Source organism: Anastrepha obliqua, chromosome 1 (genome assembly GCF_027943255.1).
Source record: "Anastrepha obliqua isolate idAnaObli1 chromosome 1, idAnaObli1_1.0, whole genome shotgun sequence".
NCBI classification, from domain to species: domain Eukaryota; kingdom Metazoa; phylum Arthropoda; class Insecta; order Diptera; family Tephritidae; genus Anastrepha; species Anastrepha obliqua.
The window spans coordinates 73,413,424-73,474,371 of NC_072892.1; the positions used below are offsets into that span (position 1 = coordinate 73,413,424).

Here is a 60,948-nt window from a genome sequence, read left to right on the forward strand (position 1 = left end):
AATAAAAATAAAGAAAAAACATAGACATTTAGCTGATTTTTTCATGTAAAGGCCAAAAATGGTGATATTATGAAATGATTGTATGGGGAACCCCCCCGAGGAGTTCCAGGGGGTGTGCCACTGGCATGGGTGGATCGGCCGTCCAAAGTTAGTGGGGGTCGGGCATACATTTGGACTCGATTGGAGCACTCTAAATGGGTCAAAAAATCATGGAATTCGTGAGGCTATCGAGGGCATAGGGCAGCTACTCTGGAATTGGGTTATTGAAAATTTCATGAAAAGGATATTGTTCTGTAAGCGTGGTCGTGGTGGTCATTTGCCTGATATTATTTTCCACTATTTACGGCATACCTACCTCTTCATCATGAAATAAACATCTGATCATGTACATATATTTAAAAAAAACATTTTTCTTTGAAAATCAAAATAACACCTCTGTTTGGTAAACCCTATAATGGCCTAATGGCTTCAAAATGAAGCCAGAATGGTTTTGATATCTCACACAGTTGTCCTTGTATTTAAGTTTCTTTTCCGATAGTTCGTATATGATCACCCTATACAAGGGAGTATCACCCTTTGAATTATATTCACGATTCCATCATGAAAGAAACTTAGAAATCATGTTCCAACGTGTAACTTTTCCGGTCACCAATGTCGATGTATGACTCGATTATGCCCCCGACTTATAAACCTCACTAAATTACGTAATTTTTTGGCTTTTGTGGATGATCTGTGGATTAAATGTTAAATTTATTAATTGGCTTGAACTATGTCAAATAGTTATCTCAGTTGTGAGATTATTTTAGCCGTAATTTGCTGTTTTGACACTAACAACTAATTCTCACTCGAAATCTTACTTTAAGTTGAAACGATACCTCCTGAAACTAAATTTATTTATCTACGTTCAAACCACTTAGGAGCTATTGCGAAGTTATATATTTCCAGCACGAGTGTTACGTTACTCACAGTATATTTTAATAAGCAATTTTTACCGAAGTTAAGCACCCACCGCCTTGTAAAAAGTTCCCTGAATTAGATTGGTTAGCGACACTCGGGAAGAAACTATTCAAAAACCGCAAAATAACTTTCTTACCGCAGATGGTAACTGGCGATTAACAAAGGATCACTTACGAGAACAACAGCTGAAACCTACACAATCACTAAGAACGAAGTAATAGCCAAAAGGGTTTTGTGGGTTGTGATGAAACTGGAAGAGAATCATCCATAATGAACTGCTGCCACCAGCTCGGACCTCCACTCTCAAGAACTGACTAAAGTTAAGCAGGCGATCGGCCAAAAGCCGCTAGAACGGGGTAATAGAAAGGATGGCATGTTCCATCGAAAAATGATAGAAAACGTTTTTTCTAATACCAGTTGCTCCACGGCAGGCAATGGAAATCCTACGAGTGTATTTCTGCCATGAAAAAGCTCTTCATAAAAAATCTGCCGTTTGGAATCGGCTTATAGGCTTAGTGACTGTAAAAGACTGACCTCAAGAGAAGCCTTCAAACGGACAAAAACTATCGAACAAATCCGCGCATATTGAATCCAAATTGGCTAATTCTGTTTATGTAAATTTCATCGTCGAAATGAAGCGAGGAAACGGTAGGAGCATTTTATTAGGCCTACCTGTGGTTTGTGGAGGCTATTTCTATGAAACACCTTCACTTTGTCACGATGTTTTATACGCCTCAAGCTCGACCGTAAATAAAACTAACTGAGCGATTATCCTTCCTATAATATACAAATTGTACCAGTTTTATTTATTTGTATGCATGTATGTATAAAAAATCAAGGTCGTCAAAATTAAAACTAATGCTTAGAAAACAACAACACACACGCTTTCGAAACTAATTCTATTGTTATGCTTACATTGTAATCTTATTCGCTTGTAATTGAAAATACGTAAGAGAGCAAAAAGGAGAGAGAGAATAAGGGGGAGAGTATATATGTATGTACTATCCTCGTATATATATATGTACTACGTCCTTTCATCGATACTCAGTATAAAAATTATTTATTTTTATATGTATAGGTATAAGTAGTATACTGAATGAACCGTTACTTGCGATTATGATTATGGTTATGATATAATATATATGTTTGTTGTGTGCCAGAGTAATAATTAAATATCATAACATCATAAAAAGCAATCAAAAGCAATAAAACGGATGCGCAAAAATACAAATATTTATATGTTCATATATGTAAGTATGTGTGTGGGTACGTATAAATATGTACATAAGTATATTAAAAAAGATAAGAGGTAGCTGATAGACACAAGCTGGAAAATAATATGTATAACGAATAATGAGTACGAGTATTTGCATAAAATAAATCCAAGTAGTCGCCTTCAACAATTTTTCAATGATTTCGTGTCCTCCGCCATACTTTTAGTGCGGATAGTAGGATCCGTGATGCGGATCAGTGGCGAGCGGATAACTGGCATAAGCACTGCTGTGTGCCAAAGCTGGATAGGCTGCTTGGAAATGTGTGCCAGCTGGTACAGCAGGCAGTGGAGCGGGAGCGGGCACAGGTGCTGGAATGAGAGCCGGTGCGGGTACCGGTGCAATAGGATATGCAACGGCTGGTGCCTTCACAGACACTGCAGGGCCAATCAGTGCGGGTGCTATGGGTGCGGTCTTGTAAGCAATGGGTTCCTTACGAACCACGGCATTGAAGCCATTATGTGGATCAGCGGTGTAGTCAACAGTACGTTTAGTGCCATCCGGATCAACAAGTGAATAGCTGCCCTTCACCACATCACCATGACGGGTCTCGTGTTGGCTCTTCGAATCGCCGGTATAGCCATCTTGAATATCATAACCGAAGGAGTATTTCGGTGCAGGATCATAAGGCTCCGGTGCTGCCGGTTTGAGTGCTGGAGGAAAATTTATAAAAGAAGATATTTGATACTTGAGTGTATTTTCTTGGCGTGAGTAAAAGAAGAACTAAAATAAAATGTTCGGAATAGCTTACCAGCTGCTACATATGGCACTGGAAGTGGTCCATTTGGTGCTGCATAGGCAGCATAGCTTAGCGGCCCGGGGCCATCATGTCCATGTGGTCCATAATGTGCAGCATAAGGGCCAATAACACCGCACTGATACAGTGCAAATGTTGTTGTTATAAAGAGTATCTGTAAATAAGACATTACCACATGGAATATACTACTTGCTTGAATGAGTTGGGGCTCAATTTTCTTCCCAACCATAAGTATGGAGTAAATTGAGCTTTTGGTTATCATTTCGTTTGCCTTATGAAAAACCCTTTATGGCATACCCCAGCCATTCATCGAATCAACCAGTTCTTCCCATAAGAGCAACACTTTCCAGACTCAGGCTTTCAAATAGTCATTAGCTGCACCTCAAAGTGCGCGCTAAGAATCTTTACGAACTGTCAAGCTTAAATAAATAAAGTCGTAAATGAGCTATGATATCTACATGGAAGTTTCTACTAAAGGGTTTTATGGAGCATTTGGCTAAACTTGCTGTTGTGCTAAAATATGCCACGCATGCATAAACTCATGAAACTTTAGAGCAGTGCATTCAAATGAGAATACCATACAGGATTTAATTAAAAGGGCCATTTTTTTCAAATTTCAATACCAATGATTATGTTTTTCAAATTAAAAAAAATCCTCAACGTGAAAAATTAGTTTTGAACATGAGAAACCTTAACATCTATAATTTTTTCAAATATTTGCGATAATTGGAGAACGCAGTTGGATTTTGCTTATGCCTTAAAGGTTTCTCAAATGGTGGGCATTGGTTTTAGTGTTTGTTGGCTTACAATTGGACTCAATAAAGTTTCAGGTCAAAGTGCATTTCGTATTGCCCTGCACTTGTGCCACTATTACCGCGACTTTGTTTTGTGTAACTCTATATTCTAAATCAATTTTTTTGTTTTTGCTTATAATCAGTCAGCCAGTATTTAGAATATTCTGTAGCAATCGGTAACAACTTCAATTTTAAACAGAAACCTAACCTTTAATGTCTCACAACCCACAAGTGTCTTCCGGACACAATTTAAATAGTGTAATTGATTTAGACTTAAACGTAATGCAACAAACTTAAGAGCAACCTGCAAGAACGAGCTTTAATAACTTAAAGAGCTTTTGCTTTTGGATTTTTATATTGTGTAAACTGATAGCGGTAAGAGAATTATGCTATCAATATACCATTAAAAATTTTATGAGACATGATTTTTGCATGAGTTTTTTTGTTGTAACGTCTGTTGTTTATTTAGGTTGTTTATCAAGGTTGTTTATTTATTATATTGTATTAAACTGAAAAAAATCAACTAAAATATAAAAAAATAAAACATTTGATTAAACGAATTTATTTTGCATCGGAAACACTGCGCAACAAATTATAAAAGGCGATTTCAAATCAACAAAAATGGGTTTTTGCATATGATATATAAGAAGTGTCATCTAGGGTTAAAATCATTGTTTAACTAATGGGGAGCAGGTGATTAGGTTTAGAGTTAAAATCGAATTACAGGGGGTAGGGATTACTTTTTGTTGGGAGTATTGGCCGAGCTCAATTGAACTGAGAAGAAAAACATATGAAAAATTGCGTGCTTTTATTTATTTGATAATTTTATTTATTTTGATATAGTAAGCTGATTTGACAGCTTGAGTAAATATCTTTAAGTTCTAACGTAACTTAAGTAAGTTTACGTTTAGAAAAATTACACTATAAGTTTATTTGTATACACTACTGTGGGCAAAAAGTAAGGTTGAAAGGTTAATTTATTTGTCAAACTTCGCGGGATTAAAATTTCGCTCTAGTTATTTTTTTCATGAGTTGGCAGCACTGTTAATAACATCTGGGCTAACTTTCATGTGAATGTCATTATCAGTAATATATTTACGCTTGTGTTTACCAAACGACCAAGAGTGCATTTTTCGATTTTTACAATGTCTGATTTGATTGAGCAGAGAAGTGCCATCAAATTTTGTTTGCGGAATGAAATTGCGGCTGCGGAAACGTTTAGCATGTTGCAGAAGGCGTTTGGTGATTCGACCAAGTCGCAGAAAAATGTTTATAGTGGTACAGAGACTTCAAAGAGGGTCGAGAACGTGTTGATGACTCGGAGCGCTCCGGACGACCATCGACGTCAACAGATGACCAACACGTCAATAAAGTGAAGGAGTTAGTGCTCAAAAATCGTCGGTTGACTGTTAAAGACCTCACTGATATGATCGGAATATCAGAGGGATCTGTGAAAACCATTTTAAAAGACCATTTGGGTCTACGAAAAGTCGAATCTCGTTTGGTACCGAAAACTCTCAATTTCTTGGAAAAAAGTCGTCGCGTTGATGTGTGTGAAACAATGCTTTCAGACTATCAGGACAAGCTCAAATGCATCATTACGTAGATGAGACTTGGATTTATGCTTACGACCCTGAAACAACCGACCTATCAAGCGAATATCGTGCCAACGTCGAGGCTAGACCGAAAAGAGCACGTCAAAGTCGTTCAAAAATAAAGGTCATGATGACAGTTTTTTTCGATTTTCGTGGTGTGGTGCACTATGAATTCCTTCCACCTGGCCAAACTGTTAATAAGGAATATTATTTGAGCGTTATGCGTCGTTTACGTGAAGCAATTCGTCTAAAAAGACCAGAATTATGGGCCAACAATTCTTGATTTTTGCATCACGACAATGTACCGTCTCACACTGCACTCGTTCTTCGTGACCATTTCGGCAAAAATTCCACGCATATCGTTCCGCAACCACAGTACTCGCCTGATTTGGCTCCGTGTGACATCTGGCTATTCCCAAAACTCAAGAGACCACTCCGCGGAACGCGTTTCGAGTCGATTGAGGAGATAAAAGCTGAAACGAAGAAGATGCTGATGGCTATACCGGAAATGGACTATTTGGCATGTTTCGGGGATTGGAAAAATCGTTGGCATAAGTGTATTTCATCGAGAGGGGATTATTTTGAAGGGGATGAAAATGATTTACAAGAATAAATAAAGATTTTTCATTTTACAACCAAATTCACCTTACTTTTTGCGCACAGTAGTAAAGCTGAAAACTAGAAATTAAAATATTTTGAACAGGGCTAGTTTAATATCTATAACATATGAAGAAGTATATTAACTCACTAACCCATAAATAAGTAACACAAAGATTAAAATATTGAAGTACCTAATTCATAAATATATATTTTTTTGATCCGAAATTTTTAGTTCTCGCAATACCTGTAAATTTAGTCATATGTACGCAAAGATGAATACATTGAAAATGTCTTTATTTTCTTTCAAAAATACTTTAGATTTATTGAGTGTGAGATACCATATGAAACATGCTGGGTAGTTAAGGGTTAATTGACTTCAGTAGTGCACTAGCGCACTAAGGAAAAATGTTCTCACATAACAGTTTATCGAGATTGATATATTCATATACGTACTTATATACTAAGGATGTCCATATTAGCGGTTAGGGCAGACCCTGAAATTTCAGGATAATTTGAATGAAATATTGGGATCCCGGAATTCCCCCCGGAAACATAATTTTCTTGAATTGTGTAAATAAAATTATTTTTAAACCAAATACACTTATAACTAACATGTTAAGATGTTCAACACATTTTTTTGAAAATAGTTCCAAGCAAGACTCAGAATTAATTCTTAAAGTGACAACTAATTCATAAGGAATTTACAAATCGTATTTACGCAAGTTGCAGTTTCTAATATAGGCCATGTGAAGATATAGCGCGAAGGTACTTTTGAAAATAATTATTTAATTGGTCTCACAAGGCAGCATATTAGTTGCAATCCTGTACCTCATTTTTGCACACGATCTGCTAATCACAAATGGTGTTCTAACCAGTACTTTTGCTGATGACACTGCTACTATGACGACAGCAGCAGATTCCCCAAGAGCCTCTTCTAAGCTCCAAATCGACATAAATAAAATCTCCAAATGACTCCGGTGCTGGTGCTTGAAAGTGAAAGAAAATAAGTCTTCACATGTTTGCCACGAGGAGAACCACCTGCACCCAAATAACTTAAATATTAGCTCAATCCCGAAATGTGCTACTGCCAAATACTTAGACCTCCATTTGGATAACGGCTTACATGCAAAACGCATATCTTTACCAAAAGGAAAGCCCTAAGATTATTATTTTGAAATATTTATTGGAATCCAGCACCAAATTCAAATTTAGAAATTCTGCAACGTTTCCAGTCCAAGACACTACGCACCCTGGTGAACGCCCGGTGGTATGTGACGAATGTCGAAATTCATCTAGACTTAAAAATCCCTTTAATAATAGAGTAAATAAAAAATTTAACTAGCAAATAAAGAGATAGTACTCAGTCACAAAATGCACTACCCTCTACTCTCAGGTCCGCATTGCGTGTCTTTCTAAAGTCGAAAAGCAAAACACCGATCCAGCTCATCTAAGAACTACATACGCAAATATAAAATGGATATTTCACAGGAAATATACCTTTACTACTCGGCCGCCGTAGCCGAATGCGTTGGTGCGTGACTACCATTCGGAATTCACAGAGGGAACGTAGGTTCGAATCTCGGTGAAACACAAAAATTAAGAAAAACATTTTTCTAATAGCGGTCGCCCCTCGGCAGGCAATAGCAAACCTCCGAGTGTATTTCTGCCATGAAAAAGCTCCTCATAAAAATATCTGCCGTTCGGAGTCGGCTTGAAACTGTAGGTCTCTCCATTTGTGGAACAACATCAAGACGCACACCACAAATAGGAGGAGGAGCTCGGCCAAACACCCAAAAAGGGTGTACGCGCCAATTATATACTACTGTGGGCAAAAAGTAAGGTGAATTTGGTTGTAAAATGAAAAATCTGTATTTATTCTTGCAAATCAATTTCATACCCTTCAAAATAATCCCCTCTCGATAAAATACACTTATGCCAACGATTTTTCCAATCCCCGAAACATGCCAAATAGTCCATTTCCGGTATAGCCATCAGCACCTTCTTTGATTCAGCTTTTATCTCATCAATCGACTCGAAACGCGTTCCCCGGAGTGGTCTCTTGAGTTTTGGGAATAGCCAGAAGTCACACGGAGCCAAATCAGGCGAATACAGTGGTTGCGGAACGATATGTGTGGAATTTTTGCCGAAATGGTCACGAAGAACGAGTGCAATGTGAGACGGTGCATTATCGTGATGCAAAAACCAAGAGTTGTTGGCCCATAATTCTGGTCTTTTTAGACTAATTGCTTCACGTAAACGACGCATAACGCTCAAATAATATTCATTATTAACAGTTTGGCCAGGTGGAAGGAATTCATAGTGCACCACATTATGAAAATCGAAAAAAACTGTCATCATGACCTTTATTTTAGAACGACTTTGACGTGCTCTTTTCGATCTGGCCTCGCCTTTAGCACGATATTCGCTTGATTGGTCGGTTGTTTCAGGGTCGTAAGCATAAATCCAAGTCTCATCTCCCGTAATGATGCATTTGAGCTTGTCCTGATAGTCTGAAAGCATTGTTTCACACACATCAACGCGACGACTTTTTTCCAAGAAATTGAGAGTTTTCGGTACCAAACGAGATTTGACTTTTCGTGGGCCCGAATGGTCTTTCAAAATGGTTTTCACAGATCCTTCTGATATTCCGATCATATCAGTAAGGTCTTTAACAGTCAACCGACGATTTTTGAGCACTAACTCCTTCACTTTATTGACGTGTTGGTCATCTGTTGACGTCGATGGTCGTCCGGAGCGCTCCAAGTCATCAACACGTTCTCGGCTCTCTTTGAAGTCTTTATACCACTTATAAACATTTTTCTGTGACATGGTCGGATCACCAAATGCCTTCTGCAACATGCTAAACGTTTCCGCAGCCGAAATTTCATTCCGCAAACAAAATTTGAGGGCACTTCTCTGCTCAATCAAATCAGACATTGTAAAAATCGAAAAATGCACTCTTGGTCGTTTGGTAAATACAAGCGTAAATATATTACTGATAATGACATTCACATGAAAGTTGGCCCAGATGCTATTAACAGTGCTGCCAACTCATGAAAAAAGTAACTAGAGCGAAATTTTAATCCCGCGAAGTTTGACAAATAAATTCCCCTTACTTTTTGCCCACAGAGTATATACTTAAATCTATGTCACTTTTTAAATGAATTCAAATATTTGTAAAAGGCATTCCATGAATTAAGTATCAACAGAATACAAAATAAAGTTGAAATAAAACAAAATGAACTGAAAAGTCTAATAATACTAAAGCATGTCTACGAGATCAAAAACTACACCTATTGCACATAAAATCTACCTACGAAAAAGCCACTTTACAATTAAAAATTGCATATGTTCTCGAATTGGTGATGAAGAAGACTTTTACTGATTCTTTAAATGACACAAAGATAAAATTCCATTATTTCAATAAGATTTTATTTCAAACCTTTCATACTCTCTTACTTAAAAAGATTCATAAATTATTCCTAGATTCATATCCTCTAGTCCCGGAATTATGATATGGGCGTAATCATCGATGTTGCATCCCTCTCACAAGTAGTACTATGCCAAAACCCATCAAAAATGCGCACTGTTTGATCCATAATCAATAAAGTAGAAAAGCTCTTTTCTTAAGAGTAAGTCCAATACTTACTCTTGAAAATTAAAAAAAAAAATGGATTAAAGAAATGGCGGATACTAAAGCTTACTCCTAAATTTTAAAGGAAGCCCCCAAAATTTATTGCTTAAAAATTTCAAAAAAAACCAAAACTCTACGATTAGCGGTATAAACTTCATTCAAATCCACGGACTAGTCCTTAAATTTCAGTGACCACCAGTTCCGAAAACATGGCCAACGAGGTTACAAGAGCCTTTTACAAATTTTTGTCAATTCTGATTGAAATGCGTCACTTTTTGGAAGTTTCTCAGAAAGTGTGGGGCTATGATTCCATGTCAAAATATGAGGTATGCTTTTATGATGTGTCAGCAATAAGATATGTATGATATTTCAAAAATATTCAGATAATAGATATACGATTTTAAGTGGGATTGTGGGATACGCACTTTAAATTGATACATAATTTGCTTTCACCATACTCACGCACGAATACATGTTTGAATAAATCATTTGTAACTTCAATTCACTTGCTTGGATAATAAAATCTAGTCTATGTAATTTGAGGGCACCTTTAACATCAACATCCTGCCACAGCTTGTCGATAGCCTTCGATCACGCACAAGTCCTGTCCAATTCCGTCGATAAAACGCGCTCAATACGCGTTCAATTCGCAAAGGCCTTTTTCGTCCAGGACGTGGAAGCACTAAAATGCAAAACTGAGCACAAATCGAAATGATCGAATAAACAAAACAAGGCAACGAAATTTTGTGGAAAACGTTAACAAACCGAAGTGGCAACGGATGCGGCGGTCGATATTGAAAGACTGTGAAGCGAGGCAAATGGTTCTTGACTTTTATATGCAAGTACCGCATCTAATGTTAACATTCCAACAAGGCGGGAGTAGTGAAGCAGCGGCAGCTGAAAGATATCAATGCGCACGGCAAAAACATTAATAAAAAACACGAGTGTTTGCAACAAACACATGGCAATGCGCAAAAAGTGGTTATAACAACAATAGCAATGACAATGACAGTAATAACAAAAACAAAAAAAAAAACAACAGCAATAAACGTATTCTGTTATGTAGCATCCAACATCTTTGACTTGCAACGGTTCAAGTGGCTCGCCACGATCACTGCTGGCAACTAAGCCGCCAACCGGCGCAGTGGCTAAAATTAAATAATACATAAAATGTATATGCAAGTACAGATGTATTTTACATACATACATATATTGAACAACAATAAAGTTGGGTTAGCCAGCAGCTAAGTTAAATTGTCCAATACTAACAATGCGCTAATTTAATGCGGCAGCTTTCGAATAAGTGGAAAATAATTGGAAGAGCGCCTCAGCCAAAGCCAAAGCAAGCTGTATTCTTTTACCATTTTTATTTTTTCATTTGTGTATTTTTTGTTTTGAGGAGCGGCTAAGGGTCCAGCAGAAAAACACACTGAAATGGAAAATGAAAAACAAACGGCACTTGAGAAGCTGGAAAATCACACAATCGATTTAGGCAAATTGTGTGCATGCATGATGCCACACCGTCAACAAAAGACCAACTGCCAACAGTTTACAAGACGAACAGCAACAACAATAGCGATGTAAATGAAATCAAGTAAAGCCATGTAAGCCCCACACCACGACTTGCTCTGGGGCGCGATGTCAGTTGGTTAGTGTTAGTGCTGGCTCTCCGCACTGTAAAAACGGTCGAATGCAGCACAGCAAATCGAATTGTCAGACACGCCGAATTTCCTTGCGCCTGTGCACCCACCCTCACCCTAGCACTTAAGGCATCAGCGCGCAAGTATTTCGGCTATTTGACTATCACGCTGGCGTCTCATAAGCGTTGTGTTTGGGTGTTTGTTACTGTTTTGTTTTCTTATTTTCTCTTTTTTGGAAGAGGTGATTTTTCCGTGAACCTACTTAAAGGGTTCCCAGCTGTTGGCGCGTTGTCTAATTTTGGTGTGTCATACCGCACCGCCAACGCTTGCCTAGCCCTCTTGAGTTTTTTTTTGCAAATATTTCTCATGAGTTGCTTTTTATTGGTAGGACAGATTTGATTTTGCACCAATGGCTTATTTTCGCAAATTTTCACATTTAATTGAGATATGGGTTTGTGCATTTCGAACCATTTTCATTGGATTGATTGTACCAGACAGGTATTGTCTTCCCAAAGAACAAATATTCCAATCTAACTTATTTGAGTGATTGCATGTCAAGTGCCAAGTATTGACATTGTCGTCAATACTTCCAAAAGGAGGTTTACTTCTGACTTGAGTATAATCTTCTATACTATAAAGGTGAATGTCTGTACGTTGTCCGCGCATCACTACGAAACGACAACACCAAATGACGTAAAAGTTTTTATACATTCATATTATCACCCAATGAAAGTTATAGGCATGTTTTTATGATGGAACTCCCTTCCCACAGGCCCCAGGCCGCGCCATCACTCTCATTTGTCACTAATAATCGAATATTTGCTTAAATTAAATCTAAAATATCTTAGTTTTTCCTATTTCCCACTATTTATAGCGCACTCTAGACTTCATAATCCGCATAAGCTGTTCAACTATGACCCAAATGCAAAGTTCAAAAACGGTTTCAGATAGAAAATTAATAAAAATGATTTTGCCTAATATTTTTCTGATTGGTTGTTTTGATTTTATTCAACGAGGCATAGCAACGGATGCCGTGTATTGTAATATTATGGTTATTAATAAAAAATTATTTTCTATGAAATTATTGTTTGTAATTATTTTATATATATATAATATATATATATATAATTGGCGCGTACACCCTTTTTGGGTGTTTGGCCGCGCTCCTCCTCCTATTTGTGATGTGCGTCTCGATGTTGTTCCACAAATGGACCTACAGTTTCAAGCCGACTCCGAACGGCAGATATTTTTATGAGGAGCTTTTTCATGGCAGAAGCACACTCGGAGGTTTGCCATTGCCTGCCGAGGGGCGACCGCTATTAGAAAAATTTTTTTTTATTAATTTTGGTTTCACCGAGATTCGAACCAACGTTCATCTGTGAATTCCGAATGGTAATCACGCACCAACCCATTCGGCTACGGCGGCCGCCTTTTATATACATATCCTAAATCCCTCAAAACTACTCCAACGCGAGCGGGGCCGCGGGTTAAAGCTAGTAAGAAATAAGTTGAAAAATCTTTTATTCAATGCTGAGAATTTTTGTATGGTTTTTAAAGTGAAATATTTTCGATTATTTTTAACATTTATATAATTTTTTTTTTTTTATTTCTTTGGGGTTTGTGAAAATATTTCTGAGCATTTTTGGAATTTGTTTTTTAATTTTTAAGTTGCTATAGATGAATATATTTATAAAAGTTATTGTTTTTTGGTTCTTTTTTTATTGAAAGGTTATAAATACTTAAACACATTTCATTCTATTACACCTAGTTTACACTATCAACTAATATTTTTCTATTAAATGCGAAAGTACATGGAATACATAAATAACTTTAAGACAGCTGACAGAAGTTTACATTTATTTGCCAGCCCTGAGAATTTCTGGAACAAGACCATTAGGTTTTTTCAATTAAGTCTCCGGCATTGCTCATCTGGATTGGCAAGTTGCCGCGCCTCCGGGTTGGTATTTTTTTCGAGCCTTTCGGCATGAATTTCAATTCTGCTAGTTTTATTTTAAACTGCTCTTTCCAACAGAGTTTGGCATCCAACGTCAGCGTAAAAGCTATGGGAATCCCATTATAATAGCGGGAGACTTTAACTCAAAAGCAACCGAATGGGGCTCGGCGACAACGAACTCAAGAGGTAGACGAGTGCTGGACATGGCAGCCAGACTAGGTTTAGTGGTACTCAACACAGGAACGACTACGTACCGAAAGCCAGGTTGTGAAGGCACAACACCCGACATAACCCTAGCATCGGAAAGCATAGTCACCTTTACTAAAGACTGGAGAGTCCTGGAAGATTACAATGGGAGTGACCATCAATACATCACGTTTTGCATTGAAATGGAAAACCAAAGAGTACGTGAAAATCGAAATAAAAGTACACGCAAATGGAACATTAACAAACTAAACCCAGCGACGCTCCTTGCAACTATTGACGAAAATAAAACGACGATCAGTACGAATATTACAGCAAAACACTAGTCAAGACAACAATGCAATGCATTAAGATAGGTTGCAACGCATCTATGCCTAAAATAGATAAGAACAAAAAAAAGAAATGCTGTATACTGGTGGACACATGAGATCGCAGAACTTAGAAATATGTGCATCCATAAGCGTAGAAAGTATACTAGAGCCAGAAGATTGGGCCCGGCGATAACAGAATCCGAAGAATATAAAAAGAGCAGAAAAGAATTGAGGAAAGCTATAAACCAAAGCAAAAAAGACAAATGGGAAGAGCTACGAAACGATCTTAGCAATAACCCATGGGGGTTGGGCTACAAAATCGTTATGAAAAAGCTAGGGGCCAAATCCCCTGCTGCTGATATGGAAACCGAAACGGTAAGCAAAATAGTCGACACACTCTTCCCAACACACTGTGCCGAGAGGGAGGAACTCGAGTACGAAACAACGGAACCTGTCCCATGCACAGAAGAAGAACTTATGGATGCTGCAAAAGCAATGAAATGCAATAAAGCGGCAGGACCTGATGGCATAGTTGCAGAAATAATGAAACTATTGGCAATTGAATGCACTTTTTTGCTGCTAAACATGCACAACGCATGCCTAAAAGAAGGATTTTTTCTAGAAATATGGAAAAAACAAAAACTAGTACTAATCAGTAAGGGAAAGGGAGACCCAACATTAGCGTCTGCTTATAGACCGTTATATATGCTGGATAGCGCAGGAAAACTCTTTGAGAAACTGATAAAGCATAGGCTTAGCGAAGCCGTAGAGAACAGCGGCGGCCTCTCCGACAGGCAGCATGGTTTTAGAAGTGGCAGATCTACCTTAGGAGCCATCCAAGATGTAATAACTAGCGTAGAACATGCCCAGGCAGGTAACCGATACTCCAAACGTTTAGTAAATTTAACCGTTCCAGACTTATTTTCATGTCAACAAGCCTCACACTCTTGAAGCCTTCAAACAAAATATCCGTCAAGAATACCAGAACTTGCCGCCAGAAATTCATAAATTCTAACGCCGACCCCTTGACCAAAATGATATTCTCGTCTTAATGACACAAACATCAGATAAAGACAAAAGCCTAACCAAGCTGTTTCATTAAAAACAAATAACAGCCAAAGAACATCAGGTAACCACTTTTGCACCACCTTCTGTATGAGGAAACAAAATAACATTTCGCATACTTATAACTCATTTCTCATTCATAACGCATTCCTAAAGTGGCAGTATTGCGCCTTAAAATATGCAACATCAGCATTTCGACTCGAATAAGCTGATAATATAGGGTGGGCCATGTAAACTTTGCTTTTTGAATCGGCTATAAAAAAAAACTAATCAATATTTTTTCAAACTTTTTTTTTTATTTTGAAGATTGAACATTGTCATTTATGAATGAAAAATAATATCGTTCAAATGACTGCCACGACTGGCTTTACAGTAGGCCATTCGATCAACCCAATTTTTAAGCACATTTTCGATTGTTTGGGCTCCAATTTCATGAATGGCAACTTCGATTTTGTGTTTTAAAGTATCAATCGTCTCTGGATGGTTCGCATAGCATTTGACCTTAACTGCTCCTCACAAAAAATAGTCCAACGGGCTTAAATCACAGCTCCGCGGTGGCCAATTGATATCGGAATTTCGGCTCAATATTCGGTTTTCAAAAACGGTAGCCAAAAGTTCGAATGTAACTTTGGCAGTGTGACAAGTTGCACCGTCCTGTTGAAATCAAATGTCGTCCATGTCATCCTCTTAAATTTTTGAAAACAACTCGTTGAGCATGTCACGGTAACGCTCGCCATTTACTGTAACCGCGGCTCCTCGCTCATTTTCGAAAAAAAATGGCCCGATGATGCCGCCAGACCAAAAACCGCACCAAATAGTGACTCGTTGTGGATGCAGTTTGTCCTCTACAGTAACGTGTGGATTTTCTGAGCCCCAAATCCGACAATTTTGCTTATTGACGTAGCCACCGATGTGAAAATCAGAAAAGAAGAAGAAAACTCACCACTTTGGAAATAAGTTTTGAATATTTCCCAATTTTGTTCAAGCGTATAGCGTCCTATTTCGTAAATGTCAAACCTTTAAGTAAATTATGAACACATTTGACATGTCATTTGTGTTACCATTCTCCAAAAAATGGGTGGTTCAAAAAGCAAACGCTATATGGCCCACCCTGTACATAAAGAAACATTTCCACTACGCACCGTTGTGATAACAATTTTAGGTAATGAACAAAAACATAATATATAATTTACCAATTACAAAGTTGTTGGTAATGTGCAGCGTCATTTTGCATGCAAAAATGATTCAACTTTGGAAATAATAAATAAAAAGTGCAGTACTAAAATGGTAATATTTTTAGTTTACAGTCACCAGGGAGTGCTATGTCCATTTATTCTTAGGTACGAGTTGTTATGCAACCGTTAAAATCATTCATAAATTTTAAACTTCAAATCAAACGCTCGTTCCCTGTGTTCTACACTTCTGCTCACGTGTGCACGTCCCTGCAGGAAAAATTGAAGCTAGTGAAAAAATTCTGATTAAAATCAGTTTAGTTTGTTAATTATAAGTAATTTTGCTCAGAGTGTTGTAGATTTAGAAATAAAAAGTGAGGGCATTATTCATAAAAATTAAACAGAGAAAATTTGCTTTGCCGTAAAATTGAACCTTGACTCAAATTTGCACCTTCCATAATTTGTCTCAATCTCAAAAAAACTCAACGATTCATTTGCTTGGCGCCGTTTTGAAAATGAAATGAAACACATGCTGTCATCACATAAAAACTGTCAAAGTTAAGACACACAAATTACATATATTAAGAAGAAATGAAAAATCAGTTTCTTTTTATTTTTCAAAGAAGTTTTAATTTTTTAGGATTTTTACAGTTAAGGTTCACATTATAACAATTTTATCTATTTTTTGAGCTTAACTCCCAATCCGTAATTAAAAAGTGAGTTTACCCATACAAAATTTCTCTCCTGAAATCCGAGATTATAAAATAATCTGTGTTTTCTGTGTTATCGATAATTATTAATACGAATGTAAGGAAAAACGTCAAAGCAAAAACTAAATTTAATGGGCATCGGCAAAGAAAACAGGTTTGTAAACATAATTCTTATAAAACTTTTGTTAGATATTATTAATTATCCTTTCATATTAAAGAAAAAAACGTGTGTCCATGGACGCTTTGACCTGTCAGTGCTTATTGAAATGTAATATCGAATTGACCATGCTCATTGTTGCCATAATTTTTTGCAACCTCAGCAAACGAAGTTTATGGAATTCCTCCAACTGTCAATTACTAGCGGAATGTGCTATTAAAGTAACTATTGCTTTATACAGAAATTGTGCTATTAAAGTAACTAACCTCTTCTTTATATCGTTAATAATAATTAAACCAACCAAAAATACTAAAATATTCCACCAAACTAATTTTTATGAAGAAAAACAATATTGGCAGGTGATTGTAAATTTTGCAGCTAATCTGCCATCTGTGAACGGGTAGATTAATTTTTGTGAATTTATTGCTAATCACTGCATAGGTATGTGAAAGTACTTTAGGGAGGTTGAACAATCAGATTTAATCTATTTTGAAATCAATAATTTTTTTGATTTGGTTTTGAAAGAGGGACAAATTTCACTTTTGTTCGAAATTTGAATATTTGAAGGAAATGAAAGTGTATGAAACAATATGTACGTAAATTTTTTCAAATTCATTTTACAAATATTTAATATTTATATTTAAACTTGTTATTCCATTTTATGAAAAAACGTCACCTATAATTTAATAATTAAAGGTTGTATAAAGTTTGACAACTGATTCGGATGCTACTTTATCCATTGATGCAATTTGGAAGTAAGGGAAAAAGGCGCAAAAATGGTGGTAAAAATTGAAAAAAGTCGATGTAAAGCATAAAATAGTTTTAAGTTATTTTATGGGCACCTATTTTAACCATTTCTGCAACTTAAGGTATATTTCACAAAAGCTTTGACAACCTACACCTTAAAAACTATAAGTTTCCCACAAAATGATATATGTCCTATTCTCAGAAGACCTATTTTAATCCATGTAAAAGTTTTGGATATTGACTGACATTGGATTTGAATTTATCTAGTTTCATAATTCGTGCCTTAAGATGGAACCTTCTTTTCCTAGGTGAAACACACGACAATCAGTATATGATCTAAATCAAAATTCGTTTAAATAAAACTACACACTTTAATTAAAAAACAATGTATTATAATTGCGTAATAGCGTCAAGCAAAGGATATGCTGTCTCGGGCTGACTCTACCAACGCGATATTTCGATAGGCATCGGAAGAGCATCACTAGACAACTTCGCCATCTTCCGATTTGGCCCGATCTGGAAATCCGTTGCCGAAAAGTGATACACGCCTGGTTAACGAACTTAATGGCCCTCTTTTGCCCACGTTTTGCGGCACAACAAAAACAATATTTCCTGATAACTTTTTTAGCAAACGTTTTCATTTATATGATTTCGAGTACTTTCTCTTTACAATTTGCTGTTAAATAAAATCCAAATGGCAAAGTGTTTTTATGAGGCGCTTTTTCTCGGCGGGAACACTCTCGGAGGCTTGGCATTGCTTGCGGAGGAGCAATCGCTATTAGGAAAAACTTTTCGTGTGCATTCGGCTACGGCAGCCTTTCAATTGGGCGGGACTGGTTCAAAAACCAAACATTTTATGTGTAGAAAAAATTTGAATTTAGAGAATGGGAAAATTATGAACAATCTTCAAAATTTAGGTGAACATCTATTAGCGAAAAGCCAAATTTTCAGATTAAATCAAAATAAAAAAGGTATTTAAGTGTAGAATTCATTTCGTATTAATCCTTCGAACAATGGACTTAAATCCCAGCAGATACGTAAAACATGTTTACTAAATAAATAAATGTAAATTGTTGCTAAAATGCTTTTTTAAGTTTTTATTGGATCTTATTGCTGCAATAGAATTTCTATGTTAAGGTAATGTAAACAAGCCTTCGAAAAACTAGCTTTGACTTAATAAGACTGCCGTGAGTACTAAACACACATTGCTTCAGCCGCAATGGAGGGAACTTTGTACCAAACGAAAACCAAGGGTAAGAAAAAGGTAAATATTTGTGATTTTTCTTTTGATTCAATGAGTTTTATGAGCTGAATCGAGTCATCCATTTGACATCAATTCAAGTTGAATCACGCAGAAAATTACTTTTAAAATAGTGAGAATAAACACATGGAAATCAAAAAACCGCTTCTCAGCAGTGATGCGTTTTCTTATTTAATTCAAAATATCAGTATTGCAAAACGATATACAGGGTGGAAAGTATTCTACATAATGCGTGAACGATTGGTATGAGGTAAATGAGGAACATTAGCATGTTCTACTCTAATGGTTTTTGTGGAAGTGGCACCAATATTTTTTTCATTTCCTACAATAATATATATACGACTGATGTTAAACTATTAAAAATTTAATTCAAAGTGTTTGAGTAATTTAAGCAGTTGCTTATAAGGAAAAGGTAAGGGAAATTTAATCCAAAGGGTTTCTCCTGTCATATCCTCGAACCAATACGATACTTCCTAGAATATTTTGAGTGAATTTAAGCAGTTGCTTATAAGGAAAAGGTAAGGAGAATGCGATCTGCTCATGACTCTAACTCCGCGTAAAGCACTAATCGATTTTTTCCTTACGGGGCTAGCTTACACATAAGTGCCGCCACGGTAATTCGTCGTGTTGTATGTGCCAAATAAATTTTTAACAAAATTTATTGCGTTTTATAGCCAACAAAGTGATTTCACAATGATGAGATGCCAGGCTGTAGCGGGCAAGCGATAGCATTTAAGTCAAAGAATAATTGAATGTTGCATCGAAAGAAAGAAATAAAGGGAATCGAAAATGTAAAACATAAGAAGCGGCAATAACAACAATAATAGCAAGAGCAAATGAATGTTGTCGCCAACTATTTATAACAATCAAAGAGGATGCATATGTGCATTGCTGAGGTAAATATAAAAATAATAAGATAAAGTAAGCAGCAACAAAGATATACCTAGATGCTTACATATGTAGCTGCTTAACATGCAAATAAATTGACTCTAATACAAGATGGCAATAATAAAAAATTAAATAAAACAAAATACCACATTTAGCAAATAAACAGTTATTTTCGACAAAAAAAATACCGTGAAGCCACTAAAAGTACTGTTAATCCAGAAAAATCACAAAAATTAACCCTTTGCGTAACTCTGTACAATATTTCGTAAAAAACATATTTATACTTTTTTTTGGGAAAAGAAGTTATGCGTTTTTAACCAAACCAAAAATCTGTAAGAAAAATTAATCTTCGCAAACTCCAATTGAATAATTTTCATTTTCTCTGAAGTGCAAAATTTATTTTAATAAATTTTTACAGGAAACCCCGAATACAGTTTCAAGCAATTTTATTAAATTAATATGCATCATTCAGAGAGGGGATACACAAATATAGGTATGCGTCACATATTTTTTAAATGAAGAAATGACCCTGACCAGTTAATACATAATAACTTGCAGATAGAAGAAGATATATTATCTGAGCAAACTTTTGGATTGACCCCAAAACCGGACATTGAATGGAAGTGAATGAAATCTAATGCAACTTACTTTCACTTTACAACCAATACAAACTTATTGGCTGTCCAAAATAAAGTATCGCAAAACGGAGTGTCTGTTCGTGACAGCAAAACAGGTTATACGATATTTAAGAACTCAGGATAACCCAAGTCTAATATTTATTCACAACTGTTTCCTAAATTATCACAAAAATGTAAACTAATATCCCTATTATACATATTTTTTATATGTATACTCAACAAACTTTCACAAAATTTTCCTAAAATTAACTGAAAATATTAGACCGCCATTTGATGGGGTCTCTTAAATTTTTCCAAGGCTTTTGACAAGGTTGGTCACAAAATACATATATGTAATATATATATGTATATATATATATATATATAATTGGCGCGTACACCCTTTTTGGGTGTTTGGCCGAGCTCCCCTCCTATTTGTGGTGTGCGTCTTGTTGTTGTTCCACAAATGGAGGGACCTACAGTTTCAAGCCGACTCCGAATGGCAGATATTTTTTTTTATGAGGAGCTTTTTCATGGCAGGAATGCACTCGGAGGTTTGCGATTGCCTGCCGAGGGGCGACCGCTATTAGAAAAATATTTTTCTTAATTTGGTATTTCACCGAGATTCGAATCTACGTTCTCTCTGTGAATTTCGAATGTTAGTCTCGCACCAACCCATTGGGCTAGGGCGAATTAAATTTATTATTCAAATTTATTGGAAAAATTAATCAAAAATTGAACTGACCGAATGAATTGATACTCGTAGCCGCGGCGGCCAGAATTCATATAAAAAAAATGACATAAAATTTTCTACCAGATTATAATAAAAAAATGCACTCGAACCATATTTCTGTTTCGTATTATCAAGTTTTTCAATACTTTGCTAACTCTTGGTTTTTTTTGTTTCAAACTGTTCCCCAAACTTTACAACTAATAACTTGAATTAAAAATAAATAATAAATTAAAGAACGAGTTATTTTTTTTTCTTCCACCTATGTGTGTATATGGAAAATGAAAACAAAGGGTTAATGCAATATTTTTTGTTATGGTTATTGCTGTTGATTGTTGTTGTCCTGTTGTACCACTAAAATCCATCTCGAAGGCGCTACAAGTAACGGCAAGATACGAATAGCTGCGGATATGAAGAAGGTATAAATGCTCATTTAGGTTTATACACACACATTTACACATGTAGAATAGATAAGTATGTACATGTATATGTACATATAATTATGGTACATAGATACGTTCCTATATTTTACAACAATTGCCACAATAATCAATGCAATGAGCTTCATTTATTTAAAAGCAATTGGCCAAAATGGCAGCACAGTGCAAAAAGGTCAAAATGAATTTGAAATCAGAATTTGCGATACGACCGGTTGAAAAGCTAAGCCAAGTACCAGTGAACCAGGTAAACTGAGCTATGTTGCATTCAGCCGATCTATGTTGCAGCATTGGAGCAAGTGTAGCTGTAGTTTAGAGCAGTACTTGCACCTTCTTAAGCTCCATTGCGGATCAGTAACACTCCTCAAAACTTGACAGGCGCAAGTGCCGGGTTGAGAAGAAGCCAAACGAAGACGGAGGAAAAGCAAAAACATGAACTCAAAACAAATATAATCAAAAATGAAAACAACCAACAAAACAGAAACCTGTTGCAGCCGGCACTGGCATTGTCGGGTACCAACGCTGAGTTTGCAAACAATTATTGCCTCTTCTTAGCCAGCAGTGGGAGCTTCTTTTAAGGCCAACATTGGTTGGCTGACTGCGTTTAGTTACACATTTACAGCGTATCACTTACCATATACCAGCATTCGCACATTCATACTTTCGTGTACCTATGTACATATTTATATACAAATATGTAAGTACACACAGCTCAAGCCTGCACGTCCATACACGTGAGTTTTGATCGGCAGTCAGTTTTCGGCCCATTAGTGCCTTCATTTGCTGTGAGTGAATTACTTAATGTCTCATATATGCGCTTTGTATGAATTTTCCATGCAAATTTTCGTTGATTCTTATTTGTGTTTCTTTTGTCTTTAGGTTTTTTTGTTTGCATTGCTTCACTGTATGCAACCTTAATTTATTAGCAGTGATTTCTTTGGGAAAATTACAGGGTCCGGCACTCGAAGTGTAACCAACTTCAGATCGCTCGCGCAGCTGATGCACGGGCAGCATCGCGATACGTCATAGAGGTGGTCATCAAAAGACTCCAACGTCACGGGAAATGGTTCAAAAACTGAAGAAGCGACTTGAGCGAAAGAACTGAATGTATCTGACCGTAGCATACGCCGCATACTGAAAAATGATCTCAAAGTCAAGCCTTACAATATCCAAAAGGCGCATGATTTCACACAACAGCAACAACAAGTCAGACTTGAGAGAACGAAGGAGTTACTTCGCTTGGTCGAAAGCGGTGAATATCCGAGCATTGTGTTTTCTGACGAGAAAATTTTTCAAACTAAGAATAGCTAAAAAACAACGTGCCGAATATCATAACGTTCACACAGCCTCAATCAAATTCACCAGACGCGAATCCGATGGATTATTCTCCTTGGGCCATTTTGGAGAGCAAGGTCCGAACTAAAAGATTCACCTCAGTCCTCGAGTGGGCCAAAATGCCTGAAAGTCACATTTGGGAAGCTTGCGATTCGTTTCTGGATCGTCTTAAGGCCATAGTCAAGGCAAAAGGTGGTCATATTGAGCAAAAGTAAATTGATTCTTAATTTTGTATTATTTTCAGACATTTTTTACTTTGAATTGAATAAAAGTAATTTCCCAAACTATAATTTATGGCCTTTTTAATTGGTTACACTTCGAGTGCCGGACCCTATATAGAAATATTTTCGAAGATGTACCCATGCAGGGTTGCTATTACTAATACGAACTTAGCTTAGCTTAGTAAAATATTCATTAAATTGTAAATTGGCTTTATATGCGAAGGTGGCTCAATGAGTTACTGATTACACGTGTGACAGCCAATGTTACACACGAAAATCGATATACATGCGAAACTAAGCAACCTATGTTTTTCTGAAGCATATATAATATAATGATTTTTTCGCGTAAGGAAGCATCTATTCACAAAAATAATTATTTCCTTTTCATTGTACTCTTACCGTTTCCATTACTTTGTGTCACTTAATTTACAGCCTATGAAAAATATGATATTTCGAGTCTCTCAAAGTTGGTACCTTTTCATCGATGAATACTTCATTCAATCCGAATCTCTTACCGCTGAGACATTTTTTCATAATTGTTAACAGGAGCTAGTCGCAGGAAGCTAAATCTGGAGAAATGGCTGCAATAATTCATATAAATCAATAACTTTGCTTCCTGCATCAGCTGGATCTTTTTGAGGTGCAGGCAAAAATCTTTCCTGAAAATCATCTACGTGGGATGCAGTAGGCGGACAGAGTACAGCTTGTTAAGATTATCCCTAAAACGACAAAAATGGATCCTCGATCATTTTCTACAGCGGCGATGGCTTCTTCAGTAATATAAAGCAATTGAAGTTCAATTATAAAACTTATTTTGAACAAGCCTATCAGGTAGACAATTAAACGAAGAACTCGGTTAGTTTGGAGCAGAGAATATGAATTTTGGAAATAAATTTCGGAAATTTGGAAGTTTTCCCGAGGGATCATTGTAAAGGCTAATTCCGTAAATATCTACTGAACTTTTTTTTCAGTATATCCAAGTTGCACTACACATTATCGGTTTTGACTTATTTCTGTCTTTTAAGTTGCACTTTGAATTTTGGTGCATTTAGAGACTTATATGTAGTAGAATTTTACTCCGCTATATCCCTCGGTTTTTGCCCGCATCAGAGGCAAGAAGAGCGTTACAATGTTCCACAAACATTTCTTTCGTTGTTTTCTACATAAACTGCTGAACTGCTGCATATATCCAGAATATAATGATCCTATTGCTTTATTGACTTACGTAGCCATATTTGAAAGTATTTTTATAGAAATTGCTGGAAGGGGAAACTATGCAATCTTTCCTCTGTCGCTATCCGACAGTTGAGGAATTCAGATTTCAAAATATTAGGACTCCTTAGAAACCTTAAGGAGACAGGAGTAAGTAATTGCAAACTGCCTGCTGCATCACAAATGGTCACGAGAAGCTACCACCCAATTTAAGGCAACACAAATATCAATAAAATGTTTTTATTTGAACTGACATTCATATTGAAATTTCAAACATCTAAAAACTCACCCAGCAGTTTCTAAGAATTTTGGTTGTCTGAAAATTCAGAAAAGTAGGATTTTTTTGAAAGGCAACTCTATGATAAAATGTAGTTTTCGCGAACAACCAGAAGTTGCAGGTCGTAACCGAAGACGTTGCTGCAAGCTATGTATGTAAGTATATTGAAAACTTCAGGCTTTCATGGCTAACCCAGTCAATGAATGGCCAACACGGCGACAAATATAGACGAATGGATTATGTATATTCGCATATGCATGTGGCATGCAACAGAATCATGTGGTGAACATACATATGTGTATGTTGCAATATTGAGTAAAAAACCAACATATGTAAACACATATGTGAATATATTCATATATACATATATACATACTATGCAAAAAAAGGAACAAATGCCATTTAAAATATTTCAGATGTTAAAAATAAATTCCAAGGGCCCTGACAGCTGGGTGTAGCTGGTAAAAGTGTGAGAAGTTTTCTGAGCACGTTCATATGTGTTTATGTGATTTACGTAGCTATGTAATAAAAAAACATTTAAATATCTTCGAATTAAGTTCTTATAATCTCGTTAGAGGCTTGGGCTATAAAAGTTGGTCATGGAGAATAATAAAATATTTCAGCATGACTGACAGATTTACACTTAGAACTCCATATTATGCGTACACATTTCAAAACGTTTCCTTAAGCTAATGTAATATAAATGTAAGCGAAGTCTATGTAGGCTTTTTATGGAAAAAACAAAAACATGAATGGTTCAAATGTGACTCCAAATAATTAATTCGATGAGGTTAAAGTTGCATAGAAATTAAGATAAAAATCAAGCAAATAAGTAAATTTATTTTTCCTGTGAATAAGTTTGGACTAATCAAGGAATATTTATTGCCTTAAGCTAATGCTGCATATACCATAAATTATCAGTAAAAACCCACACAAATTCCTGCTGTGTGTAAACAGAAAGTTGCTTTTTGCACAAGGTTACCCTCTGTTATGTGCATTCTATTAGGTTGAGGAATAGGTTCGTAGCTTAGGCAGCAAAACTTTTATTTAAGCAAACAACAATAGTTATATCAATAAGTTAATCAATTATATGTATATTCTCCGTTGCTGTTCACAATCTCTTCCCACCCCTCGACCAATTTGTTGATGCCGTTCCGCCAAAAAATGCCTGGTTTCGTGTCAAAGACCTTGTTGAGCCAGTTTTTGGGGCATCTTTGTTATAGAAGGTGACACCCTTTATATGGTTTGATAGCGAGCGCCATCCGCCGTATTATCCAGACCTTGTACCGTGACGATTCGGTACAAAAAGCACTGTTTATGACTGCGTGTTGCTCGATGACGGGCGAGATGCTGAGAAGCAATTTGAATGCGACTTTTTTTGTTTTCTTCATTGAGCTCGTGAGGCACTCAGGCTCCCAATTTTTCGATAAATCTCTTTGAATGAAGGTCATTGAGAATCGCTTTATAATCCCAGTTAATTTTTTCCGCCGATTCCCAACTGGTTTGGCTACCGTTCTCTTTCAAAAGTGATTTGAGACCTTCTTCATCAAATTCAGAAGGCCTTCCGCTACAGGACGTGTCATCGATGTCAAAGTCGCCATTTTTGAACTTTGCACACCATTTCCGTGCTGTAGACTTGCCTATGACAGCTTCTCCATACACGTCGCAAATTTCCAGGCTGCTTCGGCTTTTGAAAGCGCAGAAAAGCTGTTCAAACAAAATAATATCAAAATCGGATGGGTTAGTGCAAGGATAAGAGCTAGCACATCTCTGAAGCGGTACAAATATTACAGCAAAAGCACTAGTCAAGACAACAATGCAATGCATTAAGATAGGTTGCAACGCATCTATACCTAAAATAGATAAGAACAAAAAAAGAAACGCTGTATACTGGTGGACACATGAGATCGCAGAACTTAGAGATATATCCATCCATAAACCTAGAAAGTATACTAGAGCCAGAAGATTGGGCCCGGTGATAACGGAATCCTAAGAATACAAAAAGAGCAGAAAAAATTGAGGAAAGCTATAAGCCAAAGTAAAAAAGACAAATGGGAAGAGCTACGAAACGATCTAAACAATAACCCATGGGAGTTGGACTACAAAATCGTTATGAAAAAGGCAGGAGCCAAATCCCCTGCTGCTGTTATGGAAACCGAAGTGGTAAGCAAAATAGTCTACACACTCTTCCCAACACACTGTGCTGAGAGGGAAGAACTCGAGTATGAAACAATGGAATCTGTCCCATTCACAGAAGAAGAACTTATGGATGCTGCAAAAGCAATGAAATGCAATAAAGCGCGAAATATTGAAATTGAATGCACTTTTTTGCTGCTAAACATGCACAACGCATGCCTAAAAGAAGGATTTTTTCAAGAAATATGGAAAAAACAAAAACTAGTACTAATCAGTAAGGGAAAGGGAGACCCAACATTAGCGTCAGCTTATAGACCGTTATCTATTAAAGATTATTCGTAGCTATCTTAGCAATCGTGTGCTCTTAAACGAAACGCGAGAAGGGTGTAAGACTAAACAAATAACAGCAGGTGCGGCCCAAAGATCAATACTCGGACCTGAACTTTGGAATATAAGCTACGATGAAATTCTTCGAATAGAGATGCCTGAGGATGTGCATTTAGTGGGATACGCAGATGACATTGCAGCTGTAATAATCGCCCGAAACATTGACGAAGCCAAAAGGAAGTTAAATCAGGTGATGATCCGAGTTCAGACATGGATTAAAGCTGACCACAGAGAAAACAGAGCTTCTAACGAACAGACGTATCCCATTAGAAGTAGACATACAAGTACTCGATGCCACTTTATCGACAAAAAGAGTGGTCAAGTACTTAGGAGTGCAATTAGACACAAGGCTAACTTACTGGGCGCACATAAACCATGCTGCCACAAGAGCAGCCAAAGTAAGCGGCATGTTAAGTAATCTCATGGCAAACCTTGGAGGTCCAACGCAGAACAAACGAAAACTTTTAATGGACACGACGAACTCGATTCTCTTATACGGATGCGAAATATGGGCAGATTCGCTAAGGGTGCAATGCCGACGGAAAACTCTGCAATCTGTGCATCGCACCTGCGCTATCAGAGTGGCTTCGTCATACAGAACAGTATCTGAAGCAGCGGTGTTAGTTATCAGCGGAACAATCCCTATAGATATTCTAGCACAAGAGCGTAAACGGAGATGGGAGGCAAAAAACACAGGAATCCCAGTACCAAGCTTCTCCGATATTAGAGTTCAAATGCTCACACTTTGGCAGGCAAGATGGAACTCTGAACGGTGTGGTAGATGGATAGCGAGACTAATACCCGAAACGGTGGGTAAAAACCGAAAAAGTGGGTAGAAAGAAAGCACGGTGAGGTTAACTATTACCTCACATAGTTTTTGTCCGGACATGGGTCCTTTCGCAAGTATTTGTGGCGAATGGGAAAAGTGAGCCAACCATACTGCATATATGGAGATACTGAGTATGATGATGCGGAGCACACCTTCTTTAAATCGGAGAGGTGGAACGTAGAGAAAACAGGTCTGCAACAAGCTATTGGTGTATTTACACCTGAAGAAGGATCGAGAAAATGTTGATAGACGAAGAAAAATGGAATGCAGTACCAAATTTTGTGGAGAATATTATTCGAAAAAAGAAGCGTGAAATAGAAAGTTATGCTGAAGAGCATTGAGCATAGGTTTCTCAAAACAGGCGACCCTGACCGCAGGGTGAGTAAGTGAATGTGCCCTTCTTAGGACGCCGTCTTGGCTCTCTACCTCAAAGCAATGCGGAAGTAGTCACGGGGTGGAGGGAAAAATCCAAGAGAAGAGGGATATTTTTAGTGGAATCACCACACACGTAGTAGCGACGGTGCGAAGGCACTTTTAACCCAACCTCACCGCCAAAAAAAAGGTGCATGGGTAGTTTGGCACATACCTTGTGGCAAGCTATATTTACGGAGGTTTCTCTCTAAATGCGTAAATAAAGTATTAAAACGCGCCAAGTGGGATGGATTTCAGTGGCAGAAATTCATCTTTATAACTGCTCGTGATACTTAATAATTACTGCTATGCCGCAACTATGTTAATCTTTCGCAATTCTGTTGTGGACTGCGCGGTTTTTTACATTTGGTCGAATTGTGAATTTTAAAATTAATATTTGGCAAATTTACAATTAGAAGTCTGTGATAGTGACTTGTTACTAAAATATAAAAAGTCAAGTAGTCAAAGATTTCTACGGCAAAAGAAGTGGCTAAAGACGGAAATTTTTAAAAAGAGTGCAGTGACAAAACAATTTAGTTGTGTCAGGATATTTCAAAAGACGCGCCGAGGTGTTGTTTTAAAATAAAACAGGTACAAATTTAGATTCTTTCAACTTTCACTATTTTCATTCAAAATACGGCCCTTCACAATTATATGTAAAAAATTAGATCACTTAAATATCCATCATGAGCACGTGAACAGACTGTCAAACCAGGGTTGGGATCATTGTTGACTTATTCGCATATACTTTACTTTTCAAAAAAGGCCAGTCTATCCTCGACAGAACCAATTTCTTGAAATTTTTTTACCAACCTCTACAAAAAAATCAAGAATTTAAAGATCGAACATTTTCATAATAAGTTTCAATAATTTTAACGCGCTGTATAATGTAGGTATCCATGGTTAAAATTGTACATACTATATCGCATCCTAAATACAAAAGAATCACAACTCAAAATTTTCCACACTCGAGCTTGACTTGTTTACAGTAGCACAGAAAACAAACTATGTGACATATCACGCTGAAATTTGCCATGTAAGCTTATAACAGTCCTACCAAAAAACAAAAAATTTATTTTTGCCATATGTCATCCGTGGACCGTTTTATTGATAACGTCTCGTTCATATTTGAGCTTCTGCTCATTTTGAGTTGTGACCCTTTTGTATTTAGGGTGCGATATGTCTACTTGGCCGCCTGAGAATTATTTACTGCTGACATCTGGGCCTCACCTTTGAAAGACCCTTTATATTTCACATTTTCGAATGCTGCAAAAAATTCAATGAAATCATTGCATTATGTATTAGTATCTGTATTTGAGCCCAAAAAAATATAGTAATTTGACATAAAATAAAATAAATAGCGATTTCGCTTACCTTTCCTCTTCCATCCCCATAAAAATCTGCCCAGTGGGAGCTTAATTAAATTACGAATGAACCCACAAATTACAGACTTTTATATTCTTCTATTCACCTTCTTGGTGCAAAAAACTCAAATGTCAATGTTAATTCAATTTACTAATGAATTTCACTAACACTTATTGTTTATTTAACACTTAAAAAACTAATTAAAAAATATTTATATATCCTAAAAATAACCTGCCGTATTATCGCGTATAGTTTGTGAACCGGTATTCGTGGCCAGAACATCAACCGATTGTGTGCGTTTCTCCAGGAAACTGAAATTGTACCAACGTTCGTTTTTTCCAAAATTTTCGCCATCTTCCAGCGAAGTGGGTAGAGTTCTAGAGCAAAAAGAGAAGAGTAAATCAGAATACTAACTTATGAAGTAATGAACGAGCTGATGCTCTACGAAATTAAGGATTATTGCAATTTTATAGTCATACAAAAAAGCTTTCGCTTTCATTTTTTACTTTTTCACAAAGAACTTTACATACTCGCAATAAATATCAGGTCATTCCACAAGTTCATGCGTATTTTACCCATAATTTCGCTTTTGTACGATTTTTGCATACAAAAAATTATTGACGGAATATAACGGAACTATTTATATTTTCTTTGATATATTATGCATTCAACAAGGGATTTTAATCGCGGAAAGAAGCACGTGTTGTTAAAAAATAAAATGGAGTCTTCCAACGCGTACAAGAGGCATATTTTGTATTTTTTTATAAAAGTGGTAAAAATGCAACAACTGCTACTGCAGAAATAAACACTGTTCACGGATAGGATACCGTGAGTGTAAGGACTGCGAAAAGTGGTTTTCAAAATTCCGAAGTGGTAACTGCGACGTGGATGATGCCCTGCGCGCTAGTTGTGGTGAAGTCTTTAACTCCGACGCCTTGCACGAACTCGTGGAAGCTGAGTCAAATTTGACAGTCGATATGGTAGTTCAGAGGTTAAATTCATCACATGGAACAGTTCACAGGCACCTGGTTCAGTTGGGAAAGGTTTCAAAGCTGGGAAAATGGGTTCCGCATAGACTTTCCGCCGCCAACCTTCAGCAGAGAGTGAATGTATGTTCTGAGCTGCTGCAACGGCTTGAAAATGAAATTTTTCTGAACCGTATCGTTACTGGTGATGAAAAATGGGTCCTTTACAATAATTCTGTTCGCAAACGCCAATGGTTAGATAAAGATGAAACACCAGAACCGACCCCTAGAGATGTCATTTTATTGGTGGGATATGGCCGGTATTGTTTATTATGAACTTCTGGAACCAAACCACACGATAACTGCTGATTATTATTCCCATCAGCTATCAAACCTGAATGAGGCACTTAACAAAAATCGACCGTCTTTAGTGAATAGACGCAAAGTTTTGTTTCACCACGACAACGGAAGACCTTATACCGCAAGGCAAACATTAGGCAAGCTGAACGAGCTCGGTTGGGAGCTAATGCCGCATCCACCATACTCTCCGGATATTGCACCTTGTGATTATCACCTTTACCGTGGACTTCAATCCCATATGAGTAACAAGAACTACTCCTCAAAGGAAGCTATAAAAAGGAATATCGAAGCGTATTTTGGCTCCAAGGACAAAACTATTTTCGAACAGGGAATTAAAAATTTGGCTAAATGTTGGGAAGACATTGTAAATAATAAAGGAAAATATATTATTGATTAATAAATACTTTAAATCTCTTTTTTATTAATTTTAAAACCACATTTAAAAAACGCACGAACTTATGGACTGACCTGATATTTTCTCAGCCACTTTACTCACCTATTCAGTGTCTCAGGCAACAGCAGACACAATCCGGCGCCCAAAAGTGAAAGTATACCCAATATAATTTCCGGCATGGGTTGAAAGAAGGAGCGCGTGTACAATATGTACGAGCTGAAGAATGTAAAAGCATAGCCCATGACATGCACCACTGCCACGCCTTGGCCGCGCACACAAGTCGGTATCAGCTCTGTGGCATATTGAGCACCAGAATTGTAGGCGACTGTGACGCCGAAGCGTCCTATAACCGACAGAATCACAACCAGTATTACATCTGCAATGAAAACAAAAATAGGAAACGGAATTTAGGTTTTACAGCTATTTCTTTTATTCACGTCACTTCACTAACGCTTACCTTTATCGCCCCTACTACGCTCCGTACAGAAGAGTATCGCTCCAGTGACCGATATAAAAATGCCACTTAACAGTAATGACATGGAAGCCATCGCTTTACGACCGATACGATCTTGCAACACGATCAACAGTATACAGGCCGGCAATATGGCCGTAGCGCTCAATGTGAACATGACAAATGGCGATATGCCGAGACCTTGGACATTGCGCGACACCGCATCGTAGCACAAAGTGATGACCATGCTGCGATAAATACACATAAACACACATATGTAAACGCATTGCTTGTTAATTAATATGTGTTTCAGTCGTATAAAAATCCATGTGTATAAATCAATAAATTGACTTACGATTTAAAGAACAAAATGAGCGTGTTGCGTCGTAAGCGTGGCGTTGCAAATAGCCCAAAGAGATTTGGACTAGATTTCGTATGTACTTGACTGTGTTTGCATTCATCTATGAATTCCGTGTAGACAGATTCTTCAACCACGCGTCCATTGATCTTTGCTACACGTTTTAAGCATTTTACAGCTTTGTCGTATTTTTGCTTGGAGATCAGCCATTGTACGCTCTCGGGCACAATGAAGTAGAAGAGCGGCACAATAGCGAAGGGTACCGAGGTGGCAAGTAGGAAGCCTCGCCAGGTCTGCAACAGTACAGCAATCCATGGCGCAGCCATTGAGCCGAGGCAGTAAAATAAACCGATGCAGATGCTGAGACCGATGGTGCGCAGCGAGGGACGCAAGTACTCCATTACTGAGGAGAATTACGGATACATTATTACAATTAAAATGTTAGTTAGTGATTGAAAGTATATGCACATTAGGGCGAGCTAATTTTTTTTCGGCATCGTTTCCAGCAGATTCGGATTCTACTTCAAATTCTAAAGAAATAAGTCCATTGATATAAAGATTAATATTGATCTATTACAATTACCCCACATTTGCAGTTATTTTAATTTTTTTCAACAGTTATTTTAATTTTTTTCAACAGAAGATGTATTATTTCTATTTTCTATCTTAATTGCGGCACTTTTTTATAGAATTGCATGTAGAATACAAGTCTGCTAGGGAAGAATGCCGAGAAAACCGCTCCATATAAATTTATCCCCTTAATGTACATATCTAAATCTGAATATATTTTTCTAAATTTTTTTTAACTAAATGGAGTAACAAGATTAATTTTAATTTAAGGTGAAGCTTAATATTATACAATAAAGGGTGCTTTTTAGGTGTATAGAAATTTAAAATGAAATAAAACACCAAACATTGGCTTTATTGAAAAGTATATTTTATCCATCGCCGCAAGTTCGATAACTATTTTGAATAAAAGGGTGGAACATATATCGGCAAACCCGATAAATATTATAAAAATAAAAGTTCTAATCAAAGAGCAAGTGCGCTCTTTATAGCCCCAATAAGGATAACTACAATTTTGTCGCTTTCCATTTTAAGCCATTTTACGAATTCCTGGACTAATCATCCGGCCCTATGGTGGTTAGTTCAGTTTAACAATCCAGAAAGAAAGATAGCGCGATGGATAGAGCGACTGCAAAGTTTTTATTTCGAGATTGAGCATCGTAAAGGAATGTCGATGCTCTGTCAACACATCCATGCAGACTGGAATGCAGCACTGCTCTCGAGTGGAAAGCAAAGACCATGTAATAGATTTGAGATTGATAGAGGATCAGATCAAGAAGACCAGCGTAACGACGTGGGCCCTGTGAAGGTCATAGAAGACAAAGAGGGTGGAACGCGGCTGGACTGGCAAAATATGGATGATAAGAGCCCTCTGTCCCAGGCATATTGGGTGCGGCCATTATTGTGTGTGGGAGAGTGAGGATAATAAGACTAAACATGAGCTGATTTTGGTCCTAAAAATAGCTGAGATAGTTGGACCATTGCGCAATGGTTTTACTAGTGGACATTTGGGAATAACCAAAACTGTCGAAAATATTACGAGGTGCTTCTATTGGGTTGGCTGTCAATAATCCGTAGCTAATTGGGTAAAGAAATGTGATCAACATGCAACAAGGTCGTATGTAACAGTACAATGTAGGGAACCTATTCGAACGGATTGTTATGGATGTAGGGGACTCTTTCCCACTAGCAATCAAGGAGACAAATGTGTGTTGGTGGTAATTGACTACTTTAGTAAATGGCCAGAAATGTATGCCATTTTAAATCAAGAAGCTACTAAATACAATCGTGGAGATGTTTGCTTCCTTTAAAGTTGCATTCGAATCGTGGTAGGAATTTTCAGTCAATAGTATTTCAAGAGACATATATAATAAGTTCACATATAAGTATATATATATAATATATATATATATCATTGGCGCATACACCCTTTATGGGTATTTGGCCGAGTTCCTCCTCCTATTTGTGGTGTGCGTCTTGATGTTGTTCCACAAATGGATGGACCTACAGTTTCAAGCCGACTCCGAACGGCAGATGTTTTTATGAGAAGCTTTTTCATGGCAGAAATACACTCGGAGGCTTGCCATTGCCTGCCGAGGGGCGACCGCTATTAGAAAAATGTTTGCCTTAATTTATGTGTTTCACCGATATTCGAACCTACGTTCTCTCTGTGAATTCCGAATGGTAATAACGCACCAACCCATTCGGCTACCGGGGCCGCCAATTGTTATAAGTAGAATATTTATTTTTTCGTGCTTAATTCCCAATCCGTAATTAAAAAGCGAGATTACCCATACAATATTTCTCTCCCGAAATCTAAGATTATAAAATAATGCTAGATTATTGTCATACTTTTTTACATACAACCTTGTGTTTCCTGTTTTATAAATAATTATTTTTACGAATTTAAAGAAAAACGTCAAAGTAAACACAAAATAAAATGGATACCGGCAAAATATTTATTAGGTATTATTAATTATGAATTCATGTAACAGAAAAAAGCGTATCTTCTAATTACTTACTATAAAATGCAAACGTCATTTACAGATTTCGGGCAACCGTTTATACTAGTAGCCAATTGCGCAGTTAAATTTTCTATTCGTTCTCCTTGTCTTTCCTTCATATCGGTGATAATAACACTGCCCTGCATCGGTTTTGCGAATAAGATGTGACCTAGTGATCCCAAAGGGAATTTTCGCGCTAAGCCCGAATCCGAGTTCAAAAATTTTCCATCACGTCAGGTTTTCGAGAAAAAGGGGGTTTAAACCCCTAAAAATAGCGTATTTGGCCATTTTTCAAAAATTGTGGAGCAGAACCCTAACGTGCTACGATCTTCGTTATTGTCAGTAATTGAAGGTTGAACTTTGCTCTTTGAAATAAGCCCAAACCCAAATTGTTCGCATGCACCTTTAGAGTAGGGGGTGTACTTATGTCTACGGGGGTAGAGAAAAAAATGAACATAGGAACTTATCTACACCCAAGATAAGATATAATGAAAAGTGCAGTGTTCCTAAGGTATTTAGTGTCGCTTATTACAAATCTGAAGTCAAACATTCCATTTAAAAAGAAATAAAAAAATCAAATTCAAATTTTCAAATCTAATACATCGTCTGACACACGACCGTAGACATAAGTACACCCCCTACTCTAAGGGTGCATGCGAACAATTTGGGTTTGGGCTTATTTTAAAGAGCAAAGTTCAACCTTGAATTACTGATAATAACGAAGATCGTAGCACGTCAGGGTTCTGCTCCACAATTTTTGAAAAATGGCCGAATAAGCTATTTTTAGGGGTTTCAACCCCCTTTTTTTGAAAACCTGACGTGATGGAAAATTTATGAACTCGGATTCGTGCTCAGCGCGAAAATTCCCTTCGGGAACACTAGGTCACATCTTATTCGCATCAGAAAAATTGAAATTTGCAGGGCAGTGTAATTAAACAAACCAAAAACTCCAAAATATTCCACTAAGACAAGCTATATGACGAAAAGCCTTTAAAAACAGTATTGACAGCTGATTGTCAATTTTGCAGGTAATCTGCCATATTTGAAGGGGTAAATTAATTTCGAATTATTCCTAACCTAATATTAAAGAAACTCAGAACTCAGAATGAGACAGTTGTACGTTTTGTTAAAGCGCACCGCAAAAGATAGCTAGGTCATGTGATCCGCATGCCTGCTGCCTGTGCCGTGAAGAAAGCCTGGACAGGAAAGCTAATGGGCGTGAAGTCCAAAGGCAGACCGAGGAACCGCTGGATAGACGCAGTGGAACACGATTTTAAGAAGTTGGAAATAAGTAACTACGAAGCAACAGCTCAAGATAGACCGCTTTGGAGGAGCATTTTGAAGGAAGCTTTGACGCACCCCGCGTTGTAATACTATGAAAGAAGAAGAAGAAGAATATTTAAGAAAAAATATACTTTGCTACGAAAGGTCCGATTTCTTCCAACCAGCAAGGTTTTGTAACAGGTAGGTCCATTGTTTCCAACCTGGCTGACTGCACTGATTACACTGATTTCTCCAAGGCCTTTGACACTGTGTCGCATAGATAGCAGACGACATAAAAATTTTGGCCTCAATAAGAAACTCAGAGGATGTGCTTAAGCTCCAAGCTGCCCTTGATGAACTTGTATCTTGGTGTGCATATTCATGTGCCTCTTTAAATAAAAAAAAAATGTGTTCAAGTCACTTACTCTAAATCTCTATTCTAGAATCGCCGTATTACATCTCTATAATGTTCTCCAACTTGTGGATGCCATCAAAATCTTGGAGTACTTTTTGACTCTAATTTTTCATTCGCAAATCATATCAATTACATTATTTCAAAATCATATATTATTTGATCTTGGGCTTTGTTAGATGTAACAGTTCAAACTTCGCAGGCATTTACGCAATGGAATATATTTACATATATATATACAGGGTGGGCCAAATAAGCCTATCAGTATGCGCAGTTGCTCCATCTTGTTGAAACCACAAATTAGGATTCTCATTGGCCGCAAAAAGTTTTCAATCAATGTTTTGTAAGAAGCTCCTGAATCGACACCGCACCAAACAGTACACTTAGATGGGTGCAACTGATGTTGGTGTGTTGCCCTTGGATTTTCAGAGCCCCACAATCTACAGTTTGTTTGTTGACATAATCATTTAAATGGAAATGCGCTTCATCCGACATATGTCGTTATTTACGCTGCGTTAAAACAATTGATCGTTGACAAGAATAGAAAAACTCGATAATTTTAACGCGTTGTGTTGTACTGTAGGATTCCATAATAAATTTCCAACAATTCAATTCAATTCATGCTTAACATTAGTTGGACTTATTTGGCCCACACTGTATATATATATATAAAGGGTTTTCCAAAAACAGGTGTTACAGGTGAATGGATTGCGCTATCGAGAGATGACTAACAATTCTTTATGGCCGGAATTGGATGGTATTGATCTGGACAACGTTTATTTTCAACAAGACGGCGGTACGTGCCACACAAGCAACGAAACCATTGATCTTTTACGGGAAAAGTTTCCGGACCATGTTATCTCTCGAAGTGGTGATCACAATTGGCTACCGAGATCTTGTGATTTAACACCTTGGGACTTTTTTCTTTGGGGCCACATGAAAGAGAAGGTCTACATCAACAGCTCAGGGTCGATTCAAGACCTCAAATATGGAATTCGTGAGGCTATCGAGGACATAGGGCAGCTACTCTGCAATTCGGTTATTGAAAATTTCATGAAAAGGATATTATCCTGTAAGCGTGGTCGTGCTGGTCATTTGCCTGATGTTATTTTCCACTATTTACGGCATATCTTCCTCTTTATCATGAAATAAACATCTGATCATGTATATTAAAGAATAGCATATTTCTTTGAATATCAAAATAACACCTCTAATTAAAAACCCCTTTATTTGTGGCCTGCGTCTTGATGTTGTTCCACAAATGGTGGATGTTTCTTAAATATGCCGTAGGATCTGTGAAACAGTATGTCCCATATCCCTCTTATAGCTCTCGCTCGATATTAATTGGATTAATTTAATTCAAGGTGACACTGATTGTACGTTTTGTTTGCAACGCACTAACTTTCTTATTTCGACGAGAACTTTACGAAGCTCTTACCCTTATTTCCAGATATTCAAAACGAATTTCAAGTCCAAGGCACCTTTGGCTCGAACTCTACGCGAATATAATGAGATTCCATATTGTTAGATTTTACAATAACTAAAAGTCATTTATTTTATATGTTGCACCATCTAGTTCGCTAATATAATCGTATTCTTTTTAATCACTAAGTCCATAGTCAATAAGAACCTTTGCGCTTTTTGACTAAATTTAAATAAATAAATAAGGTGTTAGTGACTGTATATTATTATGTGATACCTTTTCAAAAAACTTTCCTTTATGGTACCAAATAGGTATCAGGGGAGGTTTTTGAAAATTTTGGAAAAAAAGGTATTGATAATTGATAAAAGATAAAATTAAATGAAGCGCCCAAAATTTTAAAATCTTGTTAAGAATAGTTTTAACATTTTTAATGTATTTCGTGACAATACTTCCTTTAAAACTTGAAATTGAGAAACCCGCCCACATATCTACGTTTTGTCCTTGATGTTCTTACTTGTTTGTCAGACAATTCATGCATCTATCACAAAAACTCAAAACAAACTGAATATTACTTACACGGATTATTGCTGCGACCTCGATTTTAGCTATTATTTAGTGTACCAACAACTAACGTTAACAAAGAAATAATCACTCACCTAGAATATACATCATGACGAAGTTGCTGTCCGTCGCCATGCCGGAAAGGAAGCGAAATAGTGAAAATGTAGGTAACGTCGTGCCAAAAATTGTCAGAGTATTACCAATCATAGCCACCACATTTGCAACAATCAAAATAGGAAGACGTCCTGTTGGGGTAAAGAAATGCATACAGTTAGATTATTATATCACCTTTATAAAGTAAACTTCATGCCATCTAAAACTTGCCCAAACTGTCCGCTAGAAAACCAAAGAGCAAGCTACCCCCCACCGAGCCTACGAAAAACATCGATTGTCCCAGCGTTGCCTGCCAAGCGCGATCACAAATCCAATTCAGCTCACTTGTAAAGCTCTGATAACCCATATATAACTCAAAATCAAATTGCTGGCATGCTTCTAAAAAATCCGTTGAGACGTTGGCATGTGCTGGATCATCAGCAGCTGCAAATCGATGGGGAAAACATGAAGAACCCGGCTGTTTACTGGCTTCCGCATAAGCATCCATAGGATTCGCATAACCATCGGTACACCTGGTAAAAGAGATTGAAAATACTTAGTAATAGAGAATAAAAAAATGTTGATGAGCAACAATATTTTGAAATAATCCCACAAAAATATTTTCAAAGTGGGCTATCCCAAAATGAGAAATAAAGAAGGACTCTACTCGATATGGTTTCGGAGCAATATATGAGATTTGTTGCTTTTTTGCTGCCTTTTGCTGTTACTTGTTAAGAAACACAAAAGACTATTCGCAGTAGAACATACAAGAGACATCACTTCAAAAGAGCCAACAGCTCGGCGGATATTCAAAAAATTGTGTGAATCAATCTGGTAAGAGCAGGAATAATCCATTAAAAGGATTTTAATTTGGAGGCAAAAATAAGATTGAATACTAAGAACTTGAGCCGCTGCAGGAGGCAATGTTGGCGCACAAAGCATTTGTAGTTATTGTCATTGAAAAGATGATGGATACTGCTTTTTGAGATCTGTTATTAGTCAATGATAAAGAAACAGGTGTGAATAAAAAATTGTGTCATACTATTAAAAGGTCTAATGATGCCATGGAGGAAAAAAATAGGGGGAGAAGTACTCATAATGTGCTTCATAGCAAGAGTCAGCCTTTGAAGGTTTTAGGGTCAGTCTTTCGATTATAACTAACGGCAGAAATGTAGCCCCACAGGTCGGTGCACCACCACACTTTTCAATCCTAACCCTCTCGGTGGCACTGAAGTCGAACTGTTCGACCATTTTATAAAGGGTTTTTAAATAAGGACGGGTAGATGTTGAAATGGAATGAAATGGCGTTTGCTGTGTAGCACGTAGCGCCGTCCTGCTGGAACCACATGTCGTCTAGGTTCATATGGTTCAATATGGGCCATAAGAAATTGGAAGGGACACCACGTCTACCGAAAAATGGGCGCAATGCGCGCAACGTTTGCGTTAATGAACACTCATTTTTATAATAAAGTTTTATCATTTCAACGTGCTGTTCAATCGTGTAACTTGCTATGATGATTTGGCATAAACAACTGAATAATAAACAAAAGATTTGACAGATGTCACCAAAACAAAATGGCTGCCACAGGGCGCCAAAATCGACCCCCGCCAATTGAAAATCCCTTTAGAAGCATATTTCTCACCATTTAACTAATGCCAAAAATATACTTACGTTTTGAAAATAAGCAGAATCGGAACACAATCACGAATTATCTCGACTGCAACCCCACCTGGCGAATCCGTTGCGCTGCTCTGCCGTTTAGGCAAAGTAAATATATGAGTAGTGAGCAACACAATTACATCCTACCGCATCCTACGTTCCGGGCACTCATTGTCGGGGGTTGTTTATTTGTTTAAAACTTATTCACAGCTAACCTGCTACTACAGGCTATCACAACCTGCCGACCCCCACGGTACCTTAGAGCCCAGCTAAGTCACCCGATCCCGAAGGAACCACCGTATACATATATTGTATATACGTATGTATGTAGTTGTGACTTACCAATATTTCGGCACGAAACTTATGATCGTTTGTGAGTAGTAATGAAGCGCCGATAGCAAATTGATGATGCAGAAGAGCAACAACATGAGCGCCTGCAAACGATGACAATCACCACATTTCTCCAAGATTTTATCGAGTTCCAACATTTTTGGTGAGACCGGTACAGCGTTTTGCATTCACTCCAACGGGAAGCGAGGTTGAGAAAATCTATCCCGTTCCAACTCTTTTGTTCGCTTCACCTCGGACTCAATTTGAACTGTAGCACTTGTAAACGTATTTTAAGCTGGGAAAATTGCTTGCCTGCAGATGCGTTTTCAATTTTGTTATCGCAATACAACAGTTGTTGTGCTGCGCCACGAAATACTCGACAGTTGCTGCGCGGTGGCTTTTGCTCCTATCAATTAACGAAAAAGAAAGGTTCGCGAGCGCTACACGGAGAACTTTTTTTGTTTATTGTTTTGTTTATTTTGATATTTTAATTCATTATTTTCAATCGATGCTGACAGAATTTATTAAAATGTACACTTCAATTTTTGAGTTTGGTTGATTTTTTTATGAGTTCAAGGAACTCTTAATCATATGAAACCTTTGCTGTTTTTTTAATGTCATCTTTATCTGCAGGAATACATACTCGTGCTTTTTTAACACACTTTTATTTAAAATATAAATACATATTATGTTCATATTATTTTTTTATTTTTTGTTTTGTCTTTGGGAACTTTTTAAAACATATTCGTAAACTTTGCACTATCGGTTTTCAACGCATTAAATATCTACTACATACGTAGTTTTTGCACAACGCAATTTTTTTTAATTTTTATTAACTCTTCGAGCGATATATATGTATATATGTATATAATTGGCGCGTACACCCTTTTTGGGTGTTTGGTCGAGCTCCTCCTCCTATTTGTGGTGTGCGTCTTGATGTTGTTCCACAAATATAGGGACCTATAGTTTTAAGCTGACTCCGAACGGCAGATATTTTTATGAGGAGCTTTTTCATGGCAGAAATACACTCGGAGGTTTGCCATTGCCTGCCGAGGGGCGACCGCTATTAGAAAAAACTTGTCTCTTAATTTTGATCTTTCACCGAGATTCGAACCGATATTCTCTCTCTGAATCACGAATGGTAGTCACGCACCAACCCATTCGGCTACGCCGGCCGCCGAACGATATAGAGATCAAAAATTGTCTTCTATAACAATGTTTCAAATTATTAGGTTTTGTTTCTACTTATTAGATTTTGTCTAATTATTAGACTTATATATTTGACTTATCTACGAGTAAAACGAGAAATAAACTTTTAACTCCGGACGTGCTTCGCTCTTTTGCTTCCATCTGCGAGCTTTTTTAGTCGAAACGAGTAACAACTTTGAATTTAAATAAGAAACAAACAACGGTTAAAAATTTAAAAATGTATTTTTCATGAATTCAGTTTTACGCATCCCTTCCCATATTGCATATATAATGGCTTCAAGGAGAGATAAGAAGCGAAATACGATTGTTGTTGTTAATCGAATGCACGCCCAGGGTTAAGAAAAACGAAAGAATATCCCGTTTCTAAGCGGCGCATGGAATAGAAATAAGATTTCCTGCTTAAGATACCACAGTTCAAATTGTAACCATTGCAGGTGAGAGAGATAAGAGATTACAACTATACTCGTATACTATATATTTTATTTTGTTTACTTAAGAGATGCTCTAATACCTTAAAAATTACATACTCGAAGGTTGAAAGTGGGATGCATGTCTGAAAACTTCACTTCAGGCCGATGCGCACAGTACCAAACATTTAAAGGGATTTGTCTTCAAACTATAGCACTTTTTTCAAACCTGCCAGACTTATAGCGTAACAAATCCTCACAGGTAGAAATTTTAATTGCATATTCAAAATTATATTCAGCATAGAAGAACACAATTTACGTAATTTGTTTATAAGTTTGGTTTTTGGAAAGTTTTTAAGTACCCCATTTTCAAAAAGATCGGCATATGAAATACTACTACGTAGATACTTCTATAGATATTCACATATTGGGTAAAAACCAATTTTTTTGGTCAGCATAAATTAAAAATGTTGGTGTAGTTAGTCCGCACGGCCTTTAAAATTTAAAAAACAGACTTCGTCGAATAAAAGTTATATAGCCGGAATTTTTTTACTCAAAAAAAAAAAACAGCACACCCTTAATAACCATAGTCCAGGGACTTATAGACAAGTTTTGACAATATAGTTCCAAATATATATTAGTTAATTCCACATTAAAACCACATTAATTCAAGTTTAGACTTTTGGCAAATTTGGAAACAAATTCAACAAATTTCCATCAAAATTTTAGACTTTTTAATTAGAATTGTCAGTAATGTTCCATGTGTACATGTTAATAGCTCATTAAGTGCAAGCTTGAAGTGGTCCAAAAATAGCGTTCATTTTTGACAATTTTTTTATATATCTTTTGTCTTCTTCTACGCAAAAAACTTGTCGAGTATTCGTCCACTTTAAATAGCACAAATAGAATAAAGCTTCGTTAAAAGTTATTATTTTGTCATCCAATATCTTGATTAAGATTTTTAAGAAAAAAAATGACATTCTGAAATTTTTACAGGGGCCTACGTCAGAGTTAAAAAATGTACCACAGCCGCACAGACATATGGACATATGTACCTAAACAATATGTGGCTCGAGATCCTAGTGGCGGAGAATTTTGTGAACTAGAACCTGAACCAGCTTGAAACCGGATTAATCGCTTTTTTCTACTCATTAACCTTCCGTTTTGCGCAGCTAATCTAACATAATTGTTACAAGCGACAATTTGTTTGCTGTAATGATGTGTCAGTCCTTAACGCTTGTTTGGCATTTAATTATTTTCTAAACATTTGTTTAAATATTTTTGAATGGAGTAGGGTTTTATTTTGTTTCTAAATAAATATATTACTTTTAAAAAATTATATATAGCCGAAGGCCTTTGGTGCTAGCGCTGCTAAGCAGTTATTTGTTAAAAAAATTTATTATTGTAAAAATATTTAAAAAATTTAAAAAAAATTAAAAATTACATTCTTTATTTATATCACTTTCATACGCCGGGTCTACTCTTGTTGCAAAGAATATTACACGTTACAAAAGTTTAACTGAACGAAAACCGAGCCACTGTTTATAAGAGTTTTTAAAGGCAAATGTTCCCGTTTCTCTTTACTTAGTAATACCATGTTGTTTACCATCTTACGATATCATATGAAATGTAATATGGTAAGCAAATATCACAGACTAAATAGGGAGGGATGAGACAAAGTCCTCTAAAATATCATAAATAAGTCTATCGGAAATAAATTGCTTGAATTTATTCTTCTCATCAGTCCCAACTGATTATTGGAATTAAATATTTTTCACAAAATTGGAATTTTTTACCATGGATAGCGTCTCACATAAATTAAAAATATTTCTAAATTTTTCACAAAACTACTTGTGTGACTTGGGCGGCCGCCGTAGCCGAATGGGTTGGTGCGTGATTACCATTCGGAATTCAGGTCAGAGAGGTCGTTGGTTCGAATCTCGGTGAAAGCAAAATTAATAAAAACATTTTTTCTAATAGCGGTCGCCCCTCGGCAGGCAATGGCAAACCTCCGAGTGTATTTCTGCCATGAAAAAGCTCCTCATAAAAATATCTGCCGTTCGGAGTCGGCTTGAAACTGTAGGTCCCTCCATTTGTGGAACAACATCAACAGAAGTGTACGCGCCAATTATTTATTTTTTTATTTTACTTGTGTGACTTTAAATGATTTTGCTTTGAGCCAATACATTCTGATTTATCGCGGAAAACTTTAGTGCTAGGTATATTGAGCTTTTAAAAATTAAATACTTCGAGAAAATTAAGAGGAAAACGTCGACTTAAGTTGTGCTACAAAAGTACACAGATATATGTTTTTTTCGCAAGAACAACTACTGTGAAAAGTAAGCAAGAACTTTTTTCAATATATATATTATATTTAAAAATATTTTTCGGAATTATATCTTTTGGTAACTTAAAGTCATTTAAAACGTTAAATTGATGAGAAAATGAAAAAGTGAGTATGCATATGCATTATATTCTATTTCATCACTTTTTGACGCATTCCACCGAGTGCGACATTTCAAATACGATACCCTTTTATTCTCGAAAATGCTTAGGCTCCAAAGTAGGTTTTGTGGACTGTTTATACACTTTTTTACATCACTTTAGTTATACATCAACCTTTTGTTATTATTTTATTGAAATATTAAAATTTATTGGAACCACTTTTTGATTTACTATTTAATAACCTTTCAAGCTTTAATTGCTTTCTATTTATTTTAGCGCTTAAATTTATTTTTATCTTATTTTTACTTGCCCTCGTTTGTTCATATCATATATTTTTCCCACCTAATTTATTACCAACGAGTTCTGTCACACCATTTAACTCAATTCCAAATTTACACACTTTTCGCCACACATTCGTGATTTCAGTATTTTTCGTACGCTTTCACACACATATGTAAATATTTCTTGATTTTCATTTGCATTTTTTAAATATCGTTGCATGTTAATCACCGTAATTAATATGAATTAGTGAAAATACCATCTTTTTTCCTTGTTATATTCTAATGAATTGTTTCAAGTTCAGGAGTACACAGCACAACAAAGCTTATAAACGCCTAGCGAACGACCGCGATCACACACCAGAGCTTAGCGAATGCAGCGACTAACTGTGATTGCGGTAGATGCGCGTATCATGGGGTTGCAGGCTTTTTACAACACATTTTTTACACTCCCTCCCACCTGCAACTCTCGCATACGCACATCATAACAATCTGATGCTAGAACAAAAGCTAAAATGCTAAGCGACCGAAAAATCAGAAGAAGAAGAAAAGAATAATGAGCGAAAACCATATTTTCCCGTGCGTAACTACAGCTACTTCTGCTGCAATGATACGGGCAGAAGGAAGGAGGGCGCAGTCTGCAGTGGTCAGTGCCGCTGGCGAGTAAACAAAACATCTGCGGCGTGGAATTTTCATAATCAGTGTACAAATGTACTACTCGTACTACTGGTAGGTAGTGATATACATAGAAAATTGCAGTAACAAGTCCTCCTACTGACTGAAGCGCTCAGACATGAAAACCTTTGAAGTACTCCTAAGTAATTAAAAAAAAATATTTTGAAACAAAAAATTGTATACTCGCGCGATTTCTTGAAAAACGTAATAAACTGTTATATTTAGATTATTCGGTCATTCGCCATATCCGCAAAGCGCCGACTGTAACTTCCGTTCGCTTACACTCTTAACTGTGATCTGGCTACTGCCCGCTTTGTTGTTGTACATTTTATTATACTGTCACCGCTGTCATGATCGGCGTATAATTAGCTTCAAATAAATTTATATGTATATATATACATATACATGTATTATATTCTATATGTATATATATATGCATATACATCTTTTTCAAATATCAATGCTAGTGGCTGCATTTTCTCGAAACGTCTCACCCACCATCTCTTTATGCAGCTCGAAAGTTAACAAAACACGCTATCACTTTTGCATCTTTCATATTTTTATACCCAAACGTTCGTCCATGCACACGATAGAATAAGTGAAACTTGAGACACTTCACAAAATGGAGCATTAAATATGTCCACCTTCCATATCACGGTAATCTTCAAATATGCAAAAATACAATGTTCCTCTAAAGAATATTTACCAAAATTTAATATACATATTCCATGATTTCTTTCGGTTGTCTATGCAAGAAATAACTTGAGTAAAATTTATATTAATTTTGGTATGGAAAAGTGTGATGGACAAATAAAATGGACAAAGTCGGTGAGTGACCACATCAACCTTTCATTAATGGATGATTTTCAAAACTGAGCGCGTTGCTTCTGAGCACAATTTTAGTAATAATCGTTTTAGATTAGTTAAATCACAAAAAAAAATCTTATTCCATTGGCGAAAATGGTCGCATCATCCCTTCTGTCGAGTAAATTATACATTTATGAAACTTTTTCAAACTTGCTGCACATATTGCATGTGATCCTACCAAGCATTGCAACATTTTGTTTCGCTATTTCTTTCTCCTCATGCCATATCATTGATAATATTGCATATCAAACAACCTCAGCCTCTCGGATATCAAACCAACACTTCACAACAAGCCATTCACATCAACCATCTTACAAAGAAGCTTCCTTTCTCAAGCATCCAAGTTTTTGCAGTAGCTACGCGGTTCTTACACAACTCTATCAAACCTTATCAGAGTCATATTTAAGGCATGGAATCATGGCATGGGCAATAGTCAAAGTCCCATTTTAATTTTCTCACTCAAAAAGAACCAGGATTATTCGACGTTAAATCCATTTATAAATTGACTATACCAAATGAATTTTACGACAACAGCAGCCTGAAGGTAATGGATGACCATCACTATAGTAATCGAATAGGTAAGAATAAAAAGTTAAAGGTGCCGAAATTGTTGAACTACTTATGTTATAAATAATACGCTCTAAGTAAAGTTTCCTTCTCTCCTGAATGATCTGTCAATACATATGGTTACTTTGCCAAAACAGCCGATTAGAAAACTTGCCTTAAGAAAACATCTTAATAGTTTTTTTTAGTGCATATTGTAGCCTCAGCGTAAAATGTGCCTCTGCAACTTCTTTTACCTTATTTTAACATTCGATTCGGCGGCCCTTGGAGTGTTTGAGGGCAACATTAGACAAAAGAATTATATACCTTTGCGTGTTGAGAATGTCCAGTTCGGCGGTCAATAAATATATTTGATATACCATAGTACCTGCTGGCGGTTATAGACTAAGTGAAAGGCAATAAATATTTATCTCAGGCTCATATTTTTGGGCAGGATGAGGAGTGATCCTGGTTTAGAAGTTTGTTCAAATGTACCCTTTAGGTATCGGAAAAATATATACCTCAAATTTTATTATATTTATATGCCTAATTGGCGCTTATGGTCTTTATCGAAGTTACAAATTTTTAAAATATTTCAACTTTATGATTTCTTAAAATTTTTCTAGCTCACCTAGATGATATATGTTTGAAATAGTTGTTTTCAAAATGTGTCTTAGAATTTCTGATTCAGACTAAACTTATGATCTTCATATTGTACAGTTTTATTCACAGTGGATTAGAGAAACGTTATGGCAAATTAGTTAAAAGTGCAATGTACCAGTATTTTATTATTTTGTATTAAATATAGTTAACAGATAGTTACAGTTATAGAAAAAAGTTTTTTTGCACACAAGTTTTTATAGGCAAGGATGTACATATTTTAAATGAAATGTAAAAAATAATGTGAAAATAACCCAAAAATGCAATTATGAAGAGTAATCAGATTAGTAATTGTTTCAGTACTCATTCAGATTTCATCATGGAACGACGCCTCAAAAACATTTAAAAATGGTACAACTGGATTACGCTCTGTGAAAAGTGTTCATCGTACGTTCCGGTTAACTTATGGTGTACATAACCCTTCAGCGATGAGACCCATTTTTGGCTTAATGGCTACGTCAATAAGTAAAATTGTCGTATTTGGGCTGAAGAGCAAACCGAAGTCATTCATTTGGTACAGCCTATGAGCTGCTATAATGCCCGTGATGCAATGGATTTACTGCGTCGTAGTTTCGGTGTTTATCTCTCGGATCAGTGGATTGGCCAACAAGATGGGGTGATATAACGCCTTTGAACTTTTATTTGTGAGGCTATGTAAAGTCTAAATGCTTTATAGATAAAATAGCTTCAACTGAGGTATTAGAAGACAACATTACTAAAGTTATTCACGAGATACCGACCGAATTGCTCCAGCGAGTCATTAAAAAGTGGTGTTTACGTGATATTATCTTTAAAAAATAAATGTCACGAATGGTTCTATACAAAAATAATAAAGATTCCCAATCAATTTAAACTTGTGGTTTAATTCAATTTAAGATCCGATACCTCTAAACTGATCACCCTTTACAAAAATACAAAAATTAAAATTTCCTATTAAACATTTCCAGAGGAGATGTTGGGAATAATTTCCGCCCGGACACGCCCTCCCGTCAATATCGAAACAAATTGCTACTCTATGTGGTTTGAACTGACACCTTCACTGGATCACCAGCTATTAGATTAAGGTAAAACACTACTACAGTGTCTATCAAGAAATCTCCAGCGAGGTAGGGCATCCCACGCCCCTTTTACTTGTTTTCTCATTGTGATTACTCCCGATCCGTTTTAAAAGACTCTACAAAAGAAACATTCCCTTGAAGTTTTAAGTTAAGTATTTTATAGCGTCAGTCTCGTTATTTAAAGCCGCTTCTATAGGGTTTTTCAGTAAGAGCGCATGAACTTTCGAACTTTTTTGAATAAAACACAAACGGGTTGACTTTTTTAACTAATTTTTTTTATTATCGAGTTTGAACATATACATTTAAGTATGAAATTCGATTTCTTTTGCATAAATCGGCCGAAATTCCAGCAATTTCGCGTTCAATATTGGCTCTGAGCTCACAAATCGTCGCCGGCTTGTTACTGTAGACCAACGACTTCACATAACCCCAAAACGGGACGGCTTGTTAAATGGACCGTAAAATGGCCGTAATGCTCTTAAAGTAGCAGCAACAGAACGATTATTTTCATAAAAAATTTGCACGATTTGCAATCGTTGCTCAAGTGTGTAGCGTTCCATGATAAAATGTATACTAATGAAGTTTACAAATGACAAGCGAAAATAAAAAATATTGCGTCGTTCGCCCTCCCTATCGGAAAAAAGTTGAAGCGCACCTATTGAATAACCCTATATTAGCACTTACATGCCTAGTACTGAGCTGTTTGCCCCACAATTTTTTACCGCCTCCGAACGGCAGATAATTTTTAGCAGACAGAAATCTACACGGAGATTTGCCATTGCCCGCCGATTACCGGTCACTATTAAAAATAACTTTTTTCGGCCTTAATTTTTCTTAAATGCAGTGGACATTGAACCCGGGTCCCAGCGAACCCACACACCCACTCGGCTACAACTGCTGCTTACATAAGTGATAATAAAATATATTCGGTATTTGTTAAAGTTATGAATCTCGGAAATTTAGTTATTTTGGATAATCAAGTTACAGGCTATCAGTTCGAATACTTTTGACACACATATTTATATGTACGTACTGTTATATGTGGTACACACAATATATTAATAATTTGTTTGTTTTTAGTCGTTGTCTATGATTACTTTTACAGTGATCAGTGTTCGAAAAGCGGCACGATCGCATGCCTGAGACAATTACGTATTGCCTCCCTTATTACTTCGCCAGCTCTTAGGTCACGATATCGCACACTATATAGGTACGTTTATATGCAGCCCTTAAATTTTAATAAAAGTTGAGTTCAGTTGTTTTAATCGAACTCAACTAAATATGTAAATATAAAAATCCATAAGATAGCTAGAAGAAGAGATGCCTCATCAAGCCTTCTGGTACCAGAACTCTGATGGTATTCAATGAAGGGTTAAATTAATAGTTGTACGGCGGCCGCCGTAGCCGAATGGGTTGGTGCGTGACTACCATTTGGAATTCACAGAGAGAACGTAGGTTCGAATCACGGTGAAACACCAAAATTCAGAAAAACATTTTTCTAATAGCGGTCGTCCCTCGGCAGGCAATGGCAAACCTCCGGGTGTATTTCTGCCATGAAAAAGTTGCTCATAAAAAATATCTGCCGTTCGGAATTTGTGGAACAACATCAAGACGCACACCACAAATAGGAGGAGAAGCTCGGCCAAACACCTAAAAAGGGTGTACGCGCCAATTATATATATATATATATATATATATATATATATATATATATATATATATATTATATATATTATGTAAACTTACAGAGGTGTAAGTAGCTGGTGGAGCTGGTCAACTATCTCGCCATTATTCACGGTCGTATTAGTTTAAGTGGAAATGAAAGAACAGGCAAAGCCGCTGAGGTATGGAATCTGGCTAAGACGAAATATGAACCGGACGGTACATTCATATACAGTTATAAGACTCCCTTACAGAAGAACATCCGGAGCTGTCACCGGTAAAACTGCGTAGCATTTCCTATTTCGGCGTCCAGGCCCTGTGTCCATAACAATACGATAAGCTGAAAAATTATATAGTGCGACAACTAACGGCGAGACTTAAATTATGCACAAAAACAAGTATAAAAGAGGCAGTGCGAAACCGAACTTTCAATGCTTAGCGGATATTTCAACCTTTGCGCTTAATTTGAACCGAGGAAAAGTGGTCAACCCAAGTGGTCAAAATCCATCAACTAAGTGATACGGGAACCGTCGCTGAATAGATTTGTGCATAACTACAAGGTTTAATGGAGTAGCAGATGATGAAAACGCCTTTTTATAGGACTATGAATAAGTTCGTGCGGTTTTTTCGAAATTTGAAACTTTATTGACGTAAAATGGTTACAAATTTAATATTCAAAGTATTGTCCATCGCTTACTACTACTTTTTCCCATCTTTCTGGCAATTCACGGATTCCCTTTGTCAAAAATTCGGTCGGTTTTGCCGCAATCCACGAATCGATCCATTTTTTGACTTCATCGTAATTACGGAAGTGCTGGTCAGCCAGGCCATGTTGCATCGATCGGAAGAGATAGTAATCGGATGGCGCAAGGTCTGGACTATACGGCGGGTGGGGTAGGAAATCCCATTTGAGCGTTTCTAAGTATGTTTTGACCACTTGTGCAACATGTGGCCGAGCATTGTCATGTTGCAAAATAACTTTGTCGTGTCTATCGGCGTATTGCGGCCGTTTTTCTCGCAGTGCTCGGCTCAAACGCATCAATTGTCGTCGGTAGACATCCCCCGTAATCGTTTCATTCGGTTTCAGTAGCTCATAATACACAACACCCAGCTGGTCCCACCAGATACACAGCATAACCTTCAGGCCATAAATATTCTGCGCCGACGTCGATGTTGAAGCATGGCCAGGGTATCCATACGTTGCCCGACGTTTTGGATTGTCGTAATGGACCCACTTTTCATCGCCAGTCACAATTCGATGCAAAAAACCCTTTCTTTTGTGCCGTTGAAGCAGTTGTTCGCATGCCATAAAACGGCGTTCAACGTCTCTTGGCTTCAATTCATACGGCACCCAATGGCCTACCTTTCGGATCATTCCCATGGCTTTTAAACGTTTGGAAATGGTTGATTGATCAACTCCCAAAGTTTTTGCAACCTCTTCTTGCGTTTGAGCCGGATCTTGATCGAGCAATTCCTCCAATTCGGTATCCATGAACTTTGGCGGCGCACCCTCGCGTTCTTCGTCTTCCAAGCCAAAATCACCACTTTTAAAGCGTGCAAACCACTTCTGGCACGTTCGCTCAGCTAGAGCATGCTCACCATAAACTTCCACCAAGATACGATGACTTTCGGCTGCTTTTTTCTTCATATTAAAATAATGAAGAAGAATTCCCCGCAAAAACACATTATTTGGCACGAAATTCGACATTTTGATGTGGTAAAAATATTGTTGTTTACGCTTCAAATAAAAAACTTATACTGACGTTTGTGCCTTACGACAGTAGCTCTCCAATGAATGTTTGGAAATGTGGATCGATGGAATAATAATCAAGTTACGCCATCTGTTGTAAAACCGCACGAACTTATTCATAGTCCATTATTTGATAGGAAAAGCTATTCGTTTCATCCCTCGGAAGGCGATTACAAATTCCCATTTCTTCACTTTTTAATTATTACAATATTAAATGGATTTTTCGGCACCGATATTAGAGACCACTTCTATTTGGCTCATTTTAGTTTAATCCCCAAGCCACTAACGAACATTTTAATTTTGGAGATTTGGATGAAGAGATTAAAATTCCCTCTCAAGCAAGTACGATTTTTGCCGCTTTAGTAAGCAAGCGCTTAGTAAAAGTTTTCGCCAGCCAGCACGTGTTAAATCCCATGCACTTTAGCGATCCTCCTACATCATTGCAATGTAGTAAATCTTCATACAGGGGTAAAAGGGTGGAAGTATTTATTGTCTTCATATTGTATAATATTCGTCAGCATGGAATGTGTGTGGAGCGCCAGCCCCACCAACGCAACCGAAGAAGAAGTATGCAGAATTTGCATAAAAATCTAAAAACCTTAAGAATATGGCCCTTGGGGTTAGTCTTCTTCTAACCCTATTTAAGTGTATGAAGTGTGCCTACAGCTAAATTTGCTTACTTTAAAGGGCAAGTATGAGGATTTTCCACAAAGTCAGATCATATTTAAAAATTTATGTTTTTAAAATGTGTGTAATTGTAATATTCCAGACACCTTGTGTGCGCTTATGTAGATACACAAGTGTTCTTTAATTCCTAGTACGCAGCTGAAAAGAGGTGCACTTTTAAATTAATATTTCTGCTTCTGATAGAATCAGTGAACTTGGTTTTCGTAACAAATGCTAAATAAATTTTGTTACACAATTGAAATTACAGTCATTTGCTGATTATTGTTGTTGAAAATTATTGATTTAAGATATAGTTAATTAATAAATAACAAATAACAGGTTAAAAACAAAATAACGAATTATTGGGCTGCTGATGAGCTTTTGAATACTACAATAGAAATGTTATCGAGCCTCGAATTACTATATTTAAAAATTATGAATGAATATTACAATTTAAACGCATATGGAGAAATTACTAGTATGCCCATAGGTTATACCTCAATAGCACAATATTGATATGAAGATATGATATGATATGAAAAAAATGTGAATATAAATGCATATAATACGAGGGTTTGCGTGCGGCTATAAATATCTACGTTCCCTAACTCTAAAATCAGAACTCAATTTGTCAAGCTAGCATTTTGTACAACTGTTTCTAGTTCCCTTATACATGTATACAGTGGTTGGGCATAAAAATGTAGACGATAGTAAACCTACTTCTAAAGAGCATGGGGTACGAAAATCTCATTGTGTCATATTCTGTACTGTAAAATTCCACTTGCTGAAATTTTGCAGAAGTGAGTACTTTTTTCCTTATCCGTACGGCGCTCAGAATAATTATATAAAGAGTGTTTTTTTTAGAGGTTAAGTTTTCAAGATGAAATAAAACGTATATAATTTAATGTTATGGCCAAGAATTTAGCTTTATTATAAAGATAAGGGTTTGCCATTATGTTTTAAAAATGATTTCGGGCAAGTGGCCGCCGCGGCTGGCTCGAATAAATTCCAGCCGAGAGGCCCAATTTTCGACCACTTTTTGCAGCAATTGGGGCCGTATGTCAGCAATAACGCGCCGAATATTCTCTTCCAAGACGTCAATCGTCTCGGGCTTATCTGCGTAGACAAGCGACTTCACATAGCCCCACAAAAATAGTCCAGCGGTGTTATATCGCACGATCTTGGAGGCCACGCCACAGGTCCACGGCGCGAGATAATGCGCTCACCAAAAGTTTCCTTCAATAAATCGATTGTTGCGTTGGCTGTATGGCATGTAGCGCCGTCTTGTTGGAACCAAAGGTCGTCCACATCAACATCGTCCAATTCAGGCACGAAAAAGTCATTAATCATGGCTCTATAGCGCTCTCCATTGACTGTAACATTATAGCCGGCTTCAATTTTTAAAGAAATATGGACCAATGATTCCCTCTGCCCATAGAGCACACCAAACAGTGACTTTTTGAGGATGTAACGGCGTCTCAGCAATGGCTTGTGGATTATGTTCACTCCAAATGCGACAATTTTGCTTATTGACATACCCATTCAACCAAAAGTGAGCTTCATCGCTGAACAAAATTTTCTTCGATGCGTCGCGCGAACCGAACCATTATTTTCGTAATAAATTTGCACGATTTGCAAACGTTGTTCAGGTGTAAGTCTATTCATTATGAAATGGCAAACCAAACTGAGCATAAATCAAGTGACAGCTGTCAACAAGACCATCTACGAAAAAAGTAGTGCCAACTTGAAAACCTAACCTCTAAAAAAAACACCCTTTATATCTATACATCATACATAAATGTATATATTAGGTGTGCAACTAAGTTGTCAATAGATGCCGCCAGCAGTGTGTGCTAGTCGATTCTAACTTAACCTAAACGTCATAAACCAAGCTTAGACATATGGTAAACAAGCTGCTTCGACACATTAGTGATTTTGTTTTGGTATCATATACTTTTGGTTTTGTAAAAATGTCTGATTTTGTGCCGAATAATCGTCGTTTGCGGGAAGTGTTTATTTTCCTCTTTCATTTGGAAAAAACGGCGCCTGAAGCGCATCGAGAGCTACAAAAAGTTTATGGAGATGCTGCTTTAAGTGAAACAACGTGCCGAGATTGGTTCTGTCGCTTCAAATACGGTGATTTTAATGTTGACGACCGTCCGCGTGAAGTAAGGCCAAAAACGTCGAAGACGCTGAATTGGAAGCATTGCTCAATGAGGATCCATGTCAAACGCAAGAAGAGCTTGCTTCAGTATTAGGAGTTACCCGCCAATCCATTTCCAAGCGATTGCATGCCTTGAGAATGGTTCAAAAACAGGGGACTTGGGTTCCTTATGAGTTAAAAGCAAAGGATGTTGAACGTTGTTTTTTCGCCTGTGAACAACTGCTCCAGCGGCAAAAAAGGAAGGTTTTTCTTCATTGCATCGTGCCGAGTGATGAAAAATGGATTCATTACAACAATCCAAAGAAAAGAAAGGACTGTCCTGTCATGCTTCTACGTCGTCACCGCAGCCGAATATTCACGCTGCGAAGGTTATGCTATGTATTTGGTGGGACCAAGTTGCTGTTATTTATTATGAACTGTTAAAATCAAGAAAAACCATCACTGGGGATTGGTATCGAATTCAAGTGATGTGATTGAGCCGGGCACTGCGCGAGAAGCGGCCGCAATACGCGGAGATGCATGAGAAAGTGATTCTACGGCATGACAACGCTCGGCCTCACGTTGCCAAACCCGTTAAAACCTACCTGGAAACACTGAAATGAGAAATCCTACCCCACCCGCCATATTTTCCAGATATTGCGCCGTCCGATTATCACCTGTTCCGATCGATGGCACATAATCTGGCTGGCCAGCACTTCCATGGCATCTAAAAATGGCTTGAACCGTGGATAGCCTCAAAAGATGAACATTTTTACCGCGACGGTATACGAGATCTACCAGAAAGATGGGAAAAAGTAGTAGCTGTATATAAATATACATATATGTATATTTGGCGCTTACACCCTTTTGTTGGGAGTTTGGCCGAGCTGCTCCTCATATTGGTATGTATACATGGTATGCGTCAAATGGAGGGACCTACAGTTCTACGCCGACTCCGAAAGGCAGATGGTTTTTTATGAGGATTTTTTCATTGTAGAAATACACCCTGAGGGTTTTCATTGTCTGCCGAGGAGCGACCGCTATTAGAAAGAAGTTTTGGAATCAATTCGTTTCAAACCTGTACGCTTCCAAATGGAAGTCACACACCAACCCATTCGACTATGCGAAATACTTTCTGTCAAAAGTAAAAACTTAAATTGAAGACTGCTGTGTCTACGATAGCTTTCAGTAAAATTTTCTGAAAAATATTTTCGTAGAACAGCTTAGTCCCCAATTGTAATATTAAAACGAATTTTTGAACAGTGTTTTTTTTTTCTAAATAACAAGGACTAGAAAATTAAAAAACCATCCTCTTAAAAAATAGTCCTCATGTAACTTTACTATACTTTTGAAACATTGACAATAATATTTTTATCAGAAACTGGCATAATTACACGTAAAAAGTATAAAGATTTCTTTGACCAAAATTTGAAAAAAATTTCTCTACGAAAATTACAAAAAGTGACCAGAGCAAATGTTTAGCCTCCGGAAAAGTACGATTTGGCAAATACACCATCAAATGATTCTTGAAGAATTATCAAAATACAAGGTATGGTAAGAGCACAACCGGTTCAGGATTCATCGAGAAGACTAGCCGCGGTAGAATGGCTATCTACATAGAACGCATTTGCAAAGTAGACGGCGACACTGAAATTTCTCCTTTACCTTTCACAACAGTCCCACAAAGGCCTTAGAATGCTAGCTCAATTGTTCAATGTTTTCACAAAACGTCATCTTCTACTACTAAAATAGGCAAAAAACCTCTATACCAAAAGTATACCACAATTGGTTGCAGATAAGTAATTTTCTAAGACCAAAGTTAAGATTTCACTTGTTTGATGTTATGCCATATATAGGGTTTTCCAAACAGAAGTGTTATTTTGATATTCAAAGAAAAATTATATTTTTTAACATAAACGATCGGATGTTTATTTCATTATAAATAGGTAGGTATGCCGTTAATAGTGGAAAAACATCAGGCAAATGACCACCACAACCACGCTTACAGGACAATATCATTTTCATGAAATTTTCAATAACCGAATTGCAAAGTGGCTGCCCTATGTCCTCCATAGCCTCACGAATTCCATCTTTGAGGTCTTGAATCGACCCTGGGCTGTTGGCGTAGATCTTCTCTTTCACGTGGCCCCAAAGAAAAAAGTCTCAAGGTGTTAAATCACAAGATCTCGGTGGTCAATAGTGATCCCCTCTTCGAGAGATAACACGGTCCGGAAACTTTTGCCGTAAGAGATCAATGGTTTCGTTGCTTGTGGGGCACATAGCGCCGTCTTGTTGAAAATAAACGTTGTCCAGACAGTACCATTCAATTCCGGTCATAAAAAATCGTTAATCATCTCTCGATAGCGCAATCCATTCACCAATAGCACCTGTTATTCTAAAACCCTATATAAGAGGATGGCCAGTGAGCTGAATAGTGAAGAGTGTGTTTGGAGTGCCGTATTAGTGTTTTTCCTATTATGGTGTTAGATAGCTGATCCTGATAGATAAAAAATTAAACACCGTTGTGTGAACAATATGCCAGCAACTGTATATGAATACATACAGTGTGTGTAATGGAAGCATGACCGTATTAACTTGGAAACTATTAGGCCATTTCGATTCAAACAAACTGTATTGCATGCGTTTACAATATTTATAATACGCAGTATACTCAATAAAATGTATAGTAACCACCATAAAGCTATAATAGCCACATGTCTTCGAGTCATACTTTCTATTAAGTTCTGCGCTCGTTGTGGAAGTAATCGGCTCCAAATTAGCTGCATTTGTCTTGTTTTCCTTTGAGTTTTTGCCTCACCCTTGCCCAAACATTTGGCATCAGGCGACTGTGAAGGCCAATCCGACATATCAATCCCATTTTGTTGTTTACACTATACACTGGGGAATGCAACATTATTCAACGACTACAATCGGAAATACTCAGAACTATAACCAATGCACCTTGGTACGTCCCAAATGAAGATATTAACCGCGACCTCAACATCGATACAGTAGCAGAAATCATCCGCAAACGCAGGACAAATTATATTGTCCGTTTAATGAACCATACGAATACTGACATGCGACAACTCCCGTCAGCAGAAAGGGCAAACTCCAGGCGGCTCAAACGACCAACCCCAACTCAGTTGATAACTATAATAGAGTAATTTAAAGCTATGCACATACACTTGTAAACTCACACAAAAACTTAACCAAAATGTAAAATTGGTAATGATTAATGTTATGAAATCCAAGCTGTAGAAAGAATTACTTAGTGTCATACGACAGGTGTAATTAATGAAGGAGGCAAAAAAAAAACTATACACACCTTCGGCTTCGATACTCGGGATCGATGTTCTCTGGCTAATCCTATATTGGCTAGTTCTTCCAAATATTTTCATAGCGGATGGCAATGATGGTCTTTGGTAAATTTTGTTCGTCAAAACTGCATTCAAATTGGTAGTAAGCCGTCCCAAATAGGAACCTTAACTGGATGTTTAACAGTTCATTGAAATTGTCAAATATCGGACGAACACCAGGGCCGACGTATTCCACTATTAGCCCAAGATTTACCCGTGAATATTGAGTTTGTCCAATTCCGTTCTAAATTTGCCTTAGCCCATGCAAGTAAGGACTTGCAGTGAAAAAGCTTGAAAAAGGTTTCAATGCAGTTTTTTCAATGTGCTCCGGAATCCGAGATCTTCTGCACGTAAACGTCCTTGAATCGTGCTTTTTGATACATTAACACCGCTTTTCCATAAAATTGCTTCAGCTACACCCAACGATAAGTTCGGCTTTGTCACAAACAAATCAATGATTCTTTGATCTTGCACACTTTATTTATCAACGTCTTCGACTCCTTCAAATATTTTTCTGAAGATACACATAGCATTTTTGGATCTATAGGGTGTGTACATAGCAACACCACACGGAACTCTCAGTTTGAATTTTGCCGGTAACCCTTCCATTAGACAGACTGTATATTTATGCATAGATCTCATCTACTTTTCTGGTCTATAATTTAATTAATTTAAATACCTACTCTTATTTGCACGGAAATTTCAAATGCACGTTCACCGTGTCACAATCATAGGCATCACGCTCCGTCAAGCACTCTTGAGTAGGCAGAGAAGAGGCAGAAATGTGATGACATTTAAATTATTGTGTGCTGTTATTAGGCAGCGCTTTGGTTCATTAAGCGAGGAGTATATAAAGGATTAGATTTACATATATATGTATAAAAGTACATATTATAAAGGGTGGTTCAGTTTAAAGGGCCGTGTTGATTTTGAATAAAATACAATTTTTTAGGAAATTATTGTCATTTCTCTTTATTATAATAATATTGGTATGGCTCAATTACGTATGGAACAAAATATCGGCAAAATGGCCGCCGCGGCCTCGGCGGCACACCTCCATCCGATGGTCCAAATTTCCGATGACGCTGAGGCATAATTGAGCGTCTATGCCGTTAATGTGCCGAATTATCTCATCCTTTAGCTCTTGAATTATTGCTGGCTTATCGACGTACACCTTTTCTTTCAAATAAACCCAAATAAGGAAGTCCAACGGTATCAAATCACATGATCTTGGCGGCCAACTGACATCGCCGCGACGTGAGATTATTCGGCCATCAAATTTTTCGCGCAAAAGAGCCATTATTTCGTTAGCTGTGTGACAAGTGCCACCGTCCTGTTGAAACCACATATCGTCCACATCCATATCTTCCAATTCGGGCCATAAAATGTTCGTTATCATCTCACGATAGCGAACACTATTCACAGTAACTGCCTGACCGGCCTGATTTTGGAAAAAATACGGCCCAATGATGCCGCCGGCTCATAAACCGCACCAAACAGTCACTCTTTGTGGGTGCATTGGTTTTTCGGCAATCACTCTTGGATTATCATTCGCCCAAATGCGGCAATTCTGCTTATTGGCGAATCCATTGAGGCTGAGGTGAAAATGTGCCTATCACTGACGATTTTCTTCGAAAATTGGCGATTCACTGTTGCCATTTCCTGCAAACATTCCGACCATTGACGACGCTTGAAATGGCCAAGAGGCTTTAGTTCTTGAGTCAATTGCACCTTGTAAGCTTGTAAATGCAAGTCTTTATGCATAATGTTCATCAACGACGAGCGTGAGAGGTGCAATTGTTGAGCACGACGGCGAGTTGAGGTGGACGGCTCTTCAACCACACTATCGCGAACAGCAGCAATATTTTCTGCAGTACGAGCTGTACGAGCAGGCACTGGTGTTTTCACATCTCCTACAGACCCGGTTCGCTCGAACTTTTGCACCATTTTTCCGATTGTACGCACATTTCGACGATTAAATTGACCGAAAAAATCACAAAGTGCGCGATATGCATTTTGATAATAAGCCTGAATAACTTTAACGCACTGCCCGATTGTGTATCTTTCCATGATTCAAATTGAATTAGTCTGAAATTGAAAAATGTCAAATGAAATGCAGAAAAACCTTGACGTTTAGGTGTGGTTCACATTCAACATCGGCCCTTAAAATTTAACCACCCTTTATAATGTTTTCGAAATTGGAAATAAATTATTCATAAAGAATTCAGCTTAATAAAATTATTGTAGAAAATAAAGACATGTATTTAAGTCTGCCTGTATCTACTTGAATGCCGAATGAATTTCAAAATGCGAAACACATTATTAAAATTAATTTCTCTCAGAATTAAATTTTTCTAAATGTGTGGATGCCGACTGCATTGTAATAGGGCATTAATCACACTCATCCGTAGTAAGAACGATGACAACAGCTTCATAGTAATTAACACCACTTTACTGCCTAAAAGTATACTAAAGCTTGAAGTATTTTTAATGCGACGCTAGAAGTATTGCCTCCAGTGTGGTCGGATTACCTTTTCGAGCCTTTATTTGACATTTATATTTGCACACTAATCTCTAGCCTCGGAATTTTAGTAAATCGTTATATATACTAGGTGTATAAGCTTAAATCCGCTGTTTTTTAGTAAAAAAAAACCCATTTTTTTATAGAAAGCAAAAAAATAATTTATTCAAAGTATTTGCCCTCGCTAGCTA

The 60,948-nt window shown here is 37.1% G+C and overlaps 2 protein-coding genes across 8 annotated transcripts; both read right to left on the minus strand.

The window, feature by feature from the left end:
- Positions 1 to 1,725: 1,725 nt before the first annotated feature.
- Positions 1,726 to 10,396, minus strand: LOC129235728 (larval cuticle protein A3A). 2 transcript variants are annotated; one of them, XM_054869736.1, is made up of 3 exons: positions 10,157 to 10,396; positions 2,980 to 3,139; positions 1,726 to 2,881 (listed from the first exon to the last, which is right to left on the minus strand). In XM_054869736.1, the coding sequence occupies exons 1-3, from the start codon at positions 10,169 to 10,171 to the stop codon at positions 2,394 to 2,396; spliced, it is 663 nt and encodes a 220-aa protein (XP_054725711.1). In that variant the 5' UTR covers positions 10,172 to 10,396; the 3' UTR covers positions 1,726 to 2,393. The 2 variants fall into 2 exon arrangements, with proteins under 2 accessions (XP_054725711.1, XP_054725710.1); XM_054869735.1 differs by lacking the exon at positions 10,157 to 10,396 and adding an exon at positions 10,071 to 10,148.
- A 19,244-nt stretch (positions 10,397 to 29,640) lies between these two features.
- Positions 29,641 to 45,818, minus strand: LOC129235397 (organic cation transporter protein). 6 transcript variants are annotated; one of them, XM_054869217.1, is made up of 8 exons: positions 45,712 to 45,818; positions 40,527 to 41,141; positions 38,756 to 39,057; positions 38,527 to 38,676; positions 32,200 to 32,605; positions 31,851 to 32,092; positions 31,496 to 31,769; positions 29,641 to 30,051 (listed from the first exon to the last, which is right to left on the minus strand). In XM_054869217.1, the coding sequence occupies exons 2-8, from the start codon at positions 40,700 to 40,702 to the stop codon at positions 29,895 to 29,897; spliced, it is 1,707 nt and encodes a 568-aa protein (XP_054725192.1). In that variant the 5' UTR covers positions 40,703 to 41,141; positions 45,712 to 45,818; the 3' UTR covers positions 29,641 to 29,894. The 6 variants fall into 6 exon arrangements, with proteins under 6 accessions (XP_054725192.1, XP_054725191.1, XP_054725189.1 ...); XM_054869216.1 differs by having other exon boundaries at positions 40,527 to 41,175; XM_054869214.1 differs by lacking the exon at positions 45,712 to 45,818 and adding an exon at positions 45,114 to 45,498.
- Positions 45,819 to 60,948: the final 15,130 nt, after the last annotated feature.

Coding starts and splice junctions, on each gene's coding strand:
- LOC129235728 (XM_054869735.1), bottom strand. CDS start 10,097: ATGATTTATTCAAACATGTATTCGTGC. Junction 3,140..10,070: donor ATTCAAACATGTATTCGTGC/GTGAGTATGGTG, acceptor TCTTATTTACAG/ATACTCTTTATAACAACAAC. Junction 2,882..2,979: donor AGTGCCATATGTAGCAGCTG/GTAAGCTATTCC, acceptor ATTTTCCTCCAG/CACTCAAACCGGCAGCACCG.
- LOC129235397 (XM_054869217.1), bottom strand. CDS start 40,702: ATGCAAAACGCTGTACCGGTCTCACCAAAAATGTTGGAACTCGATAAA. Junction 31,770..31,850: donor GCGTAGTAGGGGCGATAAAG/GTAAGCGTTAGT, acceptor TTTTCATTGCAG/ATGTAATACTGGTTGTGATT. Junction 30,052..31,495: donor TTGCCTGAGACACTGAATAG/GTGAGTAAAGTG, acceptor TTTTTGCTCTAG/AACTCTACCCACTTCGCTGG.